The 72,089-nt window shown below is 45.4% G+C and overlaps 1 protein-coding gene across 1 annotated transcript; it reads right to left on the reverse strand.

The window, feature by feature from the left end:
- Positions 1–29,773: 29,773 nt before the first annotated feature.
- Positions 29,774–50,695, reverse strand: CDV3 (CDV3 homolog). The gene is made up of 5 exons (XM_073678101.1): positions 50,338–50,695; positions 40,080–40,156; positions 39,079–39,215; positions 38,581–38,740; positions 29,774–30,620 (listed from the first exon to the last, which is right to left on the reverse strand). Exons 1-5 carry the CDS (start codon positions 50,548–50,550, stop codon positions 30,494–30,496), a joined length of 714 nt encoding a protein of 237 aa, XP_073534202.1. The 5' UTR covers positions 50,551–50,695; the 3' UTR covers positions 29,774–30,493.
- Between the last annotated feature and the right edge of the window lie 21,394 nt (positions 50,696–72,089).

Raw genomic sequence — 72,089 nt, forward strand, 5'->3', positions numbered from 1 at the left:
ATGAGGAGGAGAGCATGGTCAGTTGTCCTCTTGGTGAGGACACAGAATTCTTGCCTGTTACATGGTTGAGTTTATGTTATGCTGCCTTTCCCGTGACCCTCACGTTGTCCAAATTTTGGGTGACAGTCATTATTGGTGGTGACACTTCTAGACCGACGGTTGTGGAATGATTAAAAAAATTGCCATCTGAAAACGCTGGCAGCAGAGGTCATAGTTCGTTGGTCAACCAAGGAGTACAGGCAAGAGAGACACAAATGCAATCCAGCAGAGGCAGGGGAACACTGTCAAAGTTCTGGGACAGTTTTCTCAGACCCTCCCATCGCACAGGCCCTGAGGCGCGGGGTACACTCACAAGGAGGGAAAAGTTTCGGAAGATGGTGAGGGAGTACCTTGCCGACCATACCAACGTCCTCTGTGATTCCTCTGTACCTTATAATTTCTTGGGTATCCAAGCTGGACACATGGCATGAACTGGCTCTCTACGCCTTGGAGGTCCTCTCCTTCCCTGCTGCTAGTGTTTTATCAAAGCGGGCTTTTAGTGCCGCTGGTGGCGGCATTATAACCGATAGGCACATCCGCCTGTCAACTGGAAACATTGTTTTCAGGAGGCCCTCCAAATTTTTGGCAGCCGTTGCTCACTGCATAGGCAAACAGTATGAGAGACCCACTTCCTAATAATGTGAGCATTTTTTTCAGGAGGCCCTCCGACTTCTACATCTCTTGCAAGGGGTATTGGAGTTCCTCTAAATTTTTGGCAGCCATTGCTTCACTGCATAGGCAAACAGTATGGGAGACCCACTTCCTAATAATGGGAAAAAAAATTCAAGAGGCCCTCCGACCTCTATGTCTCTTGCAAGGGGCATTGGAGTTCGTCCAAATTTTTGGCAACCGTTGCTTCACTGTATAGGCATACAGTATGGGAGACCCACTTCCTAATAATGGGAGCATTTTTTTCAGGAGGCCCTCCGACCTCTACGTCTTTTGCAAGGAGCATTGGAGTTCCTCCAAATTTTTGGCAGCCGTTGCATTCACTCCATAGGCAAACAGTATGGGAGATCCACTTCCTAATAATGGGAGCATTTTTTTCAAGAGGCCCTCCGACCTCTACGTCTCTTGCAAGGAGCATTGGAGTTCCTCCATATTTTTGGCAGCCGATGTATTCACTCCGTAGGCAAACAGTATGGGAGACCCGCTTCCTAATAATGGGAGCATTTTTTTCAAGAGACCCTCCGACCTCTACGTCTCTTGTAAGGGGGATTGGAGCTCCTCCAAATTTTTGGCAGCCGTTGCTTCACTGCATAGGCAAACAGTATGGGAGACCCACTTCCTAATAATGGGAACATTGTTTTCAGGAGGCCCTCCGACCTCTACGTCTCTTGCAAAGAACAAGGTATATAAGGGGAAAAAAAAAGGGAAATTTCAGCCTACCATGCATATGCCATAAGGGTCCACTGGTGCACGGAAATCCTTGGTAGCAAGTCCAGGGATGAGAAGCAGTAAGAAGTAGATTAGAAAAACTCCAGCACCTTCTCCGTATCCATCACAAGAAATGTAAAGTTAAAACGTCCATTTTATTAGTTCCATTAAAAAAGCGCCATATGTAAGGCAGACCTTACGCATTTCGAACCAAACAGCGGTTCTTAATCATAGGTTACATTGCTATAGATAAAAGACATATATATACATATGGACTGAAAACAAAAGAGAAAATAGGGTGGAGACAACAAAGAACAGGAAGTTCATTAGTGAATGAAAATCCTCCTGAGGATAATTGCTCAGTAATATGTATAAATTAAACTTGTGTGCATGGTATGCTGGCAAATTGAGTACATCATTAGAAAAAGGTATCAAAAATGTACATTAAATCATTGCGAAAATTGAGACCATTGGGAATGCGAGAGTTAAGTTTAAGAATCCATGAGGCTTCTCTGGCTAGGAGAAGCTTGCCTCTATCTCCTCCATGTATTTGTCTTTGCACCTTGTCTATACCAATAACCTTAAGTGTGGAAAGATCACCACAGTGAAAATCAACAGAATGTTTGCTGAGCCCTGACATGGAGGACTCCCTGCATTAGGATTCGGAGTCGCTCCAGTAACATGCTCTGCGATGTGTCTTTTGAGCATGCGGCTGGTGCAACCCACATAAAATTTTTTGCAAGGTGTGCACAGTGCTTGATAAATGACATATGTACTAGAGCAATTAATAAAGTGCTTAATATTATATATTTTGCCTGCAGTGTCAGTAAATGTCTGGGTCTTAAACATAAATTTGCAAATATTACACTTGGTGCCTCCACATTTATAGAATCCATTAATATGAAGCCATGTGTCTGACCTTGGGCTTTTGGTGGACAGAAAACTTGGAGATAATAAATTTCCTATGTTGGGGGAGTTTTTAGCAACAAAATGAATTCCTTCCTTAAGGATGCTCTGAAGTGCTTTGTCCTGATGTAATATACAAGCATATTTCCGAATGAAATCTGTAACAGCCTGATAGTCTGTACTATAAGCTGTGGAGAAGGTAACTTGTTGTTTATTTTTCTTACATACTGTGTTATTCTCCAGTAAAGATGTTTGTGTTTTGTGAAAGGCTATATTACGGGCTCTGCAAATATGTGCATTTGAATAACCTCTATGTTTAAACCTGTGCTTCAGTATGTCACATTCATGACTATAGCTCTCATCCGTAGAGCATAGACGTCTGGCTCTAATGTGTTCACCCAGTGGTAGGTTTTTAATAGTATGTGCTGGATGACAGCTGTTTGCCATTAACGTCGCATTGCCACTGGTTGGTTTTCTGTACAGACATGTGTGGATGCAGTTATTGCTGCTGTCTCCAGTTAAATATACATCCAAAAAGGCGGTCTCATTTTGACAGATGTTAATAGTAAATTGTAAATTAAATGTATTGTTATTTAAAAACTGTAGAAACGTGGATAGCATGTAAAGTGTCATCATCAGGGGTACGCCAGATCATGATGACATCATCTATGTATCTGGCGTACCACCTGATGTAAGGCAAAAAAGGATTGTCGAGAGTGTTAATATGAAATATGTGGCCCCCTGGGGGTTCGACCGCCACAGGGATGCTGCACCTCTTTAATGGGGTGTAGTGTTCCTCCTTTGAGGTAAGAACAGTGCGATGGTCAGGACCCTACCTCCACATCCAACACCACACTTCTCCCACCAGAGGGGGCTAGAAGGCACTAGGTGCTGCCCCTACTGGAAGTTGGGAGACTGGGGAACCAAAAGATAGGGGAACCAACTAGTGGGTAAGGGTGGAGGATTCACATTTTAGTGACACTTTAAATTTCATATTTAATACACAGCCATCTTGGTTCTTGGTTCTTTTGATCGTGACCTTCCTCCCTGAGCGTGGATCCTGTGTGGACCTGCAGAGGATGGAGGCACGGCTCTCGTACCCTGGCCTTAGGTCAAGGGGCAGGTTGCAGATAATGTATGTCTCAGCCCGGACAAGGACCATGACCAAGAAGGCTCGGAGCTTAGGAGTGTAGCTCCACTGCAAATGGATCCCGGGGAGGATGCAGACGGAGCGGTATACGCCACCTGTCCTCGCCTACCTGATCTATTCAGAGGGATTCCGGCTGCAAGAGGGGTACCAGCCCCCGACACCTGACCTTGCTACTCTACGTCCTGGTCAGGGAAGCCCGGTAGGCCCTGAGGATCCCATCGGGTAACAGAAGGAGCGGAGCTGCCACCCGTACCCTTGTTCTGAGTGAAGTTCAGAGGGAGACCCGGCCTATCTACACACACACAGACAGGAAAGGACTCGGTCTGAAGTCTAGGAACACTCCGGTGTGGGGTCCTGATTGAACACTTGACTTACTCGGAGGTTGTCGGACCCCCGCTCCTGGTGACTGCAGAACTCCGCGAGGAGCAGAGAGAAGCCTTGCAGCTGTACTCTCCACCATGAGTAAAAACCATGGAAGTCAACCCCTAAGGCCTCCGGACTCTTTATTCTGCACTACACGGCACTAAGCAGCACCAGACCTCCTAGACTACAACCCCCTCGATCCTCTCTCTCTGCCCTGAGGCCTTGCTCCGCCTGTGGGGAGTAGTAACAACGACGGCTGCCATAACATCCTGCCTCAGCGGACTGCAGCGGCGCTGGTGGCCTTCACCAGGTGCCACAGGTGGCGTAGTCGAGATCAGCCACTCAACCCGGATAAGCCCATACCATCCCTCTTTTTAGTGTGATGGCCCTGGGCACGGAGCGGGTCCGGGCCACGGCTGCACCCCATCTACTACACAGGACCCGGCTCCGAGTCCCCCATCTCCCAGGGTAGGGCTTCAATCCATCGAGCGTCACACAAAATACTTCCCACCAAGCTACATATAAATTAGCTAATGATGGGGAAAAAGACGCACCCATGGGGCAACCGCAGATTTGCAGAAAAAAATCTCCATTGAAGTAAAAAAAAAAATTTTCAAGTAAGAATTGTATCAAATTTAGTATAAACTCATTTAATTCTTTTGTATAGAGATTGGTATTGTTAAGGTGATAGGAGATAGATTGGAATGAGAGATGGTGTGGGATGCTAGTGTATAGTGACACAATATCTGTGATAACCCATCTATCATTACATTCCCACGCAAAAGATTTCACAGCAGATAATAAATGCTATCCGTGATATATCCTGTAGTGGCCAAAACTATAGGCTGTAGTAGCCGATCAATCCATGCTGCAGTTCTTTCAGTAAGTGAACCAATTCCAGCCACAATGGGGCGAAATGTTTCTTTGTGCAGTTTAGGAAGGGCTGCCGTATTGGGCACACTGGTGACTCAGTTAATAGATATTCATACAATTTTTGATTAATGAGTCCCTTTTGCAAGCATCCTCTTAGGATAAAATCCAATTTTCCTTTTATGTGACTGGTTGAATCTTCTGCTAGTTTACTATAGGTTTTTACATCCGATAGCATGGAGTTAATTTCTCTGATGTATAATGCCTTATCAAGGATTACAAAGAGAGCCACCTTATCCGTTGTGACCGATTCACTATCCAGTATTTTTATGAGTTCTCTTTCAATTATATTTTGAAAACTGTCCATCCCAGGTGTTCTAGAGGCTAATGGATAGAATAGTGGATTTGGAAACAATGTTGTGAATGAGTCTTTTGGTATATCTGTTGCAAAATCAGCATCCAAAGATTCTAAGGTTTTTACTGATATTTGTTCAAGTAAATTTGTTCTTTGTTGTCTCCACCCTATTTTCTCTTTTGTTTTCAGTCCATATGTATATATATGTCTTTTATCTATAGCAATGTAACCTATGATTAAGAACCCTTGTTTGGTTCGAAACGCGTAAGGTCTGCTTTACATATGGCGCTTTTTAATGGAACTAATAAAATGGACGTTTTAACTTTACATTTCTTGTGATGGATACGGAGAAGGTGCTGGAGCTTTTCTAAACTACTTCCTCTTGCAAAGAACATTGGAATTCCTCCAAATTTTTGGCAACCGTTGCATTCACTCCATAGGCAAAAATGTCGTACTCGTTACTGTAGCCCAGCTCTATGTGTCTTTAAATTATTAGTAGGGTTTTTCCTAAATTTTGGCAGCCATTGGACTCACTGCATACCCTATAACTGTATAGCAGACCCTCTCCTTTCTAATGGGAACATGTCGTTACTGTGGCCCAGCTCTATGTGTCTTTAAATTGTGAGTGGGGTTTTTCCTAAATTTTGGCAGCCGCTGGACTCACTGCATACCCTATATCTGTATAGCAGACCCTCTCCTTTCTAATGGGCACATGTTGTTACTGTGGCCCTGCTCTATGTGTCTTTAAACTGTTATTGGAGTTTTCCCATATTTTGGCAGCCCTTTCAGTCACTACATGGGAATTACCACTATAGGAGACCCACTCCTTTATAATGGGAACATTTCTTTTACTGAGACCCTCCTCTATGTCTCTTCAAAGGGGTATTGAAGTGCGTCCAAATTTTTGGCAGCACTTGCAGTCATTGCATACGCAATAACAGTATAGGAGACCCACTCTTTAAGAATGGGAACAACAAAGCATAGCCAACTGCTTTAAGAATAGTAAGGCTGTAAAAATAGTGTTTGTGACTTTCAGAGTCCATCCTTCATAAATGAAACAGGATGTGTCTGATGATGTTTCACACACCACATGGCCAGATAAGATTGTAAAATGTTAAAATGACATTTCCCGGTGAATGCATTTTTCACCGTTAAAAGCAATGCAGAAGTGCAAAAATGCATCAAAAACGGTACGTGTGAACATAGCCCAAGGTGTGGAGGAGCATTTTTTTTGTTGTATATTTATTTTGCCTTATATACAAGTCATTACCCTGGAAAGGATGTTCCTTAACATATTTCCCAGGAAAATCCATTTTGTTTTTGTTTTTGTATGTTTTATTGTGAGTCCGTAAAAGTGGCGTAATACCTCTGACAATGTTGTTGACACAGTGACCTGGGAGTCAAAAATGCTTCCAGGAGCCTTCCCCATTCTGTTCCCATCGATTTGGGCAATTGTTAGGCCCTCTGCAGACCGCCGGGGGGGGGGGCGCCGGAAAAATGCTCCCCATAGACTTACACTGGGCTCGTTGCTCGGACCGAGCACTCGAGCATTCCAATTTGCTCAACCCGAGCAACGAGTACCCAAGCATTTTAGTGCTCGCTCATCACTAATAAACATCAAACTCAACTCTACTACATCCATAGTCTCATCATACAAGTACAATGATAGGCAATACAAAACTCAACTCTGCCTTGACTTTACGTAAAGTTTAAAGGGGTTGTCCGATAGTGAAATAGTCTGATCGTACAACAAACTCAGTTCTGCTACAACCATATAGTTTTAACATATAAGTAATGTGAAAAAAACAAACTCTGCTTTGCTTCATTTGCATGAAAGTGTCATATGCTCTGCAACAATATCATGATTATACATTCAGGAAAAACACACTCAGCTCTGCTACACCTTTATATGTTCAGTATCTAACCTGTACAGATGTAGCAGAGCTGAGCAATGATTCTGACACTCCATCAGCATGTGCCAGGAAACTCAGCTCTGTTTTAGCTGTGTAATGTTATTATACAACACACTTTGCGCTGCTACAGTTGTGCTCAAAAGTTTACATACCCCTGCAGAATTTTTCCTTTCTTGGCCTTGTTTCAAAGAATATGAATGATAACAAAAGAACTTTTTCTCCACTCATGGTTATTGGTTGGGTGAAGCCATTTATTGTAAAATTACTGTGTTTTCTCTTTTTAAATCTTAATGAGAACCAAAAACGTCCAAATCAACCTAATCAAAAGTTCACATGCCTTAGTGTTTTTGGCCTGATAACATGCACAGAATTTGACACAAATGGGTTTGAATGGCTACTAAAGGTAACATCCTCACCTGTGACTTGTTTGCTTGTAATCAGTGTGTGTGCATAAAAGCTGAGTGAGTTTCTGGGATCCAGACAGACTCTTGCATCCTTCATCCAGCCACTGACGTTTCTGGATTGTGAGTCATGAGGAAAGCAAAAGAATTGTCAACGGATCTATAGGAAAAGGTAGTTGAACTGTATAACACAGTAAAGGGATACAAAAAATTATCCAAAGAATTGATAATGCCAGTCTGCAGCGTTCAAACTGTGATTAACAAATGGAAAATCAGGGGCTCTGTAAGAACCAAATCACGGTCAAGTAGACCATACAAAAATTTCAGCCACAACTGCCAGGAAATTTTTTCGGGATGCAAAGAAAAACCCACAAATAACATCAGCTGAAATTCAGGAGACTCTGAAAACTAGCGGTGTGGCCATTTCAAGTTGCGCAATAAGGAGGCACTTGAAGAAAAATGCACAAATACCACAAAGTATCTCGCCTACAATATGCAAAACAGCACAGAGATAAGGCTCAAAATTTCTGGAACAAGGTCATTTGGAGTGATCAGACCAAAATTGAACTTTTTGGCCACAACCATAAACGTTACATTTGGAGAGAGGTTAACAAGGCCTCTATGATTAAAGAAACACCATTCCTACAGTAAAGCACAGAGGTGGATCGCTGATGTTTTGGGGATGTGTGAGCTAAAAAGGCACAGGAAACTTGGTAAAAGTTGAAGGAAAGATGAATGCAGCACGTTATCAGCAAATACTGGAGGCAAATTTGCACTCATCAGCCTGGAAGCTGCGCATGGGACGTACTTGGACGTTCCAACATGACAACGATCAAAAATACAAGGCCAGGTCGACCTGTCATTGGCTCAGCAGAACAAAGTGAAGGTTCTGGAGTGGCCATCTCAGTCTCCTGACCTCAATATCATTGAGCCACTCTGGGGAGATCTCAAGTGCGCAGTTCATGCTAGACAGCCCAGGAATTTACAGGAACTGGAGGCTTTTTGCCAAGAAGAATGGGCAGCTTTACCATCTGAGAAAATAAAGAACCTCATCCACAACTACCATAAAAGACTTCAAGCTGTCATTGATTTTAAAGGGGGCAATACACGGTATTAAGAACTGGGGTATGTGAACTTTTGATCAGGGTCATTTGAATGTTTTTGGCTGTCATTAAGATTTAAAAAGAGAAAACACAGTAGTTTGACAATAAATGGCTTCACCCAACCAATAATCATGAGTGGAGAAAAGTTTTTTTGTTATCATTCATATTCTCTGAAACAAGGCCAAAAAAGGAAAAATTCTGCAGGGGTATGTAAACTTTTCATCACAACTGTACATTTGAAGTGTATGATCCACAGACTTTGACAGAAGATAAATCTCAGTCCACTCTACAAATGATGCACCCTCCACTGTGCAACATTTTTTAAAATTCTCAACTAAATAAATGGCCACATGTGATCTCCGGTGCGACAAAGTGCCTGACCAACAAAACTGTGTACACTTGCTGCATAGACTTTGCCAGAACACTGTCCACAGATTACACTGGGTAAATGTTACATACTGACCCCCAGGATAACCAAGTGTCCGGCCTGCTCTGGCTCCAGGGCAACCAGGAAGGAACATAGACCAGCAACACAAACACACACACAAATACACTGCTGAAGACTTACCAGTCTATCTCTTCAGTTCTTCTGGACCCCTGTAGAGTACAGGACCTGTGGTGATTGTGATGTCACCAAAGGTCCTGAAACACTCTCAGCATTGGATACTACTTTGATAATGCAAAACTGCTATTATCACTGTAGTTTCTGCTGCAAACCCTGGGGTCCCTAAGGGGAGTGGGTGCCCTGGCCAATTGCCCAGTTTGCTACTCCCCTCTTCCCACCTAATGCTGGCCCTGGCTGCAGCTAGGCTGTGATGAGGCACTCATTATTCAGCTATGGCCACAGACCAGGAATATGTAACATTTTGGTGGATTTTCTCCATCTAGGAAAGAGGATGACGACCAATTTTTGTTGAATCGGGCAGAGCTGTGAAGAACACATCTTTCCCTTTCAAGTGAGACTTGAAAGAGATACAACATTCTTTATGGTGGAAACAAGAAACCACTTTGTGCAAAGAGAAGGGGACTGGGCAAACCACCTGGAGGAAAATAATGAACTCTTGACAGAACCACCAGCACAGAGGTGAGAAGACTGAATGAGAGATGTCCTTACAGGATTCCAAAGGTGTGGACTACAGAGGACTGAAGAGCAGATTCAGGTTTCACAGAGATGTGGCAGTCATTTTGTAAAAAAGTCAGGAAAGTTAGGTTTAGCTGCTAATGGAAAATAAAAAGGACCAGTGCCAATCCAACTTCTAGGCCCTCTTGGAAATAAGATTAAACTTTAAGAAGTGCAGTGGATAAGGACTCCTTGCTTCACACCACTATTAGGGCTCTTTCACACATCTGGATATTTCCAGTACTGGAAGAGATATCCATGTCTGTGTGTACCTGTGTGGCATACGTGTGGAAACCGTGTGTTTCATGAGGATCACACGTACCGGCGCCTGGGAATCAGAGGACCAGTTAGCACTGTTACCAAGCACCGGGTGCTGAAGGAATCACTCATCATCGTCCCCTACTTGCACTGCGATCAGCACTAGCAAGGGACAATGATGAGAGTAGTATTCACCTCCCGATGTCTCTAAAACCTTTAAAAATATGAATAAAATAAAAAAATCATTATACTCACCTGGCTTGAGGCGACCGTACATGCTGAGGAGCAGAGGAGAATGACTTGCTGCAGTGAGCGGACCTCTGAACTGTGCTGAGCTCAGTGAGCGGTGTCCTGTCATTCACTGAGCTCAGCGCAGGTCAGACACTTAAAGGGACTCTCACAGCTCTGCTGTATTGCAACACTGGCTGCCTGTGAGATGGAAGCTGAAGCACTGAGAGGAACCTGCAGATGTGTCAGATATGGGGTGCATGTAGAAGATAATCAGCCGCACTCACGGAGAATTGCAAATGATGGTTGTTTTTATTTCAACACAAAATAGTAATTCACCACAGTGCTAGATATCATATCAGAATTGATAGGTAAAGCGATAAGTTACGTTTTGACCCAACCTGGAGTTATTATTATTATTTGTATTTTTATTTTTCCCTTTTAGCTAATTTTCAACCCATTTTTTCACTATCTGTGATTTAAACATCATTTTATAAATTAGTCATTCAATAATTTATACAAGCTTTTCTTTCCCTCATCTGGACAAAATTCCCGTTTTATTCCAATCATTTCCTCCCTCATCTTTGCAACTTTCTCCGTCCCCCTAGTCCACAGATTATACGTCCTGTATGGCATTCCCTACCTCACAGAGCTATTGCGCACGCTCCACCTGACCCTGTTTCCCATCACAACTGCACATGCCCCGCATTCCAGACCTCGTTCTGGCTCCAATCCTTGCCTCACATTGCTCATGCTCGCTCATCACTAATGGCATCATCATATGGACAGTCCAGAATTGTTTAAAGGCATAGTAATCTTAGTGTATGTAAACTTTTGACTTTGCAGTAAGTAATAAAAATGCCTTAAAACATTCTCTCTCTCTCATTATTCTGGCATTTGGCAAATATTAAAAATGATGGTAATCCTAATTGACCTAAAACGGGAAAGGTTTATTCTGATTTCATGTCAGATATTGAGAAAAACATGCATATGTGTCTTTTAATATAGTGTATGTAAACTTCCGGTTTCAACTGTATCTGACAAATTTGGACATAGGTTAGTACCACAGTACATATTTTTCTACTCATGTTCCTGGATTTCTCTTCTTTTCATTCCCATATCCTGAGATGTGGCTGATGTTCTCCTGAGGGATCTCCTCCGAAACCTGGATTAAAGCATCAGTCAACTCCTGGACAGTCTGTGGTGCAATGTGGAGTTGGTGGATGGAACGTGACATGATGTCCCAAATGTTCTCATTTGGATTCAGGTCTGGGGAACGGGTAGGCCAGTCCAAAACATCAATGCCTTCATCATGGAGGAACTGCTGACACACTTCAGCCTCATGAGGCCTAGCATTGTCATGGATCAGAAGGAACCCATGGCCCACTGCACCTGCATATGGTCTCACAATGGGTTTGAGGATCTCATCCCGGTACCTCATGGCAGTCAGGGTACCTCTGGCTAGCACATGTAGGGCTGTGTGGCCCTCTCAAAGAAATGCCTCCCCATACAAATACTGACCCGAATGTTCTCCATTGCATCTCCAGACTTTGTCACGTGCTCAGTATGAACCTGCTCTCATCCATGAAGAGCACATGGTGCCAATGTCGAATATGCCAATCTTTGTGTTCTCTGGCAAATGCCAATCGCCCTGCACGATGTTGGGCTGTCAGCACAACATTCACTTGTGGACTTTCAGGCCCTCATACCACCCTCATGGAATCTGTTTCTGACTGTTTGAGCAGACACATGGATGTTCGTGGCCTGCTGGAAGTCATTTTACAGGGCTCTGGCACTGCTCCTCCTGTTCCTCCTTGCACAAAGGAGGAGGTAGCGGTCCTGCTACTGGTTTGTTGCCCTCCTACGGCCCCCTCCACATCTCCTTGTGTACTGGCCTGTCTCCTGGTATCTGCTCCATGATCTTGACACTGTGCTGACTGACACAGCTACCCTGCTTGCCACAGCTCGCATTGATGTGCCATCCTGGATGAGCTGCACTACCTGAGCAACTTAGTTGGGTTGTACTGTAGACACTGCCTCATGCTACTGTACCTCTAGGGGTGAAAGCAATGCCAAAATGCAAAAGTGATCAAAATAACATCCAAAAAGGATGAGAACACAGAAATAGTCTGTGATCAGCACAAACAGAACCACTCCTTTATAGGGGGTGTCTTGCTAATTGCCTATCATTTCTACCGGTTGTCTGTTCCATTTGCACAACAACAGTAGAAATTGATTCACAATCAGTGTTGCTTCATAACTGGACAGGTTGATTTCACAGAAGTGTGATTGACTTGGAGTTAGGCCGGTTTCACACGTCCGTATATTTTTGATACCGGAAAAACCGATACCGGAGATATCCGTGTGTCTGTCTGTGTCACACGTGTGGCAACCGTGTGCCGCATCAGGATCATGCGTATCGGTGCCTGGGAATCAGCGCTACAGTTAGCGCTGTTCCCAAGCTCCGGGTGCTGAACAATGCCCTCATCATGGTTCCATCATGGTTCCATGCCGGCGCTGCGATCAGCACCAGCAGGGACGATGATGAGGGTAGTAGTGTCTGCTCTAGCAGTGTCCCTGTGTAAAAATAAGTATAAAAATTATAAAATCCATATACTAACCTGTCTGGAGATGTCCCCACTGTAATCCATGCGACCGCTGGTGTTTTGGAGCCGGGGAGAATAAGCCACTCCGGCGAGCAGGCCCCAAAGCTGAGCTCAGGAGCGGTGTCCTCTCACTCACTAAGCTCGCTGGAGCGGCTCATTCTCCCCGGAACCAGCGGTCACATGGATTTCAGCGGGGGACATCTCCGGACAGGTGAGTAAATGGATTTTATTATTTTATTCTTATTTTTACACAGGGACACTGCGGGAGCAGACACTACTACTATCCTCACCATTGTCCCTGCTGGTGCTGATCGCAGCTCTGGCAGGGAACCATGATAAGTGCAGTGTTCAGCACCCGGTGCTTGGGAACAGCGCTAACTGTAGCGCTGATTCCTCCCAGGTGCCGGTACGTGTCAAACTGATGACACACAGATGTCATCCGTGTGTGTTCAGCGTGAGACACTTTTGCAGACCGTGCATCCACAAAATAACGGACATGTCAGAGTGTGGAGCACACGGACACACGGTCAGTGGAAGCACACTGACATGTGAGCAGACCCATAGATTTGCATGGGTCTACGTGTGTCAGTGTCTCCAGTACGTGTGAAAGAGCCCTTACATTGTGTTAAGTATTCCCTTTATTTTTTTGAGAAGTGTATATAACAATGCATAAGATTGACTCCATTCCTTGTATGTTTAGAAGCTCATGTTGTCCTGATGTCTACTGCCGGGTGATATAGCTCTGTTATAGACTATGATGTGTTTTACACTTTACTGTTGTGTTATTGTATTGTTACCTGTATATTGTTATGGATTACATCATTTTATTTTTTTCCATTTTATTTATATTGCTTCCATTGATATAATCACATGTACATTTGTTCAGCACAGTAATTCTGTATATATATATATATATATATATATATTTTTTTTAGCGATGTTTGAAAAAGACAATGGTTGGGTCGAAATGTAACCTATCGCTTTATCTGGCAATTCTGTTATGATATCTAGCACTGTGGTGAATTACTATTTCGTGTTGAAATAAAAACAACCATCATTTGCAATTCTCTGTGAGTGTGGCTAATTATCTTCTACTTGACTATTTGAAGTTCTCCATTCCAGCCGGCACCCTCATAAAAAGCTGAGTGTACATCTTATCTATTGCAGATATATGGCCTTCTGACTGCGCCCTATAACACGGACAACGATCACATCGCAATGCTCGGACTGGCCGGTGGCTCTACTGACTGTAACACGGGCACTTTAGATGCAGCGACACAGAAACACAGAACAGCCAATACGGGGTTAATAAACAGGGGAAGTTTATAATAACAGGGTAAATCTCCACGCAGGGAGTATCAGGGGAAAAACAAGGGAAAAGCAAGTAAAAGTCTATCACTGACAGTTCACAGTTTAACTGGATGTAGCAGAGTCAAACCGGTTATAATCAACAGTTTTTTTCACTTAGCTGACTCTCGCTCCTCACAAGGCAGATGCACGCTGATGCCGGTGTTGATTTTTCAGGCGTCCCCGCCCAAACAATGCTCTGTCTTCTGGCAGCAGCTGGCGGTCTCCGGTTTTACCCGCTGAGCCCTTAGTCCATAACACGGCACCTCACGTGCCCGGCTCCACCGACCCTGCGTCTCTTCTCTAGTCGGCCTGACTCCTCCGGTCCACTGCACTCAGCTCTTGCTCCCAGTCCTGGAGCCAGGAGCCTGGACCCTCTCACGCTGCTCTGCTGAGCCGGATCCAGCTCCGCTTTCCCGCGCAAAACGTACTCATCTCTTCCTCCCTCTAGTCACACCAGGAGTCCCTCTGTCACCTGACCTCCCAGCTCTCTCTCTCGACACACACCCTGCTTCCCTGTCACATGACTCCTCTGCTTGCAGTCTGTCTTCCCCCTGCAACAAGAGGTACGGCCCCGGCAGTTCCGGATCCCTTGCTCTGAAAGTACTTACACCCCGGTCTTCCCCCTTACACTCCCACTCTCCTTTAACTCGCCATTCCATGAGCAAGAGTTCCTTCATCAAGCGTTCACATTCTTGGACTTCCTGGACGATACGGTACCATATGAATTGATCTTGTTCGTAACGGTGAGGAGGCACTCCTGCTGTTATCGGTTCTGACCGGCGTAACTCAGTTTGACCGATGGGGGTGCAGGGTCACACGGATAATCTCCGCCTGCCCGGTGGCTTCAACCGATGTTGTTCCCTCGCCGCCTGCACTGGGGACTGCAGGTAATCGAGTGCTGGGGCTCGGAGGTAGAATAAACAACTCTTCTTCGTCCACATCATGGCTTGGGGCAACTGTGACAGGTCCCTCTCTAGAAGCAGGTGATTCTTCTCCACCCTCGTCATCTTTAGACAGACAGGGTCGTAGCATACTACGATGAACCACTCTGGTAGGGGCTCCATCAGCCCCCTCGGGTTGAACTTCATACACAGGTCCTTCAGCGCCAATCCTGCGCTTCACTCGGTGCGGGGTCCGTTCCCACCGCCTACTCAATTTGCCCCGGGGCCGCCTGTCCCGAACCAAAACCCGCTCCCCGGGCCTCAGAGCTGTCCCTCGAAGAGTCAATGTCTCATGATGTTTGAGCTCCTGAAACTTTTGTTGTACCAACCGTCGGAGGGTCTGCAGTCGAAGCCGATGTTCTCGGACCCAGGAAGACACCCCCGTCCGTGGGTAGTCCTCCTCGGGGTCCAGCTCTAACTCGGTGATCTCTCGCCCCTTTCGTCCGAACAGCAAGGTATAAGGAGTGAACCCCGTCGTACTATTCACTCGGTTGATGTCCGTGACTTCTCAATCTTGTACAACCGGTGCAGCTCTTCCATAACCTGGCCTTGGAAGCAGGCGCCTTGATCAGAATGAATCCTCTTTGGGCAGCCGTGCACCCGAATGAAGTCTCGGCAGATGGCCTGCGCAACTGACTCGGCGGTCTGGTCTCTAGTCGGGGTCACTACCGCAAACTTGGTGAAGTGGTCTGTCATTACCAGGCAATGTTCATACCCGAGATGCACCAGTCCAACAGTCAAATAGTCGATCATCAGCACCTCCAAGGGGGCAGAAGTCACAATAGTTTGTATGGGGACCCGTTGCTTTGAGGGCTTTACCAGCTCACAGCTCTGACATCTTCAACAAGTGTCTTCTATTGTTGCTCGCAGTTGGGGATGATACACCAGCCTCTACAACCACTGAAACGTCTTCTCTGGTCCGAAGTGAGCCCCTCGTTCATGAGCCTCCTTAGCCACTACTCCGACCAACTTCTCTGGGATCACCACTTGCCAGGTGGTCCCGAACTCTCGCAGTAGCTGCACCCGTCGGTACAGCAGCCCGTCTCGCAAACACAGTCTCTCCCATTGTCCCAGCATTTTCAGTGCTCCCGAGGACAGGGTACTCCTCTCTTCTCGACTGGGGACTAGCCGCAAAGCCACCCATTGACGTAATTGAGCAACTTCTCTGTCAGTCTGTTGAAGTCGGATCTGAAAGTACTTACACCCCGGTCTTCCCCCTTACACTGACCACAGTGTGACAGCATGTATTTCTATGCAGCTGTCATGCGCGGTTCAGGAAAGCTGCTGGCCAGTCAGAGCATTGTGATGCAATCGTCGTCCCTGTTATGCAGCCATCTCACTGCGCCCATAATCACACACAGCTTTGCAATGAGATCAGGAAAGCAGTCGTTACACATCACACTGGTCTCACAACTCCTTTCATTTAAAATCATCTCGAGTCAGATTCTCGTGTAGATCAGTGTCCTGTCCATAGATCTTAATAACTCATTTACATATAAGAAACACTTGGATTTCACTGGAATAAAACATTGGATTGCAGCTATCAAGGCTTCATTTTAGTCAGCTTCCTATGACCTACATGCACATATAGACTGTTTACGAGGGTTGATCCTACCGACAGATAAATGCCCTTTTATGCATATCAAGCAGAAAAGTGTCAGCTTGGAGCTACCGGGATTGTTGGTATGCCTACTGCCTTGATCCTGTGAAGGAGGAACAGGAGGGAAAATGGAGAGCACTAGAAAAACAGGGCCAGTATTCTGGGCCAGCTCTGCATTCAGAACTTTTTTCTTTTGTGAGATCTATAAATAAAAAAAACAAAAAAACAGACAGACCTCATATAAATTAATGAGGCCCCTCTGCTTCCATTTGAAACAGGAATGCGCCAGATGCTAATTCTATTTATCTCTTCTACACAGTAAAAACAAATGGAAAAGATAAGCGGGGGTGAAGACAGGCTGAGATATGTAAGCAACACATAGAATCCACTAAAATCAATGAGTGGGTAATTTGTAGAATGGCAGCATGCACCCCATCTCTGCTCTTCCAACGTTGACAACTACAATTTGATGAGCTTCCAGCAAATTAAGAAGAATAGTCAGTAGTGATGAGCGAGCACTAAAATGCTTGGGTACTCGTTACACGGGTCGAGGAAATAGTAATGCTCGGGTGCTCGACCCGAGTAACGAGTACAATGTAAGTCAATGGGAAAACGGAGCATTTTTTCGCCTGCCCTCCCCCCCGGGGCCTAAAAATTGGTCAAATTGATGGAGAGAGTGCTGAAATTACATGGGAACAGCATGGGGAAGACCCCTGGAAGCATCTCTGAATCCCAGGTCATTGCTGTGAACAATGTTGTCAGAGTATTATGCCACTTTTACGGACTGACAATAAAACATACAGAAACTAAGCTAAAATGTATTTTCCTGGAAAAAATGTTAAGAGACATTCTTTTCAGGGTAATGACTTGTATATAAGGCAAAATAAATAATCAAAAACAAAAATGCTCCTCTACACCTTGGACTATGTTCACACGTAGTGTTTTAGATGCGTTTTTGCACTTTTGCATTGCTTTCAACGGTGAAAAATACATTCACCAGTAAATGTAATTTTAACATTTTACTTCCTTATCTGGCCATGTTGTGTGTGAGGCATGATCAGACACATCCTGTTTCATTTATGAAAGAGGGACTCTGAAAGTCACAAAAGCCTATTTTTACAGGGCTATCAGGCGGCCCTTACTATTGTTAAAGGGCCAGCAGTTGGTCCTCACTATTGTTAGAGGGCCATCAGCCGGCTATGCTACTGCAATATAACGTACCCATCTGAGGTGGTCAAATTTTCTTTTTCATAAATATTCTGTAAAGTTTGAAATTTGGATGTTCAGCAGGAGGCCCTCACAATTTATGGATGTCCAGCAGGCAGCCCTCACAACTTATAGAGTGCCAATATGTGGCCTACACTATTTTTAGAGGACCAGCAGGTGTCTTGGGGACAGATGAGACCAAGCTAGAGATTTTTGGTAATGCACATCATTCAATTGTTTACTGTAAATGGAATGAGGCCTACAAATAAAAAACACAGTACTTCTAGTCAAATATGGTGGAGGTTCAAAGATATTTAGAGGTGGCTTCGCTGAGTCTGGTACAGGGTGCCTTGACTGTGTGCAAGGCATCATGAAATGTGAAGATTCCCAAAGGATTTTGGGTCGCAATGTAGTGCCCAGTGTCAAAAAGCTGGGTTTGTATCCTAGGTCATGGGTCTTCCGGCAGGACAATGACCCTACAAATACTTCAAGAAGCACCCAGAAATGGATGGAAACAAAGCACCGGAAAGTTATGAAGTGGTAATTTCAGCTCTAGTAACGTCAAGTCTCCCACCACTACCTCTCCATACCAAAGCTACAGAGAAACTGCGAATGGATACATTAAATCAATAAATTTTGTTAACTTTTATTAATTTCTGTCAAATTTGGAAAATTTCTGTCAACCTTGATTAATTTCTGAGTACAGATCACTGTAAAAATTATGAATCTGTCAATGAGTTCATGGAAAACATCAATCAAGTTATTCACTGGAAGATATGTATGTGACCAGAATATGAACACTCATTTCCAGCTGATGATACCTACCATATCGAGCACATGTCCCTATTCTAAAAGTAGCCAAAAGCGGTATCAATAGGGAATAGAATATTTGTTTTTTTTCAGCACGGAGTATAATACTATAATCCCTGACTACATGTATGTAAGATGCTATCCCAACTGCTATACCTCACCCGCACACGAATCTCAGATATCAGATAAAAGAGGTAATATTGTACAATAAAAAATAGAATTTAACCGGCTCCGAAGAGGTTTTTTTGGTATATTGCAGCACCAAACTGTGAAGTAACGCAATCAACCCTGCCTGCTTTCATGAATTTGTAAGAAAAGATCATCGTTAAAAATTATGAATCGGTCAACGAGTGCATGGAAAGAATCAATCAAGTTATGGATTGTTCTAGGGATGTATGCGACCAGAATGAACACTCATTTCCAGCTGATTATACCATCTAGCACCTGTCCCTATTTTAAAAGAAGCTAACAGCGTTATCAATAGGGAATATATATATTTTTTCAGCATGGAGTATAATACTATAATCCCTGACTGGATGCCTGTGAGACGCTATCCCAACTGCTATAGCTCACCCGCACACGAATCTCAGATAAGAGAGGTAATATTGTACAATAAAAAATAAAATTTAACTGGCTTCGAAGATGTTTTTTTGGTACGTTGCAGCACCAAGCTGTGAAGGAACACAAGCCACCCTGCCTGCTTTCATGAATTTGTGAGTAAAGATCACCGTTAAAAATTTTGAATCGGTCAACAAGTGCATGGAAGAAATCAATCAAGTTATGTAGTGGAAGATATGTATGTGACCAGAATATGAACGCTCATTTCCAGCTGATGATACCTAGCACCTTTCCCTATTCTAAAAGCAGCAATCAGCGGTATCAGTAGGGAATAGAATAGATTTTTTTTTGCAGCAGCACGCAATATAAGGCAATAATCCCTGGCTGGATCCGTGTAATATGCTATCCATACTGCGAGAGCTCACCCGTACACGAATTTCAGATAAGAGAGGTAATATTGTACAATAAACAATAGATTTTAACCGGCTCCGAAGAGTTTTTTTTGGTACGTGGCAGCACCAAACTGTGTAGGAATGCAAGCAACCCTGCCTGGCCTACTTTGATGAATTTGTAGATTGTATTTAAAAAACATGAATCTGTCAATGATTTTTGGAAAAAAGCAATCAAGTTATTAGACAGTGTAAGAGATGTATGCAACCAGAATGAACACTCAATTACACCTGATGATAGCTGCATTTAGAATAGGGACAGGTGCTAGGTAACAGCGGTATCACTAGGGAACAGATTTTTTTTTCTTGTTTGCTTGCAGCAGCAAGAGTGTAAGGCAATAATCCCTGTCTGGATGCGTGTAATACGCTATCCATAGTGTTATAGCTCACCCAGACACAAATTTAAGATAACAGTTAATATTGTAGAATATAGAATCGATTTGAATTGAGTTAATACTGTAGAATATAGAATCGATTTGAATTGGCCTTCTCATTATTTAGGAGTGGGTCTCCTATACTGTTATTGCGTACGCAGTAAGTGCAAGAATAAGGACGCACTCCAATACCAATTTGAAGAGACGTAATGGAGGGCCTCAGTGAAAAATGTATTTTCCATTATGAAGAAGTGGGTTTCCTAGACTGTTATTGCGTATGCAGAAAGTTCAAGGGCTGTCAAAAATTAGGACATACAATACTTTAATACCAATTTGAAAAGACATAGTGGAGGGCCTCAGTAAAAAAAATTGTTTTCCATTAGTAAGGAGTAGGTCTCCTAGATGTTATTGCGTATGCAGTAAGTTCAAGGGCTGCCAAAAATTAGGGCGCACTCCAATACCAATTTGAAGATATGTAGTGGAGGGCCTCAGTAAAAAAAATATTTTCCATTATTAAGGAGTGAGTCTCCTAGACTGGTAATGCCCATGCACAAAGTGCATGGACTGTAAAACATTTACCCCTGGGGGTATATATATATTATATAGAATGTTAGAGGTAGGCCTCTAAAAATAGTTCCTATGGGCATCATAAACACCTTAAAAAAAATTATGTGGGCTTTGCATGATGGTGACCCTGGTGATATGGTGGTGGAGGATGAGGAGAAGGATAAGGAAGAAGACGACATAAAATAGATGAAATCCTGAAGCATATACCCATGTCTGGGTGTGAAGGGTTGCATGGGAATAGACCCTCCAAAAAAAAACACTGGATTTGAGTTTATGTTCCGCTGCTATCATCCGGTGGTGTTGAGAAGTCTGGTCCAATCCAGCCCTTGTTCATTTTGATAAGAGTCAGCCTGTCAGCATTTTCAGTTGACAGGCGGATGCGTCTATCAGTTATAATACCCTCGTCGGCACTAAAACCCCTCCCTGACAAAACACTAGCGACAATACAGGCCAGGACCTCCAAGGCATATAGAGACAGTTCATGCAACGTGTCCAGCTTGGACACCCAGTAGTTGTAAGGTACAGAGGAATCACGGAGGACGCTGGTATGGTCCGCAGGGTACTCCTTCAGCATCTTCCAAAACTTTTCCCTCCTTGTCAGAGTACCCCACGTATCAGGACCTGGGCGCTGGGTCTGAAAAAACTGTTCCAGACCTTTGACAGTGTTCCCCTGCCTCTGCTGCATCTGGTTTGTGTCTCCCTCACCTGTACTCCTTGGTTGTCCAAGGAACCGTGACCTCTGCCGCCAGCATGGTCAGCTGGGAATTTTTTTAATAATTCTTCAACAAGGGCCTTCTGGTACTACAACATTTTATTAGACGTGTCTGCACGGGAAGGAGAGATAGAAAGTTCTCCTTGTAGCTCGGGTCTAGAAATGTGACCAACCAGTAATTACTGTTGCCCAGCAATTACAACGCGAGGGTCAAGGGAAAGGCAGCAGAACATAAGCTCAGCCATGTGTGCCAGACTGACAACAGCCAAGACTTCCCTGTCCCCACCAAGAGGACAACTGTCCATGTTCTCCTCCTCCTCCTCTTCAGTCCATCCACACTGAACAGACGGTATGAATGTGGTGTGGGTAGTACCGTCTGTAACGCAGGAAACCAGCTCCTGTTCCTCCTCCTCCTCATTATCACCCAATCTGCATTGAGATGACATGAGGCTGGGCTGTGTAGCATCACCCTGTATAGTTCCTTGCTCCATCTCATCATTCTCCGCCTGTAATGCCTCCTCTTTAATTGTGAGCAGCGAGTGTGTCAGTAGACAGATAAGCGGGATGGTGACGTTAATTATGGCGTCATCGCCACTCACCATCTTGGTGGAGTCCTCAAAGTTTTGGAGGACGGCACAGATGTCAGACATCCATGCCCACTCATCAGCTCTTTTGTGCGGAGGCTGACTGGTATACCGACGGGTGTGTTGAAGCTGGTAATCAACAACTGCCCTCTGCTGCTCACAAATCCTTCCCAACATATGCAATGTTAAGTTCCAATGCGTGGTGACATTGCACAACAGTCGGTGAGCTGGAAGCAGCAAACGCTGCTGAAGTACTGCCAGAGCAGAGAAAGCATTAGCTGACTTTAGGAAATAGGCACACATACGGCATACTTTCACAAGCAGCTTGGGCAGATCTGGGTAGGTTTTAAGAAACCGCTTGTGACGACACAACTTTTCTTCTTAATTATGCAAGACATACTTTCTGTAGGCCAGGAACAATATACCTTCATTTTTATGTTGACTTTTGAACCTGTGTTCTTCTTTGGTTGCTCAACACAGACTATTGTTCTTATAAACCTGAATGCTGATCACTTGAGGTGATATTGGTAATTGATGAATGGTTGCTATTCACATCTTATATCAGCTCTTACAACGTATCGCCATCCAGTTTTGCAATACAGGGACTCTGAACAATGGATGCTTGCTAAGATATGTTAAATACCATTGTAGGGTGTTTGCCAGCCAACATTTGGGGGATTAGCTCTGGATATTCGAACATGGTAAATTAATATCATGATCCCTGGCCCTTGACCTGTGAATGATGGCTTGAAAGGACAAATGTGAACTATAAAAAGGGGGTCTCTGCATCTGTTCAAAGAGAAACCACAGGATGACAGCCTAAGGGACCACAGCCCTGGCTGGAAAGATACAGAACTGCTCCATTGACCATTGCTGAACTCTCAGATACAATTTGAAGAATCCAGGTTGGGACAAATCAGGTCACCTGGCCAAATATCTCACAACTCTAATCCCGGCAGGCCAGCAGAAGGATGAGACTCTGTAGCTTGCTCCATCTCGTGTATTTGCTGGGACTGTGCTATATATTAGTGATTGCTGGTGGTTTAATAAATGATTGCCACACTGTTTACCATCACCCTGTGTTGTCTGAGTAGTGTTCTGCCCACGGAAGACCCAGTGTCTTCACACCGCTGAACCACTATGTTGAGCACATGGGCCAGGCATGGTACATGTGAGAGGTTGCAAAGCTTCAGAGCCACCACCAGGTTCCTGCCATTGTCACACACGACAATGCCTGGCTGTAGGTTCAGCGGTGAGAGTTACATATCTCCCTGCTCTGTTGCAACTTTTAACAACTCTGCAGCGGTGTGCGGTTTGTCTCCTAAGCAGATAAGCTTCAGCAGCCTGTTACCACTTGGCTGAGGCAGTGTTGAAGTGCTTTCAGCTTGCGACTCATTTCGGAGATGGAGGCTGAAGAGGAGGAGGTGCAGGAGCTGGAGGAGGTGCAGGAGCTGTAGAATGTGGGGACAACCCTGACTGACCCAGGGCCCGCAATAGTCAGAGTCGGGAGGACGGCAGTCTGCAGTTCCTGCAGGGCACGTATCAGGGTAGCTAAAGCTGACAATGAATTAAGGCTTGCAAGAGATGTCAAAAGCAATAAAAAAGGATTTTGGGGGTATGTCAAAAGTAAAAGAAAAGTCAAAGATGCTATAGGATTTTTACAGGATGAAAATGGAGAAATGGTAAGAGAGGATGTTGAGAAGGCCGAACTTTTTAATTCCTATTTTGCATCTGTTTTCTCTCAGAAAGAAAATGTAACATCAACTGATCTTCACTGTCCTTTTAAAGGAATAGAGGAATCCAAGTTATCTGTAAACAGAAAGATTGTGAGGGAATATTTAGCTAACATAAATGAGTTCAAGTCTCCAGGTCCAGATGAATTACACCCCAGAGTACTGAAGGAGATCGTAGAAGAAATTTTAGAGCCACTCTCCATAATCTTTGAAAATTCTTGGAGAACAGGAGAAGTCCCAGAAGACTGGAGAAGAGCAAATGTTGTTCCTATCTTCAAAAAGGGGAAGAAGGTGGACCCAGGGAACTATAGGCCGGTGAGTCTGACTTCTATACCAGGAAAGATCTTTGAACAAATTATTAAACAACATGTATGTAAGTACATGGATAAGAATGAAGTGATTAACCAGAGTCAGCATGGGTTTGTAACTAACAAGTCATGTCAGACTAACTTAATTTCCTTCTATGACAGAATCACTGACTGGGTGGATCAGGGAAATGCTGTAGATATAGTATATCTTGACTTCAGCAAAGCATTTGACAAAGTATCTCACACCATCCTTATTGAAAAAATGACCAAGTATGCAATGGACCAGGCAACTGTTAGGTGGATTCATAACTGGCTTAGTGATCGGACTCAAAGGGTGGTTGTAAATGGCTTCACATCCAGCTGGATGAATGTCTCAAGTGGGGTACCACAGGGCTCCGTCCTGGGACCTGTATTGTTCAACATCTTTATCAATGATTTAGATGAAGGAATTGAGGGTAAACTGATTAAATTTGCTGATGACACAAAGCTAGGAGGTATAGCTAATACTAGAGAAGAGAGAGAGAGGATTCAAAAAGACCTAAATAAACTGGAGCAGTGGGCAGCAACCAACAGAATGGTTTTTAACAGGGAAAAATGCAAAGTACTACATCTGGGCAATAAAAATGAAAAAAGCATATACAGAATGGGAGGAATAGGACTAAGCAACAGTACATGTGAAAAAGACTTAGGTATACTAATAGATCATAGACTGAACATGAGTCAACAGTGTGATGCAGCAGCAAAAAAGGCAAATACAATTCTGGGATGCATTAACAGAAGCATACAGTCTAGATCACGTGAAGTCATTATCGGTCTTTACTCCTCTTTGGTCAGACCTCATCTGGAATACTGTGTACAGTTTTGGGCACCACATTTTAAAAAAGACATAGACAAACTGGAGCAAGTTCAGAGAAGAGCGACCAGAATGGTGACTGGTCTGCAAACCCTGTCGTATGAGGAACGGTTGCAGGATTTGGGAATGTTTAGCTTGCAAAAAAGAAGACTGAGAGGAGACTTAATAGCTGTCTACAAATATGTCAAGGGCTGTCACATTGTAGAAGGATCATCTTTATTCTCATTTGCACAAGGAAAGACTAGAAGCAATGGGATGAAACTAAATGGGAGGAGACACAGATTAGATATTAGAAAAAACTTTTTGACAGTTAGGGTGATTAATGAGTGGAACAGGCTGCCACGAGAGATGGTGAGTTCCCCTTCAATGGACGTCTTCAAACAGAGGCTGGACAGACATCTGTCTGAGATGATGTAGTGAATCCTGCTTTGAGCAGGGGGTTGGACCAGATGACCCAGGAGGTCCCTTCCAACTCTACCATTCTATGATTCTATGACGTGTTCCGTCCCAGGGTCCGACTTCCACATTATTAACCTAGTGTGCCATCAGTGAAATGTACCGTCCCTGGCTACAAGCACTTGTCCGTGGTTAGGTAGACCTTACCAGTAACTGCGTTGGTGAGGGCACGGGTAATGTTCTGGGACACATGCTTGTGTAAGGCGGGGACAGCACAGCAGGAGAAATAGTGGCAGCTGGTGACAGAGTACTGAGGGACAGCCGCCATGAGGTTGCGGAAAGCTTCTGTCTCCATGAGCCTAAAAGGCAACATTTCTAGTGCAAGCAGTTGAGAAGTGTGGCAGTTTTGTATTGTGGCCTGTGGGTGGGTGGCTGTGTATTTGCACTTGCATTCCAAGGACTGGGGTAGGGACAACTGAACGCTGTACTAGGACAAGGACGTGGTTGCTGACGGTGATGGTTGCAAGTGTTCAACGACGGGTGCTGGGTGGGAGGCATCTACGCCTGCATCATGGACAGGGAATTGGCGTGCACGAACAACCGTGAGACAGGCAGTGGTGTCACCCACAGACACAGGCTCTGGACCTTGGTGTTTGGCCCAACTAGTCGGGTGCCTTGCTGTCATGTGCCTGAGCATGCTGGTGGTCAGGCTGGTAGTTTTTTTGGGTTAACTGGACAGTCTTTAAAGAAGAGCCAGACTCGGTAAGACCTAACAGTTGGACTGGCAACTTCCCTCGTACTGGTGTTTTGGGCAACAGTTGCCCGCCTTGTGTCTGTGGCCACCCCACTGCTTCTTCCTGCCTGTTGTGGTGCTATGCCTCCCTCCCCCTCTAGTGTTACTGTCCTCGCTATGCATGTCACCTTGCCAGGTTGGGTCAGTGACTTCGTCCACCACCTCGTCTTCCACGTACGCACCCTGGGCCTCCTCCTGACTTGCTGGCATCATCATCCACCTCTGACAGCAATTGCACTTTCCCACAGTTGCTTTTGTGTGACCATATTTGGGCATCACTACATGCAATCTCCTCCGGCCCCACTTGAAGCGGACAGAGCGAGAGGCCAGAATCTAGAAATGTGAACAGTTATTTGGAGTGTTCAAGTGTGGGATCACTTGTCTCTGGGCACTCGGCATAGTGGGAGGAAAGAGGATCAGGGTGAGGAATATGTGGTCCAGACTCACGGCTGAGACTAGACCATGTGGAAGACAGGGTGAGGGTGGTGGTGGCGGCGGCAAACTGACTGGAAGCTTTATCTGCTCTCCAACCAACAACCTCTTCACACTGCTCTGGCTTCAAGAGTGGTGTTCGCGGCCCCCTAGAAAATGGGACAGGAAGCTAGGTTGACATGATGTAGGTGGTTGTTGTGCTCCCTCAGCAGGCAGTTTCATCTTGCCCACAGCCTCGGCCTCTGCGTACACCATCACATCCTCTTTTCGGTCCCTTACCACACGCCTTGCCCATTTTAAATACAGTATAATATTTTGCAGCTTGCAAAAAAATGTCACTATTACCACAGTAATATTTGATCACGTCTAATGACCAATTTTTTTTGGCAGTGCCAGTATAGCAATGCTATTGGTCAGCGACTAAGTGTGGCTATGTTTTGAGCGTACAACTGCCACACTTTAAAAGGAGTATAATATTTGTCAGCTTCCAAAAAAATTCAGGATTGCTGCAGTAATATTTGACCGCCTGAGATGGACAAGTTTCTCTGCTTCCACAATACAGCAATGCTATTCAAATCAACCAAATCTGGCTATCTGCTGCCAACAAGCAAATGGAGCAGTAAACATGGTGTATTATATTGCTTTTCACCAAAATTAGCAGGATTAAGAGCAAAAAGATTATTAACCCTTATATCTAGGGCTAATGAGTTCCAGCTGCAGAAAGAATGTGCAATGGACCCTAGTCTGTGCTATACTAGGCCTCCACAACCTATGCCCAACTAGTGCTATCAGCAGAATTAATATTCATCAGAATGAGCCCTTACAAGGGCTGTTCGTATAGATTAATAGTGGTGTGGAATGTGTTTAAAATAACCACCAATTCTCTCAGCCGCAGCTCTCCCTACTCTGACTCTTTGACTGGTAGACTGTGATAAGCATAGGGTCTTACATAGGCCAGCCAATCACTATAATGCCAAGACCAACATGGCTACGGCATTACAGTGACTGTCAGGCAATCCCTGCATGGTAATTGGCAGCCTAATATGCGCCCAACATGTGGGGCGGGGACTTCAGCTCCCGCCCGAACATTCAAAAGATACTCACCGCGTAACAAGCATCTCGAGCATGGTGATGCTTGAGCGAGTAACGAGTAGTAAGGAGCATGCTCGCTCATCACTAATAGTCAGTGAACCCCTAGTTCTAATTACAACCCCTTTAGCAATAAGATACATTTCAATATTTTTAGGGATTCTTGCATATTGTGTTACCTGTAAATCAGACAGGAGACTAAATATTTCAAAGTTTTATTAAGGTCGTCTTTTTGCCCAGTCCATGCCCAAAACCCCCTCTACGGACAGTCCACTCTCCCCATCACAAAGCATGATAAAAACCCTATAGATTCACGTTTTGTAACAATTCTCTAAAATGTAAATCTGAGTTGGTTAAAAAAAACACTAATTTCTTGAAATATACTATAGGTAAGGAAACTCTTGCAGTCTTTCACACATTCCTCATAAATAACCTTTTCCGCTTCTTTTTCTTCTATAAATTATACACCTGCATTAAAGAGCTACAGTTGTCCGGAGGAAATTCTGAATAGTGACCATCCATTATGCTGTGGCGTCCCTACTTTCACTAGTTGCAGACTAAACCTTTTAGAAAGTATCGGCGGAGACACTAATAGAAGTCCTACTGTCAGACATATTCAACGTATCCATGAACCAGAAAAATATTTAATGGTGTTGTATTGCCCGCAGTAGTAGACAAAATCACGCAGATTGTGCTGGAGAAGCAGACTAAGAAATGTTTTTATTTTTATTGTTTTTTTTTAGAAAGAGTAACATTAATCTAGTGGATCATCTCATTCACAGTTCAAAGAATAACAACTTGCACATGAGGTTTATAACCCTCTCATCCCCATACCTGGTACTGTAAACTCTCCTGGATTTTACCTGTGCAAACCTACGCATAAAATTTGCAACATGTCCGTCCTTAGTGAAACGGCACACTAAACCTAGCACCTAGATACAGTGCTGGAGACTGTCTAGTTGAAAACTGCCTTGTGATGAGGATTACAGCTTTAAGTAACCAGTCCAGATAAACTCTTATACAGGTAATGACTGTGTATGTTATCACCATATTACCAATATAATGCATTAGTGAATTAACTGACCATATAAAACTGTCTCAATACAGAACTGAACATTAGAGTAGATATTTATCAGAAATACTGAGCACTACATCTGGCCTCTGCCAAGTCTGAACTGACTGTACAGACCAAACTGCACCACAAGGAAGAATTTTAGGTTAGCACCCCTATAAAATTATAAGCCCAATCCCTATTACACATGTATTATTCTGCCCAGATTCCACCCTTCATTGATAATGGCACTGAGTAACGACCATATAATGCGAGTTAATAGAGTGGACTATCCCTTTAAATCTGAACCCCCCCCCCCCAGTAAAGTAGCTAGATCAAGATCCAACATTGAACAGCACAAAAAAGAGCTGTCACAAAATTATCTATCGTTGAATTCAGAAACTCGCAAATTTCAAGTATTCAGAAAGTTCACAACTTTGAGAAAAGGTATATACTTTGAATGAGAATACTTATAGGGGTTACCTAGGCCTTTAAAACTCCGTTTTAGCCTTAGGATACGCTATCAGTATTAGATCAGTGGGAGTCAAACTCTTAGTACCACTGCCAATCATTTGCTCAGCAGTGCCATGATACTTCAGTGAACGTCACGTTTAATCATTTACTAGTGGCTATAGGGGAGGGGGGATGTTAACGTCTCCTTGTGGAGAGTGCCAAGATGCAATCAGAGGCCTATCAGATCTCCTGCTTTGCACTCATGGGGGGCAAACACCCCAAAACTTGTGTCTGAAAATGAGAGTTTTTGGTTTAGCTTCTTATTCCAAGTCATGTGGCAAGGCTCGTTAAAAGGTTGATATTGACTTTTAGGGTTACTACATCCAATTGGTGGCGCTAGAGTTGAAATAATCTTCCTCTTTGAACAGGCTATTTGCTAGACACCGTTCTTTATTTTTAGTAGCAGTTGACCCCAGTATTCTAGCTTAGTGCCAATGTTAATGGGATAAGCTTTAATGAGTGAAAAAAGATGATCAGTAGGAGGCAAAGTTGGAGCACACCAATCTTATAATTATAGGCTAATCAAGAGGATAGTTCACTAATTTTAAAGAATCTGTCAATGATGCATGGCTCCCTGCAATTCCATTTTAGCCACTATGTAGCGCAGACAAGCCAATGTCAGGTGTACTATACACATGGCAGAGCGAGGTTCAGAAACTTAGGCAGCAGAGCTTCATAAATGTACTGAAGAGACAACATATCACAATGTAATAGTTATGAGAGTTCCCATGTGTCTGGTAAAAGGATTTGCTTTCTTCTGGTAGGTACTTTTACCCTCAAAAAAAAAAAAAAAAAACAAACTACCGCTTTGCACTAGATTTTATGAAGACCCGTGTATCAGTTACCAATCTACAGAAAAAAATCTAAAGACGCCATTAAACAGTCTACACTAAATCCCTTTAAGGTCACTTAACTGATTGACACATGAAGCAGGCGATGTAAAAAGGTGAAGTGATCTCATCTCAGAAGGTGTACCAAACGGAAGGGAAAATCTAGCAACCCCTCCACTTCCTGTTCCAATACAGCATTTGAAACAAACGTACAATCTCTGGTTGTGTGTAAGATGGTCATCCACATGGTGTCTACTATGGGCATAGCAAAACTGAGGTAGTCAACCTTGGTGAAGGCTCAGCATAAAAAGATTTTAATAACTACTGAAAGCTGCTTTTTTTTTTTTTTTCATTCTCCACTTAGATGTGTAACATTTACAACAAAGAATTCTTGTTCAATTCCCACAGCCTCATGTGTACCCATATTCACAGGCAAAAAAAAAGCAAGAAGGTTTAGGGTGGGAGGGAGGGATTCAGCAAGAGAAAAACAAAAAGGAAAGTTTTTAAATTTGGAAAGTTGTAGGAGCCAGTCATCTGTTCCATCTGGTGCGCAGCGGAGAAGATCAGACAGTTCAGATGATCTCAAGTCCAACAGCTGTAGTTTGTTTTCCTTATGGGCAAGTTCACAAAGGTTGTGGTAAATGTTTTTGCGGATTTATTGTTCACCAAGAACTGCGTACTGGTTGTCTAACTGAAGCTGAAGGGCCTGATTCTTTGAAGCTTCTTCTCTGGCACGGTTTTTATGTTTTACAATTTCGAAAGTTTTCTCCATTTCTTTATCCCTAAATTTAAAAAATAAAATACAAAAAGGTATTAAGGTTTTGGATATAGAACAGGATGCACCGTACAAGATCTCACCAAACAGGATCATTAACTTTACACTTAGCACCTGTATAAAATTATATTAACATTACGCGCACACACGCCCCATGTAGATACAGTACAGACCAAAAGTTTGGACACACCTTCTCATTTAAAGATTTTTCTGTATTTTCATGACTTTGAAAATTGTACATTCGCACTGAAGGCATCAAAACTATGAATTAACACATGTGGAATTATATACTTAACAAAAAGGTGTGAAACAACTGAAAATATGTCTTATATTCTAGGTTCTTCAAAGTAGCCACCTTTTGCTTTGATGACTGCTTTGCACACTCTTGGCATTCTCTTGATGAGCTTCAAGAGGTAGTCACCGGAAATGGTTTTCACTTCACAGGTGTGCCCTGTCAGGTTTAATAAGTGGGATTTCTTGCCTTATAAATGGGGTTGGGACCATCAGTTGTGTTGTGCAGAAGTCTGATGGATACACAGCTGATAGTCCTGGATGAATTGTAGTTCTAAATGCCATCATTCATTTTACTATATAATGTAGTGAAAAAAAATGGAGATAAAAAAAACAAACATTTTCCCCTCCCCCATGACAGCACACCTTGAGAGAGGATCCGCCCCACCAAGGACAGGAAACCGTCTGAAATAAAAGGGCGGTACCTCTCCCTCGCTTCAGTTGGTTTCCTGTCCTTGATGGGGAACCTGTCTGGAAGAAAGAAGACTTACCTGGGGCTGTCCCTGTGTGGAAGAGCGGGCACTGGCCTGTGCACCGGGTTCAGTATCCCAGAAGCGCCGTCCGCAGCTTCCCCTGGGGTCTCTGCGCCGAGCGGGGCGCACGCGGTGAGGCAGGCTCTGTCCTCCCGGAGACCGCGGCGCCGTCCTCCCCCTGCAGTGTGGAACGCTTCCGGGTGTGACGCGCCTGACATCACGGCGCAGAGCACGCTGGGAGCGGCGCGCTGGGTGACGTCAGGAGGCGGCGCCGATCCAAGATGGCGGCGCCCATCGGAGCGTCCCAGGCCGGTTTTTTATTTTTTTTTTTCAACGGAGCTCCGGCCTGAGGAAGGGGGAGGGCCCACAGACCGGAGGAGGCTGGATGGCCCTATATTTAAGGGGGGGGGGGAGCTATCCTGGAAGCGTGGTGCGCTTCTGAGACATGGCTGATCCAGATAGCCAGGAGCAGCAGCAGCTTACCCCCCCACCTCAGCAACAGAAAAAGCAGAGAGATGCATCGTATACAGACAGCCACTCGAGTAATCGTAGTAGCAGCCGCAGGAGTAAGGCTTCGAGTGCCTCGGGACCATCCAAAATGGAATCATCGGTTCCGCGACAGCCTCCGAATCCGGTACCCGTTTGTGACCTCCGAGGGTGAGTGAGCTTCGTGAATGTCACTGGTTAATAACGGGAAGTCTCTTATGTGCTTCCTTTTTTTAGGAGCCTAAGAAGAGTAGTGCCAAGCAAACATAGAATGTGTGCCCTTTGCCAAGCTTCTCTCTCAGTAGAGTGGCAGAAACCACTTTGCCAGGGCTGTGTGACCAAAACCATAGCGGAGAATTCCCGGGATTTTGCTGCAGATTTAAAGTCCATAGTACATGCAGAAGTTCAGGGGTCCCTGAAAGGGTTCCTTAGAGGGAAGAAAAGGCCCCGTAGAGAGGTTTCCCCCGTCTCTGATTCCTCCCAGTCCGAGGAGCAGTGGGATTCATCGTCCTCTTCCTCATCGGGGGGCGGTAGACCCTGATTCCCCATTGAGAATACAGACAGACTGGTTAGGGCAGTAAGATCAACCATGGGTCTGGAGGAAGAGAGAACATCTAAATCCCGGGAGGACATCATGTTTGCGGGCTTGGGAGAGAAGAAGAGACGCTCATTTCCGGTTAACAGTAAGATTCAGGGCCTCATTGACCGGGAGTGGAGGAGACCTGAGAGATCAGGGGCTTTACCCTCCTTCTCCAAAAGAAGGTACCCCTTCGAAGAGAAGGATGCGGAACCTTGGGATAAGATCCCCAAGGTGGACGGGACTGTGGCAAGGTCATCGAAAAGATCTTCCCTGCCCTTGGAGGACTCTGGCGTCCTAAAAGATGCCCTGGATAAAAGAGCTGACTCCTTCCTGCGCCACACGTGGGAGGCGGCGGCAGGTGGCCTAAAACCAGCGGTGGCTAGCACCTGTGTGGCGAGGTCCTTGAGGGTGTGGCTCCAACAGCTGGAAGACCAGCTTAAAGATAAAAAGGTCTCCAGACAGGCAATACTTGCAGAGCTACCTCTAATACAAACAGCATCGGCCTTCCTGGCCGACTCTTCAGCTGACTCGGTCAGACTGTCAGCTAGGGCAGCGGGACTATCCAACGCAGCCAGGCGGGCCTTGTGGCTCAAAGGTTGCCCAGGCGACCTACCTTCGAAACAGAAGCTGTGCTCCCTCCCATGTGATGGTAGACTCCTGTTTGGCCAAAAGTTAGAAGACCTGTTGGAAAAAGCAGGTGATAAAACCAAAGGGTTCCCGGGATTTTCGGGGGAACCAAGAAGATTTAGTTTTCGGAGGAGAAAATTTAACCGGGGTCGTCCTCCGGGAGACAAAAAGAAATGGGAAGCCAAGTCCAAAAAAGAATCGGGCTACATGTTTGGAGGACCATCCTCGAGTTTGAAGAGATCCTCCCAATGACGCCAGGCTGGAAGTGGGTGGAAGGCTTTCCCACTTTCTTCCAGCTTGGGATGCGATAACAGCAAACCCCTGGATTCTGAAAATTATCAGTGGGGGCCTGAAGATCCGGTTCAGCCAGACCCCCTGGCGGACCTTTGTGGTTACCCCCCTATGAAAGGTCCAGGAAGAACAATTAGCCCTGGAAACAGAAGTGTTAGAGTTCGTAGGAAAGCAGGTCCTTCTCAAAGTACCAGCAACACAGAGGGAGGGGGTTCTATTCCCCACTATTCATGATAAAAAAAACAAACGGGTCCTTAAGGACCATCATCAACCTCAGGAGTCTGAACCAAGTAGTAGAAAACCAGACTTTCAAGATGGAGTCAGTAAGCTCGGCAGTGAAGCTCTTACATCGCAACTGCTTTATGGCTGTAATAGACTTGAAGGACGCATATTATCACGTCCCAATCCATCCGGAGTATCAGAAGTATCTGAGAGTAGCCCTGTTTATTCAGGGGAAGCTGAGGCATTTTCAGTTTGCTGCCCTACCCTTTGGCCTCTCCATTGCCCCGAGAATATTTACGAAACTAATAGCAGAAGTGACAGCCTTCCTACGGATCAAGAATGTAGTGATCGTGCCATATTTAGACGACTTCTTGATAATAGGGAAAACAGAAGCCCACTGCTCCAGTCAGCTCCTAGTGGTCACGGAAGTGTTGCATCAGCTGGGGTGGTTAGTAAATTTCCAAAAATCAAGACTAACCCACTCCAGGATTCAGACCTTTCTGGGTCTAATCCTAGACTCTCGTCGCCAAACCTGCTTCCTCCCAGAGGACAAAATCTGCAGGTTGATTGCATTAGTCTCGAAGGCCATTCAAGCTCCAGAGATGTCTCTGAGAGAGGCAATGTCCCTCCTGGGTTCTATGACGGCCTGTCTCCCAGCAGTAATGTGGGCCCAGGGGCATATGAGGCGGCTTCAGTGGGATGTCCTGTCAGCACAGAGGTCCTGCAACGGGCATTTAGAAGGCAGGCTCTCTCTCTCCCCACAAGTAGTAGACTCCCTTTCGTGGTGGACAGTCAGGGGAAATCTAACCGCAGGCGTTCAATGGTCCAGACCAGTAGATCGGGTAATTACGACCGACGCAAGCAGTTCCGGATGGGGGGGGTCATCTGGCAGAACTCGCAATACAGGGTCACTGGGCTTACCACGAGGGGGGAGTATCCTCAAACTTAAAGGAGCTTTGGGCCGTAGAAAGATCCCTCAGGGGCTTCCTCCCTCACATCCAAAATCACCATGTCCAGGTCAGGTCCGACAACCGGACAGCAGTAGCCTATGTGAATCACCAAGGAGGGACAAGGTCACGCCCTCTGATGGTGGTGGCAGACAGGATCCTTGGTCTAGCAGAGCGAAACCTCCTATCCCTCAGCGCCCTTCACGTAAAGGGGATAGAAAACGTGAAAGCAGATTTTCTAAGCCGCCATACCATAAGACAGGGGGAGTGGGGGTTGAACCCGGAGGTCTTCCATCAGATTGTCCAGTTATGGGGGCAACCAGACATAGACCTGTTCGCCACAAGGGCAAACAGAAAGGTGCAGAGATTTTGCTCCCTAAATCCGGCAGAAAATCCCCATGCCGTAGATGCCCTCCAGATTCCTTGGGGGTTCAGGAAGGCCTATGCCTTTCCGCCATTAGTGATGATTCCAGTAGTGGTGAGGAAGATCCGGGAGGAAGGCGCCAGGGTGATTTTGATGGCCCCTTTTTGGCCCAAGAGGCCTTGGTTCTCTCTGCTTCGGCTAATGTCGGTGTCAGATCCCTGGATTCTACCAGAGAGGCCGGACCTTCTCATGCAGGGACCAGTATTCCATGCCCAGGCCAGGGGGTTCCATCTTTCGGCATGGAATTTGAGAGGTCGCTATTGAGTAGCAAGGGGTTTTCACCAGGCTTAGTTTCTACTTTATTGGGGAGCAGAAAACCAATTACAACTAAGATTTATAGCAGGGTTTGGGGTAAATTCCTAGAGTTTATAGATATCCCGCTATCGAGCAAACCTCCGATCAGAGGGATCCTGGAATTTCTGCAAAAGGGGCGGGACCTGGGTCTAGCTACAGGGACCCTTAAGGTTCAAGTTTCAGCTTTGGGAGCACTCTACAATTGTAATCTGGCTGGGAATAGGTGGATCTCGAGGTTTATCAAGTCCTGTGCCAGAGCAGGACCGGTTAGATCCTTGGGTGTTCCTCCTTGGGACCTGAACTTAGTCTTGAACGCTCTTACTAGTGAACCATTTGAACCTCTACACAAGGTTTCTCCAAAAATTCTCACCCTTAAGACCATCCTCCTAGTGGCCTTAACGTCAGCCCGTAGGGTGGGTGATCTGCAGGCCCTTTCGGTTAATCCTCCTTACACACAAATCTTTGAGGATAGGGTCACCTTGCGGCCAGATCCAGCATACCTTCCCAAGGTGGTATCTAGATTTCACCATAGTCAGGAGATTGTGCTACCCTCGTTCTGCAGCAATCCCAAGAACCCAGGGGAAGTCAGGTTCCATAGCCTAGATGTTAGGAGGTCCCTGCTACAGTACATTCACATGACTAGTCTGTGGAGGAAAGACGGTTCTCTGTTCCTGGCCTTTCAAGGGTGTAGGAAAGGTCACGGGGTGTCCAAGGGTACCATCTCTAGGTGGCTCAGGGAGGCCATTTGCTTAGCCTATACGTCCACAGGGGTTCCAGCCCCAGACAATGTGAGGGCTCATTCCACCAGAGCCGTTGCAACCTCCTGGGCAGAGAGAGCAGACGTCTCGATCGAGCAGATATGTAGGGCTGCTACTTGGTCTACACCATCCACCTTCTTTAAGCACTATCGGTTGGATCTATCCTCTTCTGATCTCACCTTTGGGAGAAGGGTACTTCAGGCGGTGGTCCCTCCCTAGGGTGCTCATAAATTCTCCAAAATTCTCTCAAGGTGTGCTGTCATGGGGGAGGGGAAAACACCAAGGTTACTTACCGGTAGCCGGTTTTTCCTGAGCCCATGACAGCACCCATAGTTTCCCCCCCTTATTTTTTCTATGTTTCTCACACCCTGGTGTGCACTGTTTGGGGTGGTGTGTATATGTATATTGTGGTGTTGGTTATGTGCCTAACCTGTTTAGGGAGGTCCTCTCAATGCTCTGTAAACAACTGAAGCGAGGGAGAGGTACCGCCCTTTTATTTCAGACGGTTTCCTGTCCTTGGTGGGGCGGATCCTCTCTCAAGGTGTGCGGTCATGGGCTCAGGAAAAACCGGCTACCGGTAAGTAACCTTGGTGTATTTCCACCACTGCCATTAGGTTTTGCCTTCAGTGTTCTTTGCAAGGTAAAATTTACCTTATAGCAGGATTCTTGCTTTTTAGCTCACTTTGCCAGGTGAGATGACTAGAAAAACAATTATTCAGCCATTTGTTTTGTTCTCCATTGTATGGGCTAAGTAAATTAATATTTTGATAGATCGGACTTAATGCTGCAGTGATACCAAATATACCTATTTTTAATATTTAATTTTTGGAATGAGAATAGAGGGAGATTTGATTTTTTTTTTTTTTTTTTTTTTAATTTGTAACTTATTTTTCTTTAGTCTACTAAATGACCATATACTTTTTAGCCTTTATACTATCAATAATATATGAGGATACACCTTTTGTGCGTGTGTTGAATTCTTCCATTTATTGTTTGCCTTTGTGTCTGTAGACATTTGTTCACAGACTCCCCGGTGGGTCTCCGTCCCCTGTTTGTAACCACAGACTTTACAAATCCCTTTAACACTTTTGGGGTGTTTTGTGACCATAGCAATTTTACATTAGGGTCACTCAGGGATATTCTACATTGTGCAGGGGCACCATATCGTTATTTTAGGGTGCTATCCTGCACGGTTAGGAAGGGAGATTTTAGGGCCAAGTTCGCTCCCATTCTCCTTCCCACGTACCAACATTGTTTTCTTATTACCCCGTTGTGTTGACCTTTTTGGCCTTCTGGCCCTTATTGATTGTTTTGTAGTGCCTTGTTTTTAATACATTACTTGAAGATATTGTTTTTAGGGGTTTTGTTTTTTCTGTTTGTTAATTTATAAAGGCCCGTTAATTACCGTATTTTTCCCCCCAAATTTGGGGGGGGGGGGGGGGGGGAGGGGGAGATAGGGGTGCGTCTTATAATGCGAACTATACATATCTGAAGCACTTACCGGCGTTGGTGGAGTGGGGTCCCAGGATTGCTTCTGCCTTCTGGCAGAGGCAGGAGTCGGGAGATGGCTGTGGTCCCATTGCTTGCAGTAGGTGTTCGGTGGTACGTAGGGCTCCACCAACATTTTGTAAAAGCCGTTGCCAGGCACCTTACATACTGATCCATGCAGCGGTCTCCAGGAAAATGGCTGCGATAGGCGGCACATGCGTAATTGAGATCTCGAGAACCGAGATCTCAATCTGAGCATGCACCGCCTCCAGCGACCATTTTCCCGGAGGACATTGCATGGATCAGTATGGAAGGTGCGGGGCTCCGGCTTTTACAAAATGTTGGCAGAGCCCCTGCACCAACGAACACCTACTGCAAGCAAGGGGCAAGCAGCATAGGGCCTGAAAGGAATGGGACCGCAGCCATCTCCCGACTCCTGCCTCTGCCGGAAGGCAGCAGCGATCTCACGACTCCTGCCTCGACCCTGCCACCTGGGATCCTGCTCCACCAATGCCTCAGGCCCCCAGGTAAGCCAATTAGAACACGCACTGGTTTATAAAAAAAAAAACAACTTTTTTTCTATTCTCCTCCCCAAAATTTGGGGTGTGTCTTATGAACCAGTGCATCTTATAATCTGTAAAATACGGTATATCCTTGCTGGTTGTTTTTCTATTTTAGGTCTCCTAAGGCCATAAACCTGAGCAATCATTTGATCACTTTACTATAACAGGCAATTACTATATTGCAGTATACAGGGAAACTACAGATTTCCTCTGAAGCCTAAGGTACCAGATGGCAGTAATGACGCCTTCAGTAGGCTCCCAGCTCCATGCACTCAGTCACCAATGCAGATTGACGCCTTTTAAATGCCGCTGAATAACACAGAAGTCACACAGGTGGTGTACATTCTTAAATCAATGGATCCAGGAACATCTACAAATGTTATTTTATAATAGTGTATAGAATATGTACAGATTTATACCCCATTTTACTAAATAAAATAACGTTCAATGTCACGACTACACAGGTTAACAGACTTATTGTAAAGGTAAAAACCAACAGGGGGTGTCATTTTTAACTACTTGCCTGCGGGATTCTATATGCTTGGCAGTGGCTTGTAGAGATGGAAACTGGGTATCACTAAAAATTTCTGGTGGACCTTGTGGTTTTTTCTGTGGAGCAGACATTCTGGCAGCAGGTGGTCTATATACACCAGAGGGCTGTGCGGGCTCTGGGGCTTCTGAAACTGAGAAGGAAAAAGGGATACATCAGAATTTTATGCCAAAATGAAAACAAAGAATCAGAAAGTAAGGGAGCAGCCACAATAAGTAACTAGCACTGGAGATCCAATCCATTTGTGATTTACACCTCACACTCAGGCAAGTACACACTGAATCAGTATCAGAATACATCAGTCTGGAAGCGGAGATGTAGGGAACCAGTTCGTAAGGAAACAGTTCGCAATCTAAATGAGAAATTCAGTTTTCCTTTTCTTCCCATTTTCCAGATGCTTTTTAGGCAAATAATTTTTGAAAATAAAAATAAAATAAAAAAAGTATGCAAACTGCAGCAAATGGCACATACCAACACTTATAGGAGCTTGAGCAGGAGCAGTCTTATTCCAAGGGCCTGAAGTCTTGTCTGAGCCATAGCCTCCAGCTTCTTCCCAATCCGCACCCTGGTCTTCCTTTTTTTCATATTCTTCATCTTCCTTTTCATTGCTACAAGCAGAAAAAAATTATATATCGGCACACCAAATTCCCAATTATAGGTCACACTTTACAGAAGGCATGCTAGGTATATGAAGGCCTTATAGTGTACATGTAAAAAGGGCTTTTTTCTGGTCCTGTTCCATCTCTTGTAAATCAGAGCACAGACGTAGGGTGCAGAATGCATTATAGAAGATCTGTGAAGAAGCGGCCGTCAGAGCCTTAAGTGCTGCTGCACATAACCTCATGTTCACGCATGTTGGCTTTGGTAAATGAGGAATTGATTTTTGTAGGGGTCCACAGCAGACGTGCAGATGGATTAGTCCAATGGTTACTTAACCCTTCTGTACTGTTCAGGTCTATTTTACCCGAAAAAAAGTTTGTGAAGCTGCAGATTAATTGTGAGGATCTGAAAATCGTGGTTAGGCGAGTTAGTTTATGGGTAGCTGTTATGAGTGAGGCGGAGAATGAGAAGACGACCCTGACCCCACGTCCCGTCCCGAAGCACACGTCATAAGGTGAATATTCAGCAGCCACAGAGCGGATCCCTTCACATCAGGTATCAGATTAATCAGCATCACAGCGCCATTATGGCCATGCCTTTAGTTTATAGGGATAAATACTGCTGACAGGTTTGCATTAAACAAATTGTGTTTGGGGTCAGGTGCTGAAAGCAGAAAACCCCTTTAATTGGTTTAATCAGCTACAAATGGTACTTTTTTGTGGTAGGCATTTTTTTTGGAAAGGGGGCTGGTAGCCAGGGGATGTTTGCATGAATGACTACATCATAAATTCTTAAAAGCTCTATAGAAAAAAAAATAATCACTTGCTCCTATATGTGTTCTTGAGTTATAAGACAATTCAGCTAGACATTACCTTATTTGCAATGACTGAATCCTCAGGCCACTGTAATCCACTTCTTTTTGCTCAAATTCTTTCCATTCATCATCTTGCTACAAAGAGACATGATACACATTAACACTGCAAAAACACCCAACAAGGTAAAGCAGTACTCCCCATCTATCTTATAGGGGTATGATCGCTGGTATGTCACATCAGTATGTCTGTTGGGGTGGGACCTTCACAGCAGGCAATGTGATATCCAGAGAGAATGGCAGTATCCTTTGTAGACCCTAAGAAAACTATTTCCACCAGCAGACAGTATTGGTTACATAAACAGACTTAAAGGGGTTGTTCCCTTTCAATTAAGCTTCTACCTTGGCTGCAGTCTGTGATAAAACAAAGCGCGCTGTACTCACCTTCCCTGGGTCCACCAGCGAGTCTCTCTGCCGCGGTGCTGACCTTACACTGACAGCGAGGCAGCCAGTCAGCTTGATGGTTGTGCCAGTCTGGATAGAACGCCCCCTTCAGAGACAAGGTGCTCATTGATTAGCTGCCGTGCTGTCGATGGGACGTCAACGCTGCAGCCAATGCAAGTCATCGGGACCGGCGGCAGAGACTCGCTGGTGTATCCAGCAAAGGAGAGTACAGCGTGCTGTATTGTTTTCTAACTGCAGCCGGGGTAGAAACTTAATTGAAAGGAAAGAACACACTGCAGTGAGTGCCCGCACATCTCCACAGGGGGGGCCATGCTGTGACATCATCGCGCCTGCTGTCAGTGACGTCAGACTCACAGGGGGATTGATGGGAAAGGGAGCGTGATTCTCCCTTCACTCATTGCTTTCAACTTGATATGACGGGGTAACAATCAGCGAACGCCGATGTAGTTTACAGTAGCGTAGCTCCAGGTAGACCCCTTAGAGCGCAGGGCCCGGGGCAACCGCCCCCTTGGTAGCTACTCTACTGGCGTGTGACACATTACACCACTGCTCCCATCCTCTATTATCTTTTTACAAACACCCAGAAGGGGAGGAGGAGTGTCAGACACATGTGAGCAGACCCCGAACACATTTACTGCAGTCATAAAGTGAGCTAGTTGTACACTAGGTTTTCATGGTAAGTTTTAGCCGCCGCTCCGGCTAGTGTTTAAAAGTGGAAATACCAAACCTTTTTAAGTTATTTATTATTTTACTTCATTAAAAACATTTAAAAAAAAGAGCAAAAACATTAATTCTTAAAAAAAAATTTCAACAATTGAAAAAAATTTATTTTTTTTAAAGCACCTTCCCTTTAAGTCAAATGCGCAGGCGGCAACACTAACGGTTTGGCAATTAACTCTTACATTCTTAGAGAGGTCTGAACCTCTCATGACATTAGCCTGAGCATGGTTAAGAATAGATCCTGCTCCTAAAAGATTTCAAGCTCGGCGCCACAACTGGGATAAAGCATTGTCATACACGTCTACGTGCTCAGAGAAGCCACACAGGTATATTTTATACCGGCAGGTCTAGGCAAAAATACAAGCTGTTCTTTAATAAACTTTCCATAAATCAATAGTACAAGCGAATGTAAAACTTTATAATAGATCTGGATACCCCTGCTATCTGAACTCAATCACTATGAAAAAACAATAGTCAAAAGGAGAAGGGAAGCCAGCACACTGAACATCATATTACCGATGTCTATTATAGTCCATGGAGATGGGAGGAGGAGGATTAGAAGAGAAAACAGATAGCGGGAAAGACACAAGGTGCTGCAGCTTTCTAGTAAGTGTTTATCGTACTCCAGTGCTACACTGCCAAGAGCTGCTGTATAATGTCCTCCACTCTAGTGCTGCACAAACACAAGAGCAACAATGCTCCATGTCTGTGTGCTGCGTATAGGAGATCTCAAATACATATATCCTGGTGTATGCAATTAATGGGAATATACACACACAAAGAAGTGTTCACAAGGTGGCTCAGTGTTTGGGGCCCTGGATTCAAATCCAACCATGGGTAACATCTGCATAGAGCTGTATTTTTTGTGTTTGCTGCGTGGGTGTCCTCGGGGTACTCTTTTCTCCCACACAGACACACTGATAGGTGACAGATGTCTGAGTGAAGACATTTCTGTAAACTGCTGTGGAAAATGGCGCTACAAAAGAGAAATAAAGAAGAAATATGGAGTCTGCAGCTTGAAAAAGGCCTGTGTGCAAAAGTGATGCTGTTATAAGCATACGTATGTGCTCAGCAATAAAGCAGAGATGTTTAGCAAGTGGTGTCATGAACTCTCCTAGCATAAAAATGTCCAAACACAGGGCAGTATTATATAGATCACTGGCAGATGTACATTTAGAGGGAATCTGCCTCCACACATCACTTTTGGGACTGAGCATTAAATATATGAATGGGGATACCCATACATGGTGCATCGCGAATACTTTGCTGCACTTCTGCTGACTTTTAATTCCAAATGCAACTAGATACATATTACCAGACAGCAGTGCATTATGGGATGGTAGGTGGCAGGGTCACGAGGTCACATGAATGCATAGGCAAATAAATGGACAGATCTCATGGAGGAGGCCGCAGCATGTTTAACTTGTGTATGGAGAAGAAACCGTAAAGCACAAAATCCGTGCAAAGTAGAGAATCACTAATGTATACTTGGTGAGCTTTATCTGTGAAATGAGAGGCTCTCCAGCTGGTGAAAGCGCGGCAGATCAACCGCATTACTGTACTTGGCCAACAGTTCATGTTTAATGTTTATTGCTGACATGTAAAGTGAAATAACAGAACATCATCGAAGTTTCCTATGAAAGCAATTCTTAGGCTGTGTGCGCACTATGCGTTTCAGCAGCGGCAATTCCGCTGCAGAAACGCTTAAACGCTTGGTAGAAGGCCTGCCATGTTCCCCAATGATAATCCGCATGTACTGTGCACGTGCTGCGGAAATTTCCGCTGCGGATCATCATTACGGAAAAATCCACAGCACTACCAATTATGTTGCGGAATCGCGGCGTTTTCGCCGCCATTGACTTGCATTGAATCGCTTAATATCCGCATGACTACATGTGCACATGCAGATATTAAGCGATTCAATGTCCAGATGGTACCAGGGTCTGGAGAAGAGGAGACTCTCCTCCAGACTCTGATACCATAGCACCTGTAAAACAAAAAAAAAAAAAAAAAAAAAGAATTAAAATAAAAACTATACATTATACTCACCTTCTGATGGCCCGTGGTCTTCTCTCCAGTGCGTCCTGGTTCTCAGCAGCTCGATGGTCTAAAAGGACCAGCCATGACGTCATTTAGTCATGTGACGGGTCACGCGACCGCTGACGTCGGCGGTCGCGTGACCTGTCACATGACGTCATGGAAGGTCCTGTTACACAACCGAGAGACCGGACGCATCGGATAAGGAGACAGGGGGCCATCGGAAAGTGAGTATGTTTTTTTTTTTTTTTTACCATTTTTATTCTTTTTTTTTTTTAAACTAACTTGGTCACACTATATAAAATCCATGCCGGTTGCATGGATTTATATAGTGTGACCAAGTTGTCAAGAACTTTTCAAGTGATGCTAAAATCTCTTGGAAGGCGCTTGACAACCCGCATGCGGAAATGCATGTGAAGAACGCTTCACATCCGCATGTCCCTGGCAGGAAAAACGCATGTACAATCCGCATGCGTTTTTTCTGCCAGGGAGATGCAGAAACGCTCAGGAAAAATCCGGAGCATTTCTTCATCGTGGGCACTTAGCCTAAAAGCAGTTTCAGGAGATGTGGAGTTCACCACAGTTCTCAGGGAATAGCGGAAAGTTTATGCTGAATCTGCAGCCATTTACAGTACAATACATGTGCATAACCAAATGTAGCGAAAAAAAAAAATCAATCCAATTTTTAAAGTTTAAGGTGCCGAATATGAAAATTCCCGTTAAACAAGGGGGCATATAACAGATTCTTCTCTAGGGACATTTGCTTTTTACACTGTATGATGCTGCCCAATCATAAGACAGCAGTGTCAGAGGGGAAAAAAGCAGATGTCACCAACGGTGGTCAGAAAAGGTTTTTCTCAGCATGATCTAGGGAGACTGAGGTGTCTCACGCTGACAACTCCTCACTCCTATTACTTCCTGTCATCACTGCACCAGCAGAAGAGGAGAGCTGAGGCATTGGAGCACCAGAGCAGTGATCATCGGGGCAGCATTTGTCACACACACACACCGCTACGGAACTACTAAAGGTATCCGAGTATACAGTCACTCCTTAGTCTGAGATACCTGTAGTAGTTCCAAAAAAGTTGTGACAAGACCTGCGCCCATGATGCTCTTCAGGCCCGGTGTCAGCACCCGGGCAAGTGCCAGGGCCCTGAGCAGGCGGGGGGGCCCACTCACCGTCGGGCACCCCGGCGCGCTATGTGACCCGTGAGCGGAGAAGAGCAGTGCCAGCGCCCGCCCACCCCTCCCATCCTCCCCGCTTGCTCAGGGCCCTGGCAGCACAATACTCACCTCTCCCCGTGCCTCCGCAGCAGGCCCGGTATCTTCCGCGGCTGCAGCACTGTGACATCTCAGGTCAGAGGGCGCGATGACTTCTTTCCACCACGCCCTCTTCTGAGCAGTCAAAGCGCAGAGCGGAAAGACGGCGGTGACGCTGAGGAGTCCGGAGCAGAGCAGCAGGTGAGGAGAAGTGAGTATTTGATTTTTTTTTTCTAATGTATGGAGGCACGGGGGCATTATATGCGGGGACCGGCATTCTGTACGGGGCGCGATGCGGGGACCGGCATTCTGTACGGAGCGCGATGCGGGGACCGGCATTCTGTACGGAGCGCGATGCGGGGACCGGCATTCTGTACGGAGCGCGATGCGGGGACCGGCATTCTGTACGGAGCGCGATGCGGGGACCGGCATTCTGTACGGAGCGCGATGCGGGGACCGGCATTCTGTACGGAGCGCGATGCGGGGACCGGCATTCTGTACGGAGCGCGATGCGGGGACCGGCATTCTGTACGGAGCGTGATGCGGGGACCGGCATTCTGTACGGAGCGTGATGCGGGGACCGGCATTCTGTACGGAGCATTATATGGGGCTCATAATACTGTATGGAGGACTATACTGTCCAGTCTGCACTGTGCGCTGCGAGGATTCGCCGGTTTCTGAGCTATTGTGGAACTTACAATAGATATTGCTCGTGTAATGTAAGAAGTGAAATCTTCAGCATTGTATTATATCTATATTTCTCTGCGGTATCTGTGCATCATGAATCGTGGTATGTGTTAAAGGCGCTCACTGAGACCTGGAGCCGGCCCTGATGCTCTTCACTGCCCTGGCACGCTCATGCTGCAACTCTCCTCTCACTGCGCTGAAATGACAGGACATGGCGGGAGTGCAAAGTGGTCAGCGTGGTCAAGTGAGACATTAAGTCTCACTGGATCACACTGAAAATGCCTGTTTTAACATGATTTTGCCATTTTTTCCTCTGTATGACGCTGCATTCTTGCAATTGAGCAACGTTATACAGGGGAAAAAGTATAAACCCCAAAAGAAAACAAAACTTTGTTAACATCCCATTGCTTGAAGAGAAAATTTGCATATTGGGTGCTCTAAACTTTATAAGCCCCCAAGTTCTCAATTTGAGCATTCGCTGCCTCCGGCGGCCATTTTCCCGGAGTCCACTGCATAGGCGAGTATGGAAGGTGCGAGGCTCCAGCTTCCACAAAACGAAAGCAGAGCCCCCGCACCACCGAACGCCTCCAGCAGAACGTGGCAAACGGCATGGGGCCCACAGCCATCAACCGACTCCTGCATCTGAACACTCAGTCTTGCCTCCACAGCATCTCCTGCCTCCACCAGTGGCAACGCTGGGACCCCGCTCTACCAATGCCGCCAGGTAAGCTGATTATAACACGCACCGGTTTAATAAAAAAAACATTGTTTTCCCTATTTTTCTCCCCAAAATTTGGGGTGCGTCTTATAATCTGCAAAATACGGTATAATTATATAATTTTTCCCATTTTTTTTTTTTAATCACAAAATAGAAAATGGGTCGATGCAAAAGTTTGGGCATACTACATGGTTAGTACCTAGTAGCACCCCCTTTTGAAAGTATCACAGCTTGTAAATACTTTTTGTATCCAGCCAAGAGTCTTTCAATTCTTGTTGAGGGGTATTCATTCTTCCTTGGAAAATTCTTCCAGTTCTGTGAGATTCCTGGGTTGTGTTTGCATGCACTGCTATTTTGAGGTCTAACCATAGATTTTCAATAAAGTTCAGATCAGGGGACTGAGGGCCACTCTAAAACCTTCAGCTTGTGACTTTTGGGGTAGTCTATTGTGGATTTAGACGTGTGTTTAGGACCAGTATCCATTTGTAGAAGCCATCCTCTTTTCAACTGCAGCTTTTTTACAGATGGTGTATTTTTGCATCAAGAATGTTCCCCGTGCCATTGGCTGCAACACAACCGCAAAGCATGATTGATCTACCCCAAAGCTTAATGGTTGAGTGAGAAATTCTGTATCCTTTTTTCTCCACACAACTTTGACCATTGTGGCCAGAGTTGTATTTTAACCTCATCAGTCCACAGGACTTGTTTCCAAAATTCATCAGGCTTGTTTAGATGTTCTTTTGTATACTTCTGACCAGGGAAGTGGAGTTGGTAAGTAAACCTCCGACTCCTCAATTTCCCTGACTTCCGACTCAGACTTCACAGCACTGCGCTCACTACTAAGCATGTACATAAAGCGCAGCACAGATCCATCTCCACTAAAAGCCGAGATCTTTAGACCAGGAATAGAAACATTTCATAACTTTCACAAATTCTTATAAAAAAAGTTTACAGCACATACTGCATTGTACTACTGAACCCAATTTATTATATATTTTAGGAGTCGGTACATTTTCTACTGACTTCACCAAAATGGACACAGACTTAACTCCACAGCCCTGCTGAATTTTAAGGAAAGGAGGCAGGAAAAGTTTTTTTCTGATGACTCTTCCATGAAGACCATATTTGTGCAGGTGTCTCCGAACAGTAGAACAATGTACCACAACTCCAGTCTGCTGCTAAATCTTTCTGAAAGTCTTTTGCAGTCAAGCGGTGCAGGGGCAGGGGTATGATTTGTCTCTCTAGCAATCCTACGAGCAGCTCTCACAGAAATTTTGTTGGTCTTCCAGACCTTATCTTGACCTCCACTGTTCCCGTTAACTACCATTTCTTAATTACATTTCGAACTGAGGAAAGAGCAACTTGAAAATGTTTGCCATCTTCTTATAGCCTTCTCCTGCTTTATGGGTATCTACTATTTTCATTTTCAGAGTGCTAGGCAGCTGCTTAGAAGAACCTGTAGCTGTTTTTTGGCACAAGTTTGAGGAGGCTGGGTTTTTATAATGCTGGGAAATTTGCATCACCTGGTCTTTCCTAATGATGATAGTGAACAAGCCATAACCCTAACAGGCTAATTAAGGTCTGAAACCTTGGTCAAAGTTAACTGAACAAACAAATCTTCAAGGGTGGCCAAACTTTTGCATCGGACTATTTTCCTTTTTGGAATCTTTAAAATGAAAAAAAAAAAGACTTACCTAAAATGCAAAGGAAATGTGTCATCTTTAACTTAAGGCCTTTTAGGGATCATTTCATCTTCAAGTTGCTTAACTGTTCACAATAACAGTAATTTTGACCAGGGGTGCAAAAACTTTTACATGCCACTGCACTGATCTGTAGCAGGACCTAAACATATATAGCCAGCCTTAAAGGGTTTTGCTATGGAACCTGATAATAGCCTAGTGTACAGACAAAGACCGATTCCAGCGATGTGTCACTTACTGGGCTGCTTGGTGTCATTTTGAGGCTATGTGCCCACGTTGCGGACCTGAAGCATATTTTTTACGCTTCTCCCTGGCGGGAAAATCGCATGCGGATATTACATGCGGTTTTCCCGCCAGGTAGAAGCGTTTGTGAGGCGTCTTTGCATGCATTTCCGCATGCGGGTTATCAAGCACTTCTCCAAGCATCACTTGGAAAAGTGCTTGACAACTTGTTCAGAATGGTAAAAAATAAAAAAATAAACTTTATACTCACCTTCTGATGCATTCTCTGCCCCGTCCGGAGGCTTGAGCGGCTCACGCTGTTGTGTGCAGGACCTGCGGTGACGTCATTGAGTCATGTGGTGGGTCACATGACTCAATGACGTGGCAGGTCCTTCAGACAACAGCGCGACGGAGGGAAAACATCAGAAGATAAGTATAAACTTTATTTTATTCTTTTTTTTACAGGTTCTTTGGTACCCAGGTCTGGATGAGAGTCTCCTCTCATCCAGACTTGGGTACCATCCGCACATTGATTCCGCTGCGCTTCCGCAAAATTAATGAACATGCTGCGGATTTTTGACTGCAGCATATACGCTGCGGAAAAATCCGCAGCATGGGCATTGACATTGCGGAATGCCATTGGGGACCATGGGGTGCGGATATACATGCGTTTTTCAAGCGTTTACGCTGCGGAAATTCCGCAGCATATACGCTTGAAAAACGCTACGTGGGCACACAGCCTGATAGAGTGCTTGTTTTGTCTGATGTAGATGTGGCAGAGCTAAGACTTCTGGGCTGTGTATAACCCCTGCCCACATCCTGACTGGCAACTTCCTGTGTACAATGAATTGTCACCAAACTGCTAACCAGTGGTGGGATTACACAGATTAGCCTGACTGGCCTGCAGGAGATGTAGTCAAGCAGTGATGATCTCCTGCTGATAAAACACTTATTGTATTGAAATTACAACACACACCCTAATAAGTGACATATTCCTGGATTCAGGAACTCTGTGGCTACATTATGCTGCTGTCAGATTAAATGGCAAAAACCTGCTGACCGATTCCCTTTAAAAGGCGCTATCCAACCTACAAGAAAAATTGCAGTCAAGGTTGATACTAATGTAAAATATCAAATCAGACATACTCACCCATTCTTACCCTCCATTCTCTCCAGTGCACCTAATCAGGACCAGAAGTGATGATGTCTCGTTCTTCAGTCACCCAATAACGTGCAGTTTCACCCATCCACAGAGCCCAGCGGTCAGAGAACCGAAAAACAAAATGTCAAAACTTCTGGTCCTAATGGAGAGCAGCGGACTGGCCAGGACTGGAGCCGTCTGATTTATGGTTGTACCATGATCTGCCTCCCTCCTGGTGACTGACAGCACTGGCTTGCCTGAGCCTTCTCTGCAGACAACTATTGCTCCAGAGCTGGCAATCACTGGTGAGAGGGGTGGAAGTATTGAAAACCAATGGGCAGAGCAATGCACGGAGCCCATTGGCCAAGCTCAGGGTGCAACAAAGCCAAAACGACCAAATTTCAGAAAGCATCGATTTCTGCAGAACAGAAGCAGAGATTAACACACTAAGGCTATGTTCATATGTTGAGTTTTTTCCAGCAACAAAAACCCGCTCTTGGCAGTGAACTATGCCGTGTTCACAACACCCATTTTTTAGTTCAGATTACTTGTGATTTATTTACAGCTCATGAGTAATAAAATGAGTTGTATTCACCATAAATGCTGCAAAAACGCAACTGAGCATCTTTGCATTCTCATTACTTTGTACTGCCCGACCCTTCTGTCCTCTGACAATCTGTCTGCGGACTATTGGGAGCCCCCAAACAGAATAGACCGTCTACTGATCCACCCCCACAAATGTCATGTGTGCGCAGGGGGTGGGGAAGGGGACAGATAACAGACCAATATCTAAAGGCTGCCATAAACATTAGACGGCCGTCAGATGAATGATGATCACTCAGCCAACAGCCATCTTGGCCGACTCTCCCATACACAGAAGCGATCGCTCCTCAAAGCCGCCGGCTGACATGTTGGCCAATGGTTTGTCTACGTGATTGGCAGCCTGAAATCAGACATGCACAATGGACATCTCCCAGGACAATCAGTCGGCCGCACCCATCGATATCAGCGGGTTCGGTAGACATTGGTATAATGTGTGGGGGAGGGGGCTTACATTTGTGTGCAAATCTCCAACAGATCGGACAGAAATCCGTCTCATCTGACAGCAGATCTGACGCGCTGAGGCGTCCGCCAATCACAGGGCATCTGACAGATCAGTAAGGCCGATCAGACGCGGGGACCAGCTCGGCGCTGCCTCCTGCAGGTACCGGGAGACCTGGGGCAGCTGCACAGGACGCTCACATTACAGGGATGGGACTGTACGGTCCCTCCAGCGGGCGGCGACCTGGCGGTGACAGACACGCTGCTGCCAGCTGTGCCCACGCGTGCAGGCGCCGGCCGGGTGCACAGCTCCGGGGAGGCGCTCTACCTTCTCCTGCTGGGAGTCCTGCGCCTCGCTCCTGCCGGACTTCTCCTTCCTGGAGCTCTTGGCAGCTGCACTCAGTGACGTTAGCGTTGACTGTGCCCCATCCGCCGGCCTCGCTGGCCCCTTGCCCCCGGCCGCGCCGCCCTTCTCTTTCTTCTTTTTCTTGTCTCTTTTGGCGAAGAAGTCGTCCAGGCTCCTCTCCTCGGGCTCGGCCATGTTGGCGACACCTGGCACACGCTGCGTCTGACACGGTGACCACTGAGCGCCGCACGCACCGGTCACACCAAGTGACTGAGTGGAGCGGAGAGACCGGAAGCGCTGCCCACACCCGGGAACAAACCACCCTCAGCGCATCTATAGGGGGTGGTACGAGTAGCAGCTAGCTGCTCGCATTGGGTGTACATGATCACGTGTGTCTGCACTCCCCCTCCTTTCTTTGAAGTGGTATCGCCCGCCTTTATGCTTGTACTTACTCAACATGGAACGTGTCTGGCCTCTTCTGTTTCGATTTTTTTTCTCAATAACTTTATTGACAATGTTATCCTTCATGGCTGCTGCTTACAGACGAGTCATAGCTTACGGTTGTCTGCTGTCAGTTTACTTTCCAAGTCCCTTTTGACCAGGTGTGAACACTGCTGAAGACGTCCTGATGGAGCAATGGGGGCATGTGGCCAACACCGTGGAAAGTTGTATTATTATAGGAAGATGCTAAAAGACGCCACATAAGCAGGCCACACCGCCCTGCACTGGTTACACATCTGCCTCTGTGCAAATCATTGTCTATGGGACTGATGGGAAAAGATACATTGCCTAACGGGCTTAATAATACCGCCAAGCACTGCCCAAATAATAATGCCGCCACCAAGAGCACGAAAATATTGTCGTGATGGATACCAAAATGCTTCTGCAGCCCATGGTTCAAATAATGTCTCCACACTGTGCTTGAAACAATGCAGTGATGACGTGATATCACCATAAATAATTCTGCTATACAAGGCCCTGAAGTAACAGCTTCATATGCTGATATACAGTGCTCACATAATAGTGCCACAAAAGGCCCCTAAATATATTATCTATTTCATAAAATCCTGAAGGGCTGAGAAGATCCCACAAACAGGCCCACATGAGGTCATCAAGAGGGGGAGGGGGTATGGGTGTAGCTTAGGGGCTGATAAACGGTCAAGGCAAATTATGATCTGTGTTCCTGTACAGAGATACACATCGGTGTATGCAGGAATCCCGTTCACTGAACGTCTCCAATAGAAGTGCTCTCCTTTGTTAAGCTGAATCATCTCTGTGATCAGCATAGTAAGTTCTTTTGTTATAGGGAATCTGTCACCCCCTGGGAGATATCAGACCTCTACTATGGGCATACGGGTTATAGAAAAGTAAATCTATACATCCCTGTATGGCCCGTAGTAGAGGTCTGCTTGCAGTGAAATGGGAGTTTTATAAAATCTGTTTTCACATGCTTGGCGTCCCCGCCTATCTCTTTAGTTAGGCCAGAAAACTCCGCCAGGGAGCCTGCGCACCAGAACACTGCAGAACTGCAGAGACAAACGTTCTGGGAGGAAACAAAGCGCTCCTGATGTGTGTCGCATTGCGCATACCCAGGAAATGAGTTAGACCAGTGCACGTCACCGGGGAGGGGGGAATATGCTAAATAAGCAGATAGGCAGGGATCTTTTGCACCCCTACTATTGTGCTTGCAACTCTGACCTTTGTGTATGTATAACCCTTATGTATATAGTGTAATGTCTAGTGTGCCCTTACGGCGATTAAATATATAATTTATTCCTGGGCTATTCTTTTATCTCGATCCACGAACTCTCACGTCCGTTGTTCGGTCCAATGAACACGCTACCGGGCTATATCTAATAGAAACTGGTAGCAGCTATCCCAGGCCGACCAGGCTCTATTTCACTGGAGCTGGTGAAGGAGCCTCTCAGCCTGTCAGGGGTGTGAGCGAGTGTGGTGCCATGTCAGTGACCGAGTGGGCCACCTCTTCTCACTCCCTGGTGCGGTCCTGTACCGTGTGGATAGGGAATATCTGTGTAGAACTGTACCAATCTGACCTTACGTGTCCTTGAGGGGGTGCGGAACATCACATTGGCGCAGATCCGTACCACTTGCTCTGTCTGATGTAATTGTGACGTCGGGCGGGTGGCGGGGTGTGGATCCATCACAAGTGGTGGCAGCGGTGGGATTCTGCGGGGTCCCTCTGGTGCCATTTCATCACATTGGTGGCAGCGGTGGGATTCTGCGGGGTCTCTCTGGTGCCATTTCTTCACAGAGACTATGAGACCATCAAGCAGGCCTTGATAAAAAAAAAGTACCAGCTGACTCCTGAGGTGTACCACAAAAAGTCCCAGGCCCTCCAGTGTGGACCACATGACACCTATAGTGGTGTGATGGACTTGCTTAGAACCAACTTTGAGCAGTGCGTTCAAGGACTGTGAGTCACCACCTTCGAGGACCTGAAGTATCTGATGGTGAAGGACCACTTTCTTCAGCTTTGCCCTGTAGAGGTGCGACAGTTCATTCTTGACTGGGAGCCAAAGGAGGCCGCTAAAGCAGCACAGGTCGCAGACACGTATGAGGTCAATCATACACCGTAAGCCGACAGCCATCACCAATTCCCCTGCCAGCTGATCTTCAGGAGGTCTTGCCCCGTCTTCCAGCACCTGGCCTGCATCTGACTCCCGCCGGTGCTATACCTGCGACTGAATTGGTCATATCACCCTAGTCTACCCATAGAGGCAGAAGATGAACCCCACACCTGACGCCCAGGGGCCTAGTTCAGCTATTCTTTATGTGGGTGGGGCGGTTGGAGGACCCGTGAGAATTTGCAACCGGTTACTGTAGGCAAGACCGTTACTGTTGGCCTCAAGGACACCGAGCAGAACATCCGCCCTGAGTTTGTGTTACCGGAAGAACTTATCCTTGGGAAGACCCTGACTGTCACCAGGTTTGGGGGTATTCGCCGTCCCTTACCGATGGCCTGGGTTTTCCTGAATTGTGGTGTGGGGAGGGGGCTAAGGGAAGTGGGGGTGTCAGAGACCCTCCACACATATTGGAAACTGATCTGGGACCGTTGGTTGCTCAATACATTCCTGACAACCCTCCCAGAACTGATATGTCATGAATTTCAAAGGTTAATACTGTGAATGTCATGCATAATGAACATGTGTTCTGTGGTAAAGGAGACCTCAGCCACGTCACGCTGCAGGGTGATGTTGCTGAGGATCCCCTAAAAGGAGCCAGCATAAGTGCTAAGCGCGATGGGGACAAGAATGGAGATCATGAAGCAGGTGGTCCCGTGCAGCTGACCAGTGTCAAGATGGAGGGTGACATGGCCGGTGGTAGCTGCCCCATGATTAGCATGGCTCCTGAGGTAACAGGGAAGGATGGAAAGAAGCACTGGAATCATAAGGAAGGTGGTCACATGCAGCCGACCATTGTCACGACAAATGGTGACATGGCAGAAGATAGCTGCCCCATGATGGGCACTGCTCTGAAGGTAATGGGTGGATGGGGAGAAGCATGAGGATCATATGGAAGGTGGTCGTGTACAGCTGTGTCACGACAGACAGTGACATGGCTAGCTGTAGCGGCCCCATAATTAGCACAGCTCCTGAGGTAACAAGGGGTGCAGGGAAGATCTTATCCCCAGCCTGTCCAGGAGAATGAGAAAGTAGATCCCACAATCAGTCAGGGTGAAGTAAAGGTGTGTCCCACCGTCTGTCAGGGCGATGGAAAAGAGGTACCCAGAGCATGTCAAGGGGGTGGAAAAAGTTGTACCCCGAGTCTGTCAGGATGGTGGGAAGGTGTGTCCCACAACCTGTCAGGTTAATCGGAAAGCAGGATCCCCAGTCGGTCAGGGTGGTGGGAAGGTATGTCCCACAGCCTCTCAGAGTGGCAGGAATGTAGTATTCACCGTCAGGCAGGGTGGTGGGAAAGTTGGGTCCGCTGCCTGTCCTATAAATGTGAAAGGGTTGTTATCTCCCTGGGAGACAGCCTGCATAGCCGCTGTCACCTGCAGCCCGAGAGCCCAGAACTCAGGTAACGCAGTTCTGGACCCTCATAAGCAAGTTACTGACCCAGAGCAGGTACCGGAGGGTTCCTGTTAGGTTGGGACCTTAGCGTCACTTCTGGCTACCTCAAGCCAGGAGTCTCAAATTTGTCTTGTGGCGCTGAGTGACCTCATGGAGAAGCCCATCTTCGAATCTCAGAAGGAGAGGGTACTGTGGGGTCAAGTAACGGTGGGCGGTAAAGTAGGCTTGGGAAACTATCTGTAAATCGGCGTCTCATGCAACCTCAAAAAGGAGGAGGGGTCATAGAAAATGTTACGATGAACCCCCTCCCTCTCACACAGAATTGCAGTAGGTGAAAGAGCTTACAATCTACAAACCTCTTTTGATAATAGGACCACACATTTAACATGGTGTAGTGAGGAATCCTAATTAAAATTCAGAAAGCTCCTTTTGAAGCAGTGGACCCCTGCAGTGCCAAGCAGGATGTCTATTGTGAAAGACTGAGATTTATACATTGGACAATTAGTTAGACAGGAAAGACCTCTTAAGTTTTGAAAGGAAGGGAAGCGAATATCTAACACCTGTTAGAGATAGCTATTGTTCCTCCAGGATGAGCTTCATTACCTCAAAACATCTTTGGTAGCCACTAGGGCATCGGTGGAAAGTTATGAATATCGTGGTTTGTATAAATCCGATATTAATGGGATATACATTTTCTGCTTCAGGGCTAATTGAGGAAGAATATGCATATTTTCTCATAACTGCAACACCTGCCCACAAGCCCGAAATCAATAGTGGAAATATAACGGACACCAGCCATGCCATGTTTACTATCTGGAAAAATAAAATCCAGATAAAAAATATGGTGGTGATCTCAAAGATATCTCATAAGTTGGGAATTTCATAAAATTCTGAAGGGCTGTTAACATTCCACAACCCAGCCCATGTGAGGTCATCAAGGAGAGTGTGGGTGTAACTTAGGTGCTGATAAAAGGTTAAGGCGAATTATGATCTGTGTTCCTGTAGAGAGATACACATTGGTGTATGCATGAATCCCATTCACTGAACGTCTCCAATCAAAGTGCTCTCCTTCGCTAAGCTGAATCATCTCTGGGATCAGCTTAGTAAGTTCTTTTGTTAATCCTGTTTTATTTTATGTAATTGTACAGTGGTGGCCAAAAGTATTGGCACCCCTGCAATTCTGTCAGATAATACTCAGTTTCTTCCAGAAAATGATTGCAATCACAAATTCTTTGGTATTATTATCTTCATTTAATTTGCTTGCAAGGAAAAAACACAAAAGAGAATGAAGCAAAAATCAAATCATTGATCATTTCACACAAAACTCCAAAAATGGGCCAGACAAAAGTATTGGCACCCTCAGCCTAATACTTGGTTGCACAACCTTTAGCCAAAATAACTGCGAACAACCGCTTCCGGTAACCATCAATGAGTTTCTTACAATGCTCTGCTGGAATTGTAGACCATTCTTCTTTGGCAAACTGCTCCAGGTCCCTGATATTTGAAGGGTGCCTTCTCCAAACTGCCATTTTGAGATCTCTCCACAGGTGTTCTATGGGATTCAGGTCTGGACTCATTGCTGGCCACCTTAGAAGTCTCCAGTGCTTTCTCTCAAACCATTTTATAGTGCTTTTGGAAGTGTGTTTTGGGTCATTGTACTGCTGGAAGACCCATGACCTCTGAGGGAGACCCAGCTTTCTCACACTGGGCCCTACATTATGCTGCAAAATTTGTTGGAAGTCTTCAGACTCCATTATGCCATGCACACGGTCAAGCAGTCCAGTGCCAGAGGCAGCAAAGCAACCCCAAAACATCAGGGAACCTCCGCCATGTTTGACTGTAGGGACCGTGTTCTTTTCTTTGAATGCCTCTTTTTTTTCCTGTACACTCTATGTTAATGCTTTTTCCCAAAAAGCTCTACTTTTGTCTCATCTGACCAGAGAACATTCTTCCAAAACATTTTAGGCTTTCTCAGGTAAGTTTTGGCAAACTCCAGCCTGGCTTTTTATGTCTCGGGGTAAGAAGTGGGGTCTTCCTGGGTATCCTACCATACAGTCCCTTTTCATTCAGACGCCGACGGATAGTACGGGTTGACACTGTTGTACCCTCGAACTGCAGGGCAGCTTGAACTTGTTTGGATGTTAGTCGAGGTTCTTTATCCACCATCCGCACAATCTTGCGTTGAAATCTCTCGTCAATTTTTCTTTTCCGTCCACATCTAGGGAGGTTAGCCACAGTGCCATGGGCTTTAAACTTCTTGATGACACTGTGCACAGAAGACACAGGAACATTCAGGTCTTTGGAGATGGACTTGTAGCCTTGAGATTGCTCATGCTTCCTCACAATTTGGTTTCTCAAGTCCTCAGACAGTTCTTTGGTGTTCTTTCTTTTCTCCATGCTCAATGTGGTACACACAAGGACACAGGACAGAGGTTGAGTCAACTTTAATCCATGTTAACTGGCTGCAAGTGTGATTTAGTTATTGCCAACACCTGTTAGGTGCCACAGGTAAGTTACAGGTGCTGTTAATTACACGAATTAGAGAAGCATCACATGATTTTTCAAACAGTGCCAATACTTTTGTCCACCCCCTTTTTTAGGTTTGGTGTGGAATTATATCCAATTTGGCTTTAGGACAATTCTTTTTGTGTTTTTTCATTGAAGACAAATTAAATGAAGATAATAATACCAAAGAATTTGTGATTGCAATCATTTTCAGGAAGAAACTGAGTATTATCTGACAGAATTGCAGGGGTGCCAATACTTTTGGCCACCACTGTATATGCTGTATTGTTTTGTCCACTTTGTAAAATCTTTTGTATATTTTTTATAAACACTGCCTATTGTTCTGGATTAAATGTAAAATGTAATAGTTCTGTTCTTTTTGTTATGTAAACCGCGTCCCGAAGCCATACTGTTATGCACACGCCCGGACTGACTGGCATGTGCGTGTTTAGTGATCCCACTGGACCATGAACCGGAGAGTGCCTGGAGGGGCGTAACTAAGTATCTACCCGATCCGACCAAGGTCGCACGACGGCTAACGACGCCTGTGCACCAGGGAGGAACCGAGCAAAGGGACCAGGTGCGACTCCAGGTCAGACCCCGGACACGGCTGTTGACCCACACCGGGGAATACAGGAATAGGCAGGTTAGAGCACAGGCTGGGTAGGGTCCAGTACAGACTAGGAGACGGGTTCAGAGCCGCAGATGCGGTAATCAAGCAGAGTAAAGCGAAACCGCAGGTGCAGTGAACAAGGCTGAGCAGAGCGAAACCGCAAGTGCGGTGGACAGGGCTGAGCAGAGCGAAACCGCAGATGTGGTGGACAAGGCTGAGCAGAGCGAAACCGCAGATGTGGTGGACAAGGCGGAGCAGAGCGGGCAGAAACCGCCAGAGCGGTAAGTAAGGCAGAGCAGAGATAAACCGCCAAAGCGGTGAGCAAAGACAGAGCAGAGGGGACAGGGCTCTGTTCACACGGAACAGACTGGAAGGGAAAGGCAGAACCAGATACACACAAGGTACTTGCAAAGAAGTAGCGAGTGGACTCCAAACTCACAAACAGAAGTACAGCGACAATGAGTAGGAGTTAGGTGCAGGTTCAGACTCTGCAGAAAAAGAGAGGAAACGGACACAGAGACAAAACAGGTAAGAGGCCAGGAGACAGTTCAGACAAGAACTGTACTGCAACGTAATACAGGAACGAGCCTAGGTAAAGCCAAGTGCTGGTTCAGACACTGCAGCAAAAGGGAGGAAACGGACATAGAGACAAAACAAGTAACAGGTTAGGAGACAGTTCAGACAGGAACTGTTACTGCAACGAAATACAGGAACGAGCCTAGGTAAAGCCAAGTGCTGGTTCAGACACTGCAGCAAAAGGGAGGAAACAGACATAGAGACAAAACAAGTAACAGGTTAGGAGATAGTTCAGACAGGAACTGTTACTGCAGCGAAATACAGGAACGAGCCTGGGTATACGGCCCCCAGAGGCAGAAATGAACAGGCTAGGAGCGTGTTCAGACAGGCCTGGAAATACAGCCTCCAGGAAGGCGGACAGGCAGGGAAAAACAGAACAGGACCTGGCACATTCAGAGTCAAGAAGCACACTGAATGTTAAAGTTGCTCAGTCATCAGCTTCCAAGTATAGCTGGTTTAAATATCCAGTGACAGACAGCAATAGGCTGATGACGCATTAGGGGTGTGCCCACAGCAGCTACAAGAATCAGGAAGTAACCGAGCCGCCGCCCTAAGCAGTCAGAACAGAGACAAACAGACAGCATGAATAGAAGCCAGGCTAGCAGACTGGACTGAAGATCAAGTTTGCGATCTTGCATAGTGAGAGATGGTGCACTATGCAAGCCCGCCACCAGGTATGTCACAGTACCCCCCCCCCCTTACGCCCCCTCTTTTTCAAGCCTGCAAGAGTGTTTCGCTGAAAATTGGGAGGCCAGTCCTCTTCAAGAGCATTGCCTCTTCTGTCCACTAGAGGAAACGAAACTGGTCTCATCATCTTGGTAACTAGGATGCTTCCTCCCATCAAGCCATCCTCAGCTACGGATGAAGTGGGTGAAGTACCAGGTACAGGGTGTAAGAAAGTCTCTGTTCATTTGTTATCAGGTAGCACCCCAGAGGGTTCAGGAGACAACTGGAGGTCCTCCGCCTGGTTGGAGGGGTGCAGAGACTCGGGGGTAACCACTGCTTCGGGGTACACTTGGCCAAGCTCACTGGACGAAGTGAGCGAGGTATCAGGTACAGAGTGTAGGAAAGTCTCTGTCCATTTGTTATCAGGTAGCACCCCGGAGGGTTCAGGAGACAACTGGAGGTCCTCCGCCTGGTTGAAGGGGTGCAGAGACTCGGGGGTAACCACTGCTTCGTGGTACACTTGGTCAAGCTCACTGGACGAAGTGAGCGAGGTATCAGGTACAGGGTGTAAGAAAGTCTCTCTCCATTTGTTATCATGTAGCACCCTGGAGGATTCAGGAGGCAACTGGAGGTCCTCCGCCTGGTTGGAGGGGTGCAGAGACTTGGGGGTATCCACTGCCTCGATGGACGCAAGACCAGATTTATTACAGATGGAGGGTCCATGCTTTGGGACCATCCTCAAACTGGTTTCAGAGATGACATGTCTGTGAGGCGGGACGTTACCTGAAGCCAGATCATTGGTACAATCGTCGAGACTGTGTGGGGACATTGCCTCCGCTTCTCTTCCTTCGGAGACTTCAGCGCACAGCGAGTCAGCGACTAGCAGATCTGGTGAAGAAGAAGAAGACATTGCTGACTGTCCTGAAGATATGGGGATTGGACACCCCTTGTACCTTAACAGTCCCCCACGATACACCATGCAAGGTCTCCAGACCTGAGCAGGCACTAGATTTCTCGGCTCTGGATGAGTTGTGGGTAAACTAGTCAGCAACTGAAAGGAAAGCTTCTTCAAGTGTAATGCTCCAATCTGGAGCTTAATTTGTACAGACATCTTTTGACTGTTTCTGAGTAGGGCTCGTCCTTCTGCAGACAATGCCCAAACCGACTTCTGGAGTTTTCGGACAGGAATCAGACACTGACTCTTCAAGGCTTTAAGCCCGAAACTTCCGGTTAATCCGAGGCTTTCACTTGCCACGGAGACAGTCATGGTCATCTGTGGAGAGGAAACACCAATGCCCAGGGCAGCCTCTCCTACAGGCCTAATGTCTTGGGATTCTCCAACCTTCACTGGACAAAGACCGTCAGGGGGACCCAAACAACCGCAGCGAGACTGCAATCCGATTTCGTGACTGAGTTCCGGCCTCTGCTTTGCCTGCCGAACATGGTCAACCTTCATGGATTCAGTGCGGGTAGCTGCTTCTGCAGGCTGGGGAACAAGAGGTCTTTGGGAGGACAGAACCTGGCGTGATGGTTTGCCACTGCGCCTTGCACGTCTGGACTGCCTCTTGAGGTTGGGAAGAGAAGTATTCTGCGGAGCGTAGTCATTCTGTGTGGATTCTGGGTGGGCATCAGTCTCTTCGGGCTGGAGAACTGGTGAGCTACCCACACACATTACCCATCGGGGCTGCTCCGGGATACTGGGAAGTGAAACATTAGCAGAGGCTTCAGGATTGGGGTCATCGAAGACCATTAGAAAGGCCACCAGGAAGGCCTGTAGGTCAAGGACGATAGGATCCCATGCTTCCCATAGGGGGGTGATCCAATTCAAGGCATCACCCGCTAGGTAGGACATCATAAATCCCACTTTAACCCGATCGGTAGGAAAATAGAGAGGGTAGAACTTGAAATGCAGCATGCATTGCTCCACAAACACACGGCTTTGTTTAGGATCCCCATAGTACCGTGGCGGATCCGCAGGAACGAGTGCAGAAAGCTCCATTTGGACAGGTGCGTACATCGCCTGGGCCATAGCTAGAGAAAAGAAAAAAAAAATTTTATTTATTTTTTAATGCACGTATTCGCTGGACACGGATTCAAAATGTCTCTGAGAGCGAAGGGCCATTGGGCTCAACGGGAACCATGGCCTGAGCAAACTGTTATGCACACACCCGGACTGACTGGCGTGTGCGTGTTTAGTGATCCCACTGGACCATGAACCGGAGAGTGCCTGGAGGGGCGTAACTAAGTATCTACCCGATCCGACCAAGGTCGCACGACGGCTAACGACGCCTGTGCACCAGGAAGGAACCGAGCAGAGGGCCCAGGTGCGACTCCAGGTCAGACCCCGGACACGGCTGTTGACCCACACCGGGGAATACAGGAATAGGCAGGTTAGAGCACCGGCTGGGTAGGGTCCAGTACAGACTAGGAGACGGGTTCAGAGCCGCAGATGTGGTAATCAAGCAGAGTAAAGCGAAACCGCAGGTGCAGTGAACAAGGCTGAGCAGAGCAAAACCGCAGGTGCGGTGGACAAGGCTGAGCAGAGCGAAACCGCAAATGCGATGGACAGGGTTGAGCAGAGCCAAACCGCAGATGCGGTGGACAAGGCTGAGCAGAGCGAAACCGCAGATGCGGTGGACAAGGCAGAGCAGAGCTAAACCGCAGATGCGGTGGACAAAGCAGAGCAGAGCGAAACCACAGATGCGGTGGACAAGGCAGAGCAGAGTGAAACCGCAAGTGCGGTGGACAAGGCTGAGCAGAGAGGGCAGAAACCGCCAGAGCGGTAAGTAAGGCAGAGCAGAGATAAACCGCCAAAGCGGTGAGCAAAGACAGAGCAGAGGGGACTGGGCTCTGTTCACACGGAACAGACTGGAAGGGAAAGGCAGAACCAGATACACACAAGGTAATTGCAAAGAAGTAACGAGTGTACTCCAAACTCACAAACAGAAGTACAGCGACAACGAGTAGGAGTTAGGTGCAGGTTCAGACTCTGCAGAAAAAGAGAGGAAAAGGACACAGAGACAAAACAGGTAAGAGGCCAGGAGACAGTTCAGACAAGAACTGTACTGCAACGTAATACAGGAACGAGCCTAGGTAAAGCCAAGTGCTGGTTCAGACACTGCAGCAAAAGGGAGGAAACGGACATACAGACAAAACAAGTAACAGGTTGGGAGACAGTTCAGACAGGAACTGTTACTGCAACGAAATACAGGAACGAGCCTAGGTAAAGCCAAGTGCTGGTTCAGACACTGCAGCAAAAGGGAGGAAACGAACATAGAGACAAAACAAGTAACATCTTAGGAGACAGTTCAGACAGGAACTGTTACTGCAACAGAATACAGGAACGAGCCTAGGTATACGGCCCCCAGAGGCAGAAATGAACAGGCTAGGAGCGTGTTCAGACAGGCCTGGAAATACAGCCTCCAGGAAGGCAGACAGGCAGGGAAAAACAGAACAGGACCTGGCACATTCAGAGTCAAGGAACACACTGAATGTTAAAGTTGCTCAGGCATCAGCTTCCAAGTGAAGCTGGTTTAAATATCCAGTGACAGACAGCAATATGGTGATGACGCATTAGGGGTGTGCCCACAGCAGCTACAAGAATCAGGAAGTAACCGGGCCGCTGCCCTAAGCAGTCAGAACAGAGACAAACAGACAGCATGAATAGAAGCCAGGCTAGCAGACTGGACTGAAGATCAAGTTTGCGATCTTGCATAGTGAGAGATGGTGCACTATGCAAGCCCGCCACCAGGTATGTCACACATATGCTACCAGAAATCAGGCATCCAGTCAGCCTGTATAAAAACAACTGGTGGTGGGGGCGAGTAGTCGGGGGTTATCGTGGAGTTAGCAGTGATCATACCGGGGGTATATACAGGTATTCCATGCTTTGGAATCGAAGGTGTATATACCATACACTCACTTTTAGTTTCCCAATAACCGGTATATTAGTGGAAACAGCCTGCGTCCTCCTCCGTTAACTGTTGGTCAATCGTGTAATTGTACGGACAATAGGGGGCAGCAGAGGGCTGTTCGTGACAAAAGATAACCGCGGGTGGATCTGCGCGACCTCCTGTGCTGTGATCTTTGACTCTTTTGCTCTGATTGTTCCACTCCTGATCAAATACTGATGTAAAATATTGATCACTGAACATGTGAACGAGGCCTAAAGCATCTCCAGACAGACAGTTTCAGTGAAGAGTAGAGTCTGTCTGGCTGTATCTGACACCCTTGAAGCGGCATGGCAGAGGTACTAGTTCTCCTTAGGCTACGTTCACAAGTTCAGTATTTGGTGAGGTTTTTTACCTCAGTATTTATAAGTCAAATCCAGGAATGTAACAATCAGAAGAAAAATATAATAGAAACACGTCACCACTGCTGCATTTTTCATCCACTCCAGCTTTTGGTCAACAGGTACTGATGTAAAATACTGAACGTGTGAAAGTGGCCTTACCGAGGATCTTTGTCCAATTTTTTAATGTTGAGATGGACACATGATAAAAATAAAACATTTTTGTTATTTTTTAATGTAGCCTCTGCTGCGGAAATATTAGCAATCAAAGTATTTGGCACCTAATGAGTTAACTTTTTAAGTCCAAGTGAGTGTTATATAGTTTGCACAGGGGGCATTGTACATCTTCACCCTGTATCATGCTTTCCAATCATAAGCAGGCAAAAACATACAGACAAAGAACACCCCCCCTCCATAGTTTAGAGCATGGGGAGAGGAGTGGTGACTTCTCCCCTTCCCCCTGTTCTCCTGGTAAATGTCCTGTGCGATCCTTAGTTTGCACCAGTGAGCGGAGAGTGGGGGCAAAGGGGCACCTGCACTGCACTCCTGGGTCTGGGGCCACCTGACTGCACTGATAATACTAGCACTGCATTGTCTGTGCAGTCTCCATGGGTAGAAGAGCAGAAGGATCAGTGATGATGTCATCAGGGTCACATGACCACAGGCCTGTGCAGTCTAAATAAGCCCTCACCATACATTACACAGCACAGAATTGTGGAGTCATTACCTGTAGACGAAAAGATCAAAATTGTAACATTGCTAGATATTAACGTCTATCCAGTGCTCTGCAGAGGTATATTAGCGAACATTCATTCAGTAACATTATTTTTAGTAGACTCTTGATTACAGGCAGGGGCGGACACTTACAGCTTGGGGCCCCTGTGCAAGAAATGTGTCTGGACCCCCCTCCTTTTATGACGATAAAGATACAGATATACAGGTGTTTCTCACTAAATTAGAATATCATCAAAAAGTTAATTTATTTCAGTTTTTCAATACAAAAAGTGAAACTCATATATAGAGTCATTACAAACAGAGTGATCTATTTCAAGTGTTTATTTCAGTTAATGTTGATGATTATGGCTTACAGCCAATGAAAACACAAAAGTCATTATCTCAGTAAATTAGAATAATTAACAAAAAACACCTGCAAAGGCTTCCGATGCGTTTAAAAAGGTCCCTTAGTCTGTTTCAGTAGGCTCCACAATCATGGGGAAGACTGCTGACTTGACAGATGTCCAGAAGGCAGTCATTGACACACTCCACAAGGAGGGAAAGCCACAAAAGGTCATTGCTAAAGAAGCTTGTTGTTCACAGAGTGCTGTATCCAAGCATATTAATGGAAAGTTGAGTGGAAGGACATATGCACTATGGACCAAGTGTGCACCACGAAACACTGATGTGTGAGTCCACCTTAAATCACTTCTTGAGGTAGACAATATAAGTCAGAGCTTACTGATTGGCTGCAGTGTTGATGCGCTGTAAACATGACATCACTGCTGGTCAGCAATCGATAGATTGGACATCATAAGGGACATAAGCAGGATTTTATAAAGGAGTGGCGGGCTTCTTCATAAAAAAATGCATATTTACCCAAAACACTCATGTATACCTACATTCATACACACACGTTACACAGGAAGTGAGCAGCCAGCCACTGCCCTAACTTCCTGTTGATTACTTATATGTCCAAAGGCGGGGACAGTGAAGCCAGCGCTGATTGGGCGCAGTGTTCATGTGGCATAACAACCTCACGTGAGCCCCGGAAGAGTGAGTACCGACACTGCCGGAACGACACCAGCACAGGAGTTGAGTGTAGGTTTTTTTATTTTAATGTGGCCAAGCATGAGAAATAAGAAGAGATTGTCGTAGGAGTGGACAACCCCTTTAGTATTTGTGTATCATTGATCTTGCTTAATAATGCTGGTTGAGGCTAGTTTTAATGAAAATTCTCTGTTGCTCTATGATTGTTGCTCATCTGCCGCCATGAGTTTTCTTTACCTTGGAGATGGTGATCCTATTTCATAATTCTACACATACCTGTGACATATACTGTATGCACCCACATGCATTGTCACACATGTGCACATTCATTTATACATTGACACACACATGTATACATTGTAACTCATAAACAATTAACTTCTCGGATGGTTTTCTTTCATGCCTTGGGTAGTTTCACACGACCGATGTCTCAACATCTGAGAAAAACGGTTCCATTATTCTGATCAGTCTTTGATCAGTTTGATCAGAGTGGCATTAGTTTTTCTCGAACTTGCAGTGAAAAAAAAAGGTTCTCCACCTTCTCTATTCTGTCAGTCTGTGAAAATTGGACCACACTTGGAAGTCATCCAAGTGTGGTCAGATTTTTTCACGGACCCATAGACTTGCATTGTCGATTTTAATCTGACACTTGATTGTCTCCGATTTCTGCCGTGGACCACTCGGTCCGAGGAAGAAATCGGACATGTGCACAGTTACATAGAATATCATACGCACAAGTGTTATCCGTCAAAATAACAGATAGCACTCGTACAAGGAAATTGGTCATGTTCATGAGCCCTAACCTTGTCGTCAGAGCAAGACATAGGTGCAGTGCTTTGGAAATGCTGGAGGTATGTATATCTCCACACTCTTTAATTGCACTGGACTGCGGTTGTAATTCTGTCTGCCATCTGTTGGTGAAACACATTGTGGGGGTATTGTCATTTTTCTTAACCCCTTCCCGACATGTGACATTAGAGGCAATAAAAAATATGTAAAAAATAGCTACAAATGTTTTAAAAAGTATAAAAAACCATACCCCATTTTTTCTTTTAAAAAAGGTGTATTTGGTATTTAAGTGTCTATTCAAATTTAAAATTATTTACCCCATATGGAGAATGCCCAAAAATGCAATAAAAAGTGATTAAAAAGTTGTATGTACCCTAAAATGGTAGCAATAAATACTAAACTCACCTTCGCAAACAACCAGCCTGCACACAGCTTCACTAATGGAAACTTTTAGATAGATGTGGGTCTTAGAAAATGGCGACACATAACAAATGAAATGATAAAAAAATATAATATAAATATTAAATCTACCTATGTACAGTATCTTTGGTATTGCTGTAATTATGCGCATGTACAGAATCATGCTACCATGTCATTTTTGCTGCACACTGAACACAATAAAAGCAAAACTCACAATAATGACAGAATTACTTCTTTTTTTTTCACCATTTCACTAGATTTGGAATGTTATATTATATGGTAAAGTGAATAATGTCATATTCATCCTGCAAAAAAATATTCCCTTGTGTGGCTATGTTGACGGAAAAAAAAAGCTCTGGGAAGAAGGGGAGGGAAAAATCGAAAGTGCAAAAATGAGAATTAATTGCAAGAGAAAGGGGTTAAATACGGTAGATTCTTTGTATCATATCAGCATGTAGGTAACAGATGCAATGGAGGAAGGAATGTGCAGTCACATATAGGATGACATACACAGTCATTGTTTTACTTTTATTATTTGGTCTTTACAAATGTTTCTCTCTTCTTGTTATAAATGGGAATTGTTTTTAATGAGCAAGGAATAAAAGTGTATTTATTTATTTGGAGTAATATCCAGAAAATAGACCAGCTTCTTTGCTCAAACTGCTATTTAATGAAGTAATGTTAGGTAGTCAGTGGGAGTCACTGGGTGAAATGTCTTAACATTGGAATGCTGAAATGATCCGAAAATAGTTCCCAACCTGGTGTAAAAGCCTGCAAAGGAGAACAGGTCCGTAAATAAAGGGCCAGTAATCTGGTTTCTTTGTTTTTATTGGAATCAGATTTATTGAAAATATTAGAACTATGTCAAATCACTTCTTCTTTGCCGCATTGTTGAATAATATTTCAGTCTTAAAATTAAATCTGAATACATACAAATTAAAAACCAGGCCGAGGTTTGCCGATCCAAATTTATCACAGAACCATTTCATTTAACAGATGGAAATCAGTGAATCCTTGTCTTGGCTGTATGCTGTATGGTCGTAGGATTATTTTACTAAACATCATCTGCAAATAGAAGAAAAAGTACTGAATCGCCATTGTGTTATGTCATATTATGCAGTTATAAAGAAAAAAATGAAGAGGATTACTTTGGTGGCTCATATGGATACCACTAATTCAACAAGATTGATATTCCCATTTTTATTAGGGGTTATTTATCTATACACATACAGCCGGTGAAATAAGTATTGAACACATCACCAATTTTCTAAGTAAATATATTTCTAAAGGTGCTATTGACATGAAATTCTCATCAGATGTTGGTAACAACCCATCCAATCCACACAGGGAAAGAAATCAAACCATAGCTGTTTTCCAAGGTGCCACACAAGAAATATCTTGTGATGGGTAAAACCAGTGAGCTGTCTCGAAACCTTTGCAACCTTATTGTTGCATGAGTCAACAGTGTGATGCAGCAGCAAAAAAGGCAAATACAATTCTGAGATGTATTAACAGAAGCATACAGTCTAGATCACGTGAAGTCATTATCGGTCTTTACTCCTCTTTGGTCAGACCTCATCTGGAATACTGTGTACAGTTTTGGGCACCACATTTTAAAAAAGACATAGACAAACTGGAGCAAGTTCAGAGAAGAGCGACCAGAATGGTGACTGGTCTGCAAACTATGTCCTATGAGGAATGGTTGCAGGATTTGGGAATGTTTAGCTTGCAAAAAAGAAGACTGAGAGGAGACTTAATAGCTGTCTACAAATATGTCAAGGGCTGTCACATTGTAGAAGGATCATCTTTATTCTCATTTGCACAAGGAAAGACTAGAAGCAATGGGATGAAACTAAATGGGAGGAGACACAGATTAGATATTAGAAAAAACTTTTTGACAGTTAGGGTGATTAATGAGTGGAACAGGCTGCCACGAGAGGTGGTGAGTTCCCCTTCAATGGACGCCTTCAAACAGAGGCTGGACAGACATCTGTCTGAGATGATTTAGTGAATCCTGCTTTGAGCAGGGGGTTGGACCAGATGACCCAGGAGGTCCCTTCCAACTCTACCATTCTATGATTCTATGATTCTATGATTATTGTTGCAAAACATACTGATGGCATTGGTTACAGAAGAATTTCTAAACTTCTGAAGGTTCCAGTGAGCACTATTGGGGCCATAATTCAGAAGTGGAAAAAACATAATTTCACCATAAACTGGTCACGACCAGGTGATCCCCGCAAGATTTCAGACAGAGAAGTGAAAATAATTATCAGAAGAGTTGTACAAGAGCCAAGGACCACGTGTGGAGAACTACAGAATGACCTGGAATCAGCAGGTACAATTGTTTCAAAGAAAACAATAAGTAATGCACTCAACCTCCATGGCCTGTTTGCACGCTCACCACACAAGACTCCATTGCTGGACAAAAAGCACGTTCAAACGAGTTTAAAGCGTGCTCAACAACATTTAGACAAGCCTGAAAATACTAGGAGAATATAGCCTGGTCAGATGAGACCAAATTGTAACTCTTTGGATGCAATAATACGCACCATGTTTGGAGGCCAAAAGGCACTGCATATCACCCCAAAAACACCATACCATCAGTGAAGTTTGGAGGTGGGAACATAATGGTGTGGAGCTGTTGTTTAGCATACGATACTCGCAAACTTCATATAATTGAAGGAAGGATGAATGGACAAGTGTGCCGAGACATTCTTGATAAAAATCTGCTGCCATCTACCAGGATGATGATGATGAAATGAGGGTGTATATTTCAGCAAGACAATGATCCCAAACATACAGCCAAGGAAACTCTCAATTGGTTTCAGAGACAGAAAACACATCTGCTAGAATGGCCCAGCCAATCACCTGACCTGAATCCAATAGAACATTTATGGAAGGAAATAAAGCTTAGAGTTCATAGAAGAAGCCCACAGGACCTTCAGGATTTAAAGAGTGTTTGTGTGGAAGAATGGGCAAAAATCACATCTGAGCAATGCATGGGACTAGTTTCTCCATACAGCAGGCGTCTTGAAGCTGTCATCACCAACAAAGGCTTTTGTTCGAAGCATTAAATACATTTCAGTAAGCATGTTCAATACTTTTTCCCTTACTTAATTTCTGGACATCTATGGTTTTATTTCTTTGCCTGTGTGGATTGAATGCGTTGTTACTGACATCTGGTGAGAATTTCATGTCAATAGTACTTTAAGGCTATGTGCACACTGCGTTTTTGATGCGTTTTCGCAGCGTTTTTTTCCGCGCGGAAATGCACCAAAAACGCTAGGTAATCCATCTGCCAGCTAATGCAATGACAATCCTGATGTGCTGTGCACATGATCAGGAATTTTCCGCTCAGGATTGTCATTGCATTTAAATCCGCAGCATGTCCATTCTTTGTAGCGTTTCTGCAGCGTTTCCTGCCCATTGAGGTCAATTGAACCACAGCAGACCCACAGGTATAAATATATCTGCAGATTTGCTGCAGATTTTTTTTTGCGTATTTGACTGACTCAATTCAAGTCAATGAGTCAAATACTCCGCAAAAACGCACAAAGGAATGGTACCCGGACTGGGGAAGAAGACTACTCCTCTCATCATCCAACCGCCGCTCCCGCTGATAACTTGTCTGTGCGCGGTGGTTAAAAAAAAACCCACCTTATTCTCACCTGTCCGCCGTCCTCACGATGTCCTTGGCAACCCGATCACCCGGTGGTACACTGATTGATGTGGCTGCTGTACAAGCGACCCAGATCGCCGTCGGACACTGGGATTACGTCATGACGGCGGACAGGTGAGAGATATTGTTGTTTTTTATTTTTGCTTTTTTACAGGAGACGAGAGATTAAGGGATTAGGCAAATAATAAATAAATTATTATAACCATGTGTAATTTTATTTCAATAAAAGACTTTATTCTGGCCGTGTCTTTATTGAAAAACCATTGGAAACTTTACTACGGGGTTAGTAATGGCGGTGTCTTATAGACTCCTCTTCATTATTAACCTGGGCTTCATGTCAGCCGCCAATACAAGGCTGACATGAACCCCAGCCTTATTACCCCACTCGCCACCGCTACACTGCAGTGGGAAGAGCGAGGCAAAACACCAGATTTGCCGCATCTTATGGATGCGCCATTTCTAGGACTGCTGAGAGCTGATATTATTAGCCGCGGAGGGGGCCAGGATCCATGGCGCCTTCCCTGGCTATTAATATCAGCCCGCAGCTGTCTGTTTAGCCTTTGCTGGTTAGATTTTATACGTCAATTTTTTTCTGGGGTCCCCCAGTAATCTAGCCAGCAAAGGCTAAGCATTTTTGCCTAATGGCCCCTTTCCCGGCTACTAATATGAGCTCCCAGCTGTCGGCTTTCCCTCTGATGGTTATAAAAATGACGAGGGGAGCCCACGCCATTTTTTTAAATTTTAGGCTATGTGTCCACAATCCAGACGCAGCAGCTCTTTGGACACAGCATATTTTTGCTGCGTCCAAAACGCTGCGTTCTATTGAATGAATGTAAATCCACATGTGTTCACCTAACCATGTGGATTTACCGCATTCAATACATTCTAGTGGTCAAATTTCTGTTGCGGAGACTAGCGACTCCGCAAGAGAAATTGACATGCTGCGGTCCTGAATTACGCGCCACATGTCAGTGCCCGTGGATGATCCGCAGCCTCAGATGCCAGCATAGTGGACAGTGGACATTGGATTTCTAGAAATCCCATCCACTATGCTGTAACATCTGGAAGGCACAATTGGCAGCAGTATGTATTTACAAAAAGACTTGTTTTAAACGATAGGGGCAGTATACTATGTAGTGGACAACCTCTTGAATTAACCATCCTTAGGAGTGCTGGCTGGCAACAGCCAGATGTGGTTAGTTGCAGAGCTGCACAGCACAGCTCCGTCAACAGTATGGTGGCCGTGGCTAGGTACTGCACATCTGCTTTTATTAGAATGAATGGGAATGGATCTTCAGTATCCTGCGTAGGCTAGTATACAGTTGTCTGAGAGGTACTGTTCTGTCCTGCAACTGATAACATCAAGCCGGCACTGAGAACAGCTAAGACACCTCCTACCTCCACCGATCTGATACTGATGACTTATATGTAGGATAGGTCATCAATATAAAAGTTGTAGACAACATTGTACTGTGCCAAATACTGCTCATGTAGTGGTTGGGGGCCCACTCCTGCAGAGGTGTCCAACAGGGGATTCACCTGTTCCCCGGTGTGCCAATCCGAGCTTGATGATAGGTGTGCGAGTGATTGTTTTATCTGAATTATGCACCCAGGTTTGGACTTGCCCACAGGAGAAGAACATAGGAATCCTCCAGTGGGCCCCTATACAAGAGTGGCCACCATCCTCTTATAGGAGCAGTACTTGGCACAATATACTTGAATCACTATATACAGACAAAGGCAGCATCTTATTCATTTAACAATCTACTCAGTTCATTGTTATATAAATTAGTGATTGAGGATGATGTCACATTTGCCTGTAGTTGAAAAGTGGGGCCCTGGAGTTGATTACTGGTGGGCCCTTGGCACTCCTGTCCAATAATGCACCTGTGCTTTCTCCACCTTTTATCAAGGGGACCTGTCTGCTTCCTGCAGTGGTGCATTAGTAATGTGACCTGGCCTGGGACATTACCATCTCTGGGTAGTGACAGCTTTGAAAGGTAAGGAGGTCCAGATTTCCTGAAAATTTACAACACAAAACTGCAGCATTTTACAAACAGTAAAAATGGATGGGGAATTTAAAAGCAAAACCACATTAAAGGGGTTATGCAAGAGTTTGCTTATTTTTTCCTATGGGGCTAGAGTCTTATAGTCAGGTAGTTGCTAACTCATGGACTGCTTCTGCCAGTGATTCTGTAGCTTTCAATGATGGCAGGTCAACACATCAGCTCTTCCTTTTCTAGTCTGCTCTGTCGTTGGGGCATCCTGCTGATTGACAGCCGGTTTCTCGCAGTGGGGAGACAGCTGTCAGTCAGTATGGCTTTGACTGAGATTCCCCAACAGTAGAGCAGAACGGAAAAGAAGACGCTGCTGTGGGTCGACATGACATCATTA

The sequence above is a fragment of the Phyllobates terribilis genome, unplaced genomic scaffold (genome assembly GCF_046119375.1).
Source record: "Phyllobates terribilis strain yellow unplaced genomic scaffold, ASM4611937v1 Scaffold_4__5_contigs__length_816908805, whole genome shotgun sequence".
NCBI lineage: Eukaryota > Metazoa > Chordata > Amphibia > Anura > Dendrobatidae > Phyllobates > Phyllobates terribilis.

Bases quoted from the DNA above. Each gene is read 5' to 3' on its own strand.
- CDV3 (XM_073678101.1), bottom strand. From the start codon at position 50,550: ATGGCCGAGCCCGAGGAGAGGAGCCTGGACGACTTCTTCGCCAAAAGA. The intron at 40,157-50,337 runs GTAGAGCGCCTC...GTCTCTTTGTAG, and splicing joins AGGACTCCCAGCAGGAGAAG to CAAGATGATGAATGGAAAGA. The intron at 38,741-39,078 runs GTATGTGCCATT...TTTCCTTCTCAG, and splicing joins TCAAGCTCCTATAAGTGTTG to TTTCAGAAGCCCCAGAGCCC.